General features: G+C 45.4%; 3 non-coding genes across 3 annotated transcripts; 1 reads left to right on the forward strand and 2 right to left on the reverse strand.

Moving 5' to 3' along the window:
- Nucleotides 1-17,703: 17,703 nt before the first annotated feature.
- On the forward strand, nt 17,704-17,777 carry trnat-agu (transfer RNA threonine (anticodon AGU)). Its single transcript has one exon. It is a non-coding gene; the product is annotated as a tRNA-Thr (tRNA).
- A 19,715-nt stretch (nt 17,778-37,492) lies between these two features.
- trnam-cau (transfer RNA methionine (anticodon CAU)) lies at nt 37,493-37,564 on the reverse strand. The gene has a single exon. It is a non-coding gene; the product is annotated as a tRNA-Met (tRNA).
- Nucleotides 37,565-71,715: 34,151 nt separating this feature from the next.
- Nucleotides 71,716-71,787, reverse strand: trnat-ugu (transfer RNA threonine (anticodon UGU)). The gene has a single exon. It is a non-coding gene; the product is annotated as a tRNA-Thr (tRNA).
- Between the last annotated feature and the right edge of the window lie 302 nt (nt 71,788-72,089).

Here is a 72,089-nt window from a genome sequence, read left to right on the forward strand (position 1 = left end):
AAGCAATGTCCTGGGCTGAGATGATTGGCCTCCACGAACCACAACCATCTTGTTTTGTGTGAGGTACAACTCCAGCAAGTGGAGAGTTTTCCCCCTGATTCCCATTGACTTCAATTTTGCTAGGGATCCTTGATGCCACACTCACTCAAGGGCAATCACTCTCACCTCTCCTCTGGAATTCCACTCTTTTATCTCTGTTTGGACCAAGCTGCAATGAGATCATAACAACATAAGATCAGAACAACTAGTAGCAGGAGTAGGCCATTTCGCCCCTCGAGCTTGCTCCGTCATTCAATAGGATCATGGCTGACCTGATCATGACCTCAACCCCACTTTCCTGCCTGCCCACATAACCCTTGGCTCTCTTGTAGATAAAAATCGTGAAGACATTCAATGACCCAGCCTCCACTGCTCTCTGCGGTAGAGAATTCCAAAGATTAATGACGCTCTGAGAGAAGAAATTCCTTCTTAAATGAAAAACCCCTAAATCTGAAACTGTGTCCCCGAGTTCTAGATTCCACCACGAGGGGAAACTTCCTCTCAGCATCTACCCTGTCAAGTCCCCTCAGAATCTTATATGTCTCAATACGTTCACCGTTCATTTTTCTCAACTCCAATGAGTATCGGTCCAACCTGCTCAACTTTCCTCATACGACAACCCCTTCATCACTGGAATAAATCTCGTGAACCTTCTCTGAACTGCCTCCAATGCAAGTATATCCCTCCTTAAATAAGGAAACCAAAACTGTACACAATACTCTAGGTGTGGTTTCACGAGCACCCTGTACATTTGTAGCAACACATCTCTACTTTTATACTCCATTCCCCTTGCAATAAAGGGGAACATTCCATTTGCCTTCCTAATTATTTGCTGTACCTGCATGGTAACTTTTTGTGATTCATGTACGAAGACACCCAGATCCTTCTACTCCGCAGCATTCTGTAATCTCTCACAATTTAAATAATATTTTCCTGTTCTATTCTTCCTGCCAAAGTGGATAACCTCACATTTTCCCACATTCTACTCTATCTGCCAAATTATTTCCTGGAGCTGAGAGACCCTGGCAGAACCTAAACTGAGCATCGATGAGCAGATTATTGTTAAGTGTGTGGTGCTTGATAGCACTGTTGGTGACATCTTCCATCACTTTGTTGATGATTGATAGTAGACTGATGGGGCGGCAATTGGTCAGATTGGATTTGTCCTGCTTTTTTACGGACAGGGCACACCTGGGCAATTTTCCTAATTGTTGAGTAGATGCCTATGTTGTCGCTCTACTGGAACAGCTTGGCTGAGGGCGCAGCTAGTTCTGGAGCACAAGTCTTCAGTACTCGAGCCGGAATGTTCTTAGGGCCCATAGTCTTTGATGTACTGAGTGCCTTCAGCTGTTTCTTGCTATCATGTGGAGTGAAGCGAATTGGCTGAAAACTGGAAGCTGTGATGCTGGGGACCTCAAGAGGCCGAGATGAATCATCCACTGAGCAATTTCTGACTGAAGATGGTTTCAAATGCTTCAGCTTCATCTTTTGCACTGACGTGCTCGGCTCCACCAACATTGAGGATAGGGAAGTTTTTGGAGCCTCCTCATCTGGTTCGTTATTTAATTGTCCTCCACCTTTCATGACTGGATCCCTAGTTTCTCAGGGCAGTGCCCTAGGCCCAACCATCCTCAGCTGTTTCATTGATGGCTTTCTCTTCAACATAAGTCAGAAGTGGGCATGTTCGCTGATGATTCACAACTCCTCAGATACTGAAGCAGTCTGTGCCTGCAAGCAGCAAGACCTGAACAACATTCAGGCTTGAGCTGATAAGTGACAAGCAACATTCTTTGATCTGATCCTGAGCGAGATAACCGTGCGTGGAGCGGCGGGATGGATGGAGGGTGACTCTGAAGAGGGTGTCTGAGCCTGGAGGGAAGAATCTGTGGAGAGTGGTCCTCAAAGGATGTCCGTGTCTGGAGATTTAGATCTCTGAAGAGGGTCTCCGAGCCTGTAGTGCTGGGATGTATGGAGAGTGATCCTGAAGTGGGTGTCCGAACCTGGAATGGCGGGATCTGTGGAGAGTGATCCTGAAGTTGGTGTCCGAGCCTGGAGTGGCAGGATCTGTGGAGAGTGATCCTGATGAGTGTGTGTAAACCTGGAATGGAAGCTTTCTGTGGAGGTACAGGAAGAGGCCATTCATTCCCAGCATTTTGTAAAGGTTTAGCATAACTTATATGCTTTTACTCTATGCCTATATTAATAAATCCAAGTGTCCTGTTTGCTCTTAGTTACCTTTTCAATCCTTCTAACATTGGTGTACATTGTCTCTCTGCTCCTGCACCCACTTTAGAATTGTCATGTTTCATTTATATGGCCTCTCCTCATACTTCCTTTCAAATTGTATCACTTCACACTTCTCTGTGCAAAATTTCATCTGTTATGTGAAAGCCGATTTTACCAGTTTTTTTTAAGTTCCCCTGAAGTGTATTACTATCACTGGTATAGGACAAAATTCCTGAGCATTCTATGATGCTATCTCCATAGACAGAGCAATGTTCCGCGAGCTCAAATGTAGGATTTTGTGTGTTTAGTATCTTATTTCACCCACCAATATAAGCACAAATATGTCACGTAAATCTTGTTCACTGCAGTCCCTGCTGCTGTTTGCTGCCTATGTTTACAGACTTTTATCTCAACCTCGTCACCATGTTCTCTAATATATTCAGGGGGCATCAGCAGAGAAAATGTTCACCAAGCGTGGCAAGTGCAAGGAAGTGTTTATTTACATCATAATGTCATGAATATAATATACAAATACATTACATGTGTGAATCATCAAGATGTGTCTGAATAAATGGAACCCCGTTACTATAAACACTGTCACCTTTCAATGTTCAGCAGACAGGTTTGACGGCTTGATGTGTGTGATTCCCTCATTAATGTGTTTGCACAAAGTTCGGGGAATGACGGAGATATGAATAATTTATAGGGAAATTTTTTAAGCATATCTCCACATCTCTCACTCACAAAGATCTGCAAACACATGGATTCCAAAAGAACCTGAGTACAAAATCACCTAAAATAAACACAGCCAGAGAGTCTTTCAATAACCTGTAGCTCAGGGAAAGTGCATGATGTTATGGAAGTGATTCTGTTTTTTCTGTTAAAATATTTTTTGAAGAAGTCATAATCAAACTGAATAAATGTAGGACCAGTTCTTTTTCAAGAGAGCACCAAAAGAGCTAATTTGGCAACTATGTTTACTGTTTTTCACATAATTCAAGTTAAAAATAGAACAGAAACTATGGTAACAGGGAGATGTGGTTAGTGAAGGCATTTGCGCCCCTTGATTGGACAAGCTCGGCAGCAGCAATGTACACCTAAGACAGCAGAAAACTCACAAGCTTTTGGTTGTAGAGTCAGTGTGTTTTACCTGCTGGAGTGAGCAGTTGACAAAGTTAGCCTGAAGAAGTGTCAAGGAAGGAGAGAAGACCACAACCCAGCTTGTTTTCCAGAAAATCTTTAAAAGATCCTGAGAAGTCCAGTGTGTTAATTCAGCTTGTCGCATGTCTTTGAAGAAGGCCTGCTAAAATTAATTCTCAGTGCCTTCTGAAAAGAACTGTTCTAAAATACCTTAGTGACCTGTCTACGTATACTCAGAAGTTAGACTGTATTCCAATTTGGGAGCAACGTATCTCATCTGATGTTTTCTTCAAAAATGAGCAAGTAAACAGCCCAAGAGTTTTTTTTTTGTGTTTGTAACAAAATTTAAAAAATTTTAAAAAAAACATCCCTTTAATCTTTTCTGTTAACCGGTGTATGTGTGTGTGCGCATGTGGCTCGAAGATTTTTAAAAAAGACTTTAAAAGTAAAGGTGAAAAGGGAACTTTTAAAATTTCCACCTGTGTGTTTATGCTTTACTTCATGACTAGTTAAAACTTGTTCTACAATAAATGAATCATTTTGTTGTTCATTGAAGAAATCTGGTCAGTGTCTTCTATTCTGGGAAAAATAGAGTATATGATTGACTGTTTCAGTAAGTGGGAAAAGTTGAAATAGATTTTGTGACCAGTGGAGAAGTGGGATGAGAATAAAGAGTGCCCTCCTCTGCCCTTAGTTGTCACAGCATTTGTGATCTGGCTCAGTAGCTTCGTTGGCTCGAGTGTTTGTCCAATAATCAGAAAATCGTGGATTCATATCCTTGCTTCAAAAGTTTAGCTATCAATCGTTTACATCTGTTTTCTTGTGAACTTTAACTTTTCTTATGAATTTTATTCACACAAGAAAACAGCTCAGTGGTTGCCTTTGTGAAGGATGTCAGTTTGGAATGGCTGTTCCTCCTTGTACAAATGTTCAATGCTAATATTTCAACGGCAACTCAATCCCCTACAATTTCTTTGAGAGCAATGTATTTGCAGTTGCATTTAACCTGGAAAACAGCTCAACATTAATCTCACTGAAGGAAAGTGTGACCGTGTTGTATATTTCAGACTGTTCGTGCCGTTTTGTGTCTTTTTTAACCAAGACTATGACACGACGCAAAGGGGAGGGTTGATCCGAGGTTTAGAATATATTATTCAGTCAGGAGCAAGAAAAATCAAAAGGAACAAAATAAGAAAACCCAGTCCAAAGATTTGAGAATCTGTAGATCCGCTTTGGGAAAGTGAATCAGAGCAGAATGAAGGGTGAACTGTCCGACTGCCCAGAAGAGATGAAGACACAGCTCAGTCGGCACGTTCCCCTGGTTTATGATGCTGGAACATTCCTCACATAGAAATTATTCAATCAATACTCATCTGCCAAGTCGGTCTGAGGCTGTGCCTCTCTGATCGTGTGGAATTAAAGCAATTCTTCCAGTCAGTTAGTTCAGTTGTCATTTCGTGAGAAATTCGGTCATCATGACTTCGTCAGTGACCTCATGGTTCAGGTGTCTGAGTGATGTTAATCATGATGTGATGAAATGATTGTATGTTCCAGTCTTTCCATGGTGGATTTTCACACTGAGTCGAAACGTGTTGGACATGGTCTGGAAATGTTTCACACCGCTCCATTCCCAACAGGCCATGACCTGATGTGATGGAAATTGCATTTACTTACAGAAGCTGCATTTCCATTATTGCACATCTGGCTGCACAGCCAGGATCTGTACTGTCCAAACAGCTGACAAGGTGGTCGAGAGGTTAAGACGGTGACGTGCTAATGCATTGCGTGCTTTGCATGTGTGGGTTCGGATCCCAATTTTGTCGTTAGTTTATGAAGTGTCTAGTACATTGTTGTGGGGGAGCTTTTGTGGAAAGTTGGCCTGGAAACATGTTCTTATCAATATCTCGCTGGTGATTCCAGAATTGTTTATATATTATTAAAATTGAGACAGACAATCGGAATTCTTCACCCAAATTGGACTGGAATGAAGATCAAATGGGGATCACGAAAAGGAGCAAGATTTTTGCCTCCCTCCTTCCTTCCATCTTTACTTTCTCTGGATTTACACCAAATGAAAGACTAACGGGAAAAGCAAATGGCGAGGGAGCAGAAGCAGAACATTATCCTTTGGCAAGAAATTTATTTTCAAATCTTCTTGATAGATTAAGTGAGTGAGCAATGCTTTGGCAGATGGAGTTTAAAATGTGCGGTCATCTGGGACCTACGAAAGATAGATCAGAGTGTTTTTTATAAGTGGTGAGATGTTAGAGACTGGAGAAGCAGAGACCCGAGTGCTGAATCACTAAAAGCTAATGGACTGGTAGAAAATAATGTGAAAGGCTAATGGAATCTGAAGATTGGAACTCATGTTGTAGTTATATAAAGCTCTGTGCTCGTGAAATAAATGTCCAAGCCTGGATTGTGGGGAATCTGTGGAGAATGATTTGTTTTTTATTCATTCTTGGATGTGAGTATCGCTGGCAAGGCTGGCATTTATTGTCCATCCCTAATTGCCCTTGAGAATGTGGTGGCGAGTTCCCTTCTTGAACTGCTGCAGTCAATGTGGTGTAGGAACACCCACAGTGCTATTGCGGAGGGAGTTCCAGGATTTTGACCCAGCAACAGTGAAGAAATGGTGATATAGTTCCAGGTCATGATGGTGAGTGACTTGGAGGTGAACCTGCAGGTGGTGGTGTTCCCATGCATCTGCTGCCCTTGTCCTTCGAGGTGGAAGTGATCACGGGTTTGGATGGTGCTGCCGAACGTTACTTAGCGAGTTACTGCAGTGCATCTTGTAGGTGGTACACACTGCTGCCACTGTGCTCTGGTGGTGGAGGGAGTGAATGTTTAAAGTGGTGGGTGAGGTACCGATGAAGAGGACTGCTTTGTCCTGGGTGGTGTTGAGCTCTTTATGTGTTGTTGGAGCTGCAGCTATCCAGAAAAGTGGAGAGTATTCCATCACACTCCTGACTTGTGCCTTGTAGATAATGGACAGGCTTTGGCATGTCAGGAGGTGAGATACTTTCTGCAGAATTCCCAATTTCTGACCTACGCTAAAAGCCGCAGCATAGATGTGACTGGTCCAGTTTAGTTTCTGGTCAATGGTAACCCCCAAGATGTTGATGGTGAGGGATTCCGTGATGATAATGCTGCTGAGTATTAAAAGGTAGATGGTTTGATTCTCTCTCATTGGAGATGTTCACTGCGTGGCACTTTTGTGGCAACCAAGTCACTTGTCACTTATCAGCTCAAGCCTGAATGTTGTTCAGGTCTCGCCCTTGCGGACATGGACTGCTTCAGTATCTGAGGAGTTGTGAATCATCACCTAACATTCCCACTTCTGACTTAAGCTGAGGGGAAACTCATTAATGAAAGAGCTGAGGATGGTTGAGCCTAGGACACTACCCTCAGAAACTCCTGAGGCAATGTCCTGGATTGAGATGATCGGCCTCCACCAACCATAATCATCTTGCTTTGTGCTAGGTAGGACTCCAACAAGTGGACAGTTTTCCCCTGATTCCCATTGATTTCAATTTTGCTAGGGATCCTTGATGCCACACTTACTCAAGGGTAATTACTCTCACCTCTCCTCTGGAATTCCACTCTTTTGTCTCTATTTGGAACAAGCTGCAATGAGATCATAAGAACAGAAATAGTAGCAGGAGGAGGCCATTTGGCCCCTCGAGCCTTCTCCGCCATTCAATAGGATCATGGCTGATCTGATCATGGCATCAACCCCACTTTCTTGCCTGCCCCCCATAACCCTTGACTTCCTTGTAGATAAAAATCCAAAGATGAATGACTGTCTGAGAGAAGAAATTCCTCCTCATTTCCTTCTTAAATGGAAAATCCCTAATTCTGAAACTGTGTCCCCTAGTTCTAGATTCCACCACGAGGGGAAACATCCTCTCAGCATCTACCCTGTCAAGACCCTTCAGAATCTTATATGTCTCAATACGATCACCTCTCATGTTTCTAAACTCCAATCAGGATAGGTCCAACCTGCTCAATCCTCCTCACAAGACAACCCCTTCATCACAGGAATAAATCTAGTGAACCTTCTCTGAGCTTTTTTTTAAATTTCCAACATATACTTTATTCGTTAAAAAAACTATAAAAAGATACATTACAAAACAGTTCAAAAACAGCACCAAGTCAACAATACAAAGATTGCAAAGGAGATCAGTTTCCTTCAGTGCAGGAATGAATTGCCTCACAACCCTTCCATTTCATTTTACCTGCCATGTACTTTTTGCAGCAAACAAATATTTTCTGGAATAAAAACAAGAAATACTGGAACCACTCAGCAGGTCTGGCAGCATCTGTGGAAAGAGAAGCAGAGTTAACGTTTCGGGTCACTGACCCTTCTTCGGAACTGACAAATATTAAAAATGTCACAGGTTATAAGCAAGTGAGGTGGGGGTGGGGCAAGAGATAACAAAGGAGAAGGTGCAGGTAGGACAAGGCCACATAGCTGACCAAAAGGTCATGGAGAAAAGGCAAACAATATGTTAATGATGTGTTGAAAGACAAAGCATTAGTACAGAATAGGTGTTAACGGACTGAATATTGAACAGCAGCAAGTGCAAACCTGAAAAAAAACAGTGGGTAAGCAAACTGAATAAACTAAGATGAAATGAAATAAATGCAATATAAAAGGTTGTAAAAAATGTAAAAAAGCAAAAAAGAAGAAAAAAGAAAAAACAACTAAAAATGAAAGTAAAATGGGGGGCTGTCATTCTCTGAAATTATTGAACTCAATGTTCAGTCCGGCAGGCTGTAGTGTGCCTAATCGGAAGATGAGATGCTGTTCCTCGAGCTTGCGTTGATGTTCACTGGAACACTGCAGCAATCCCAGGACAGAGATGTGAGCATGAGAGGAGGGGGGAGTGTTGAAATGGCTTCCTCCAGCTGAGTGAGAGGCTGGATACCCGATGACGCTTTAGCGTGAATGTGCGAAGGTGGACCATGGGCGGAGATGCGATGATGTTGGTGCTGAGCCATGACATCATCCTGTGCATGTGCCACTTAACCCTGGCAAGATGTAGCTGTGCCTATGTGCAGCTTGGCGCTCTCCGATGATGTCAGCGGGCCGCTGCATTGACAGGAATCACATTGTGTTAGCAGTGCCCACAACCCAGGAAAGAATAAAAAAGAGATTTACCACAATGGTAGCAGGGTGAGGGATTTCAGTTATGTGGAGAGATTGGAGAAGCTGGGGTTGTTCTCCGTGCAGCAGAGAAAATTCAGAAGAGATTTGACACATTTGTTCAAAATCATGGAGGTTTTCAATAGTTTAAATAAGGAGAAACTGTTTCCAGTGGTAAAAGGGTCAGTAAGCAGAGGACACAGATATCAGGTGATTGGCAGAAGAACCAGAGGTGACATGAGGAACCATTGTTTGCACAGCAATGTGTTGTGATAAAGAAAGAAAAGACTTGCATTTATATAGCACCTTTCCTGACCACTGGATATATCAAAGCACTTTGTAGACAATGAAATACTTTTGAAGTGTAATCACTGTTGTAATGTCAGAAATGCAGCAGCTGATACCCACAAACAGCAATGTGATAATGACCAACTGATCTGATTGAGGGGCAAATATTGATCACAACACCAGGGAGAATTGCTCTTCACTTGTTTGAAATTGCAGCATGGGATCTTTTACATTCACCCAAACATGCAGACCAGGTCTTGGTTTAACATCACACCTGAAAGGCAACACCTTCAACACCCTCAGTGCTGTACTGGAGTGTCATCTGTGAACTCTGAACCCAGAAGCTTGTGATTTCGAGGTGAGTGTGACCAACTGAGCCACAGCTTTTACCTGAGTCTCAATCCTTCTACCAACAGTTTCTCTCTATCTGGTCTGTCACGACCCCTCATGATTGTGAACACCTCTATCAAATCTCCTCTCTAAGGAGAACAACCCCAACTTCTCCAATCTATCCACATAACTGAAATCCTAACCACATGTTGCAGAAATGAATTTTTCCTCATGTTCCTTCTGGTTTTGTGAGTCACTTTAAATCTGTAACCTTCGGTTATTGACCGTTCAGCAGTTAGAAACAGTTCCTCAGTATTTACTCTACCTCAAACCTTCAAGGAAACTCTGCAAAGTAACTGAAAATCAAGTTGTCAGAAGTGGGATTAAAACACATGCCTCCAGTGAAAGCTGCAACCTGAACAGAGAAGCTGAAACCGCTCAGTCACCTCAACTGTTCAGACCTTTTTGACCTCGTCATCGCTTCTGTACTTTGAAAGGTTCACTCAGTTCTGGAACTTGTTCAATGTGACTGGAATGCTCAGTGATTGGGATATTAACTCCCCCGGGTTTTCCTGAGCTTGTTCTCGGTGTATGGGGATGTTTGTCCTGGGCTGTGGAATCTTGCATCCCTGTAATGGACATTAACCCACTGATTGAATCTGTATTCACTGCTTTCCACTGGTGCTGGGTAATTGCAGAGTGTGGGGCTGGAATGTTGCTGCTTGTCCCGGCCTCACTCACTCTGGGAAAGAGTGAATAATTGATGCATCTGTTTCTGTATCTGAAATGTGACTTAGATCTGCTGTTATTAACCGAGGCAGCGCTGCAGAAGGATACGTTAATAATCTCTCACTAATCAACTGCAAACAGTCAGAATGTGTAACTTTGAACAGCACTTTCTGCAATGTCAGGGCTGGAAAATTGAGGGAGGGAGAGACACTGTCAGTATCTGAGTGTATGCAGCACTGTACAGAGAAAGAGTCAATATAGCGGGGCTGAGACACAGTGCATCTTTTCACATTTAATCACAATAATATCCACAGTCAGGAACTGAAAAGGATGAAAAACCGAATAGCAAGAGCAAAAATAAGAAAAGTAAGTAATTATAGATTAGCTGATAAGCTTTCACTGTGTTACCTGGTAGTCTACTGTTTTATATTCAATGCTCTCTCCACTGTGGCCAGGGAATGATATCTTCTCAAGGGCTGAATATTAACAAAACTTCTTGGAATTTAAAATCTTTCAAAATTAATTCCATGGAGCTAATGGGGAAAAGTCAAATAACTGCATCAATTATAGGAGAGTTGGTTGGTGATGACGTGGATGTGTCTGCAGTGTGCAGGACCAGACTGTTTCTATAGATTCACAATGAATGTTCCATCTTTATTTATAACAGTAAAACTGATCGTGGACAATGGCTATTCTGGTTGCAGCAACCTGAAGATTTAACTCATTAACACCCTGCTTTAGGGGAATCGAGAAGGCACAACACCCAGCTCTGTCAGTTAGTGTGCTTGTTTGCTAACCCACAATTTCTTGGTTCAAGCACTTAAAAGGATGAGGCTTTATTAACTTAAACTCTTCTTCATCTGCTGTATTACTCTTGCTGTTGATTCTTCAAAGTTAAGGTTAATCAAGTCTTTCTTTGTGAAATCCATGCTGACTGTGCTTTATTCTATTTTCATTTTCATATGTATTTTCTACTTTTGGGGATTACAGGATAATGTCATTTTTTATTGATTTTATTTTTATTTATTGCATTTATTGCCCATCCCTAATTCCCTCGAGAAGGTGGTGGTGAGCTGCCTTCTTGAACCACTGCAGTCGATGTGGTGCTGTTAGGAAGGGAGTTCCAGGATTTTGACCCAGTCACAGTGAAGGAACGGTGATATAGTTCCAATTCCAGGATGGTGTGTGGCTCAGAGGGGAACTTGCAGGTGGTGGTGTTCCCATGCATCTGCTGCCCTTGTCCTTCGAGGTGATAGAAGTCATGGGTTTGGAAGGTGCTGTGTCAGGAGGCTTGCTGCGTTGCTGCAGTGCATCTTGTGGATGGTGCACGCTGTGCGTTGGTGATAGAGAGAGTGAATATAGTGAATGAGGCGCCAATCAAGCGGGCTGCTTTGTCCTGGATGACGTTGAGCTTCTTAAGTGTTGTTGGAGCTGCACCTATCCAAGCAATGTAGAGTATTGCATCACACTCCTGACTTGTGCCTTGTAGATAGGGGACAGGCTTTGGGGAGTCAGGAGGTGAGTTACTCGCCACAGGATTCCTAGTGTCTGACCTGCTCTTGTAGCCATGATATTTATATGGCTACTGCAGTTCAGTTTCTGGTCAATGGTAACCCCCAGGATGTTGATAGTGGGGGATTCAGCAATCGTAATGCTGTTGAATGTCAAGGGGAGATGGTTAGATTCTCTCTTGTTTGAGATGGTCATCGCCTGGGACTTGCGTGACTCGAATGTGAAATATCCTTATTGTAGGGTATTGTATTGTACTGTACAGTGACTACACTTGGAAAGTCCTTCATTGGCTGTAAAAGGCTTTACAAAGTCCTGTGGTCGTGAAATGTATGTGTTGCTTTTTCCATTGTTATCAGTGTCATTTTGATCAAAAGATAGGTTTCGTGAGCACAAGGTTTAAATCAATGTTGATTCAAATAATGTAAAAGCATCTATATTCTTGCACTGTACTTAATAATCACCATCTTCCCATCCTGAGAGAGTACAATGTTTTTGACCCAGAAATTGATTCCACAATCTCAGTCCCTCAGACAATTTCAGCCCAGTTCTGATGAAAGATCACAGATCTGAAACGTTAACTCTGTTTCTCTCTCCACAGATGCTGTCAGACCTGCTGAGTATTTCCAGCATTTTCAAGAGTCTCGATTTAATGAACAGGAAACTTGTTTCAGATCAGATTGGGAGACAGTGTGAAACCACTCCATTGTACTCATGTCTGAGATTCTGAGGACAGTTGGCTGTTAGTGGAATACATTAATTAAATGTACCGAGCAACAGCTCAGACCAATTATTATTTTACATGGTGGTATGATGGCCATCCAGGGGTTAAAAGTAGGGAACTTGTAAGGTTTCAGTGTGCAGGACCACTAGAAGACCTCAGGGGTAAAGGCTCAGATCATCAACCAAGTTCTCCACCTGTTGAGGGATCTAGACTGGACAAAGAGGACCGAGACCAAGCTCGACCAGTCCACACACCTGCTAGAGCTGTCAAGTTATATTCCCCAAGTTTGTTCAAGATAATTTTACTTCCAATTATTAAGTACTATTTTACTCTCAATAAATGTTCTGGACTTATTAATCAAGTATCCTGTTGCTTTAATTGGTTAAAGTCATGCCCAAAGAAATTGTCCACAATAGACTTTCCAGAACTGAAAGATAAGTCTGCAAGGATTGCGAATTTTACAGCCCTGTTTAAAAACAGAGATAAACCCAGGAACTACAGACCAGTTCGTCAAATGTCAGTGGTGGGGAAACTTTTCGAGACAATTATCCAGGAGAAAATTAACTGTCACTTGGTAGAACATGGGCTAATAAATGACAGCCAGTACAGATTGGTTAACAGAAGATTGTGTATGAATTAATTAATGAATTAATTTCTTTGATGAAATTTCACAGAGAGTTGACCAGGGTGGTGAGGTTGGTGGTGTGTGTCTGCACTTCAAAATTGTGTTTGAAAAAGTACCATAAAATAGACTTGTTAACAAAATTTGAGCAGATGGGATTAAAGAGGCAGTGGCAGCGTGGATACAAAATTGGCTGAGAGACGGAAAGCATAAAGTAGGGTGAATGCTTGTTTTTCAGAATGGAGGGACTAATACAGTAATGTCACTGTTGTTGCAGTGTGTGCAGTATCTGACCCTGAGCTGTCCTCGGGAGGGGGCTGTTTGTGATTTTCCTGTGGGGTGCATTATCATCAGGGGATCTCTCTGAGCTGTCACAGGGATGGGGCAGTGTGTGATATCCTTGTGCATGTCATGCAGGATAACTGGCGTGTGGTTCCATCCTGATGCCAAGAAACAGAGCCCCAGCTATGGGCAAAAAGTCTCACTTCCCTGTGGATGTCTTGAGAGAGAAGAAGGCTTAGGGAGTAAACTTGGACAGTGGCTCAGTGGTTAGCACCGCAGCATCACAGCTCCAGCGACCCGGGTTCAATTCTTGGTACTGCCTGTGTGGAGTTTGCAAGTTCTCCCTGTGTCTGCGTGGGTTTTCTCCGGGTGCTCCGGTTTCCTCCCACATGCCAAAGACTTGCAGGTTGATAGGAACATTGGCCATTAGAAATTGCCCCTAGTATAGGTAGGTGGTAGGGAAAATATAGGGACAGGTGGGGATGTGGTAGGAATATGGGATTAGTGTAGGATTAGTATAAATGGGTGGTTGATGGTCGGCACAGACTCGGTGGGCCGAAGGGCCTGTTTCAGTGCTGCATCTCTAAACTAAATCCGGAGTGGAGTCCCGTAGGCGGTTACCTGTTACTTGTCAGGTAGTTTTCCAGCAACTGCTGCAGCAGAGCTGGTACCAAACAGTGCTGTTTCCTTTCCTTTGGACAATACTAGCAATGCTGAGAGGGTGTCCTGATCCTCAGTGTCTCCATACTATTTGCCCAGGAGAGGATACTCCAGCTTTGTGGTTAAACATTAGCAAAACATGGGAAGAAACAGTTACCAATTATAAGCTCTCACTCAATTGGTGTAGAGTATGAGCACCAGGGGTTACTTTTGACCGTGGGAGAGATCATCGCGTCTCATTGGATAACTACCACCTACTCCAAGCTGTGCAGCCCCCAGTCAGTTAGGTGCTGTCCTGCCACGACCTACTTGCTTCAATGGGTGCTTGGAGCTTAGAGAGATATCTCTCAACTGGCGGATTGATAATCTATGCACCAGGCAAGACAAACTCAACAAAGAAGACACCAGTGTTTCGCATCACAAGCTGGAATGTAAGGACCATGTGTCCTGGCCTTAATGACAACCTTCTGCAGGTTGATAGCACACACAAGACAGCTGTGATTGACAAGGAACTCACAAGGCTCAATGTGGACATTGCTGTGCTGCAAGAAACTAGACTCATTCAAAGTGGACGCCTCAAAGAGAAATACTACACCTTCTTCTGACAGGGGAAAGCCCAAGAGGCAACTCGTGAGCATGGAGTGAGTTTCACAGTAAAAAACATGCTACTTGCAATGAGTGAACCCCCCACTGTTGGCTCAGAGAGACTTCTTACCCTTCACTTGTCAACAAGCGCGGGCCCAGTTAATCTCATGTGCATCTATGTCCCGACACTCACCTCCACCCCAGATGTCAAGGATCAATTCTATGAGACACTTGACACTGCCATCAGTAGAATTCCCAGCACGAGGGACTTTTCCTTCTCGGGGATTTCAACGCAAGCTTGGGTACTGACTACAGCTTGGCCAATGAGCATAGGGCACCAGGGGATTAGCAAGATGAACAAAAATGGACAGAAGTTTCCGGAGCTATGCTGTTACCATGGACTCTGTGTGACGAACAGCTACTTCCAGGTCAAGCTGTGCCACAAGGTGTCCTGGAGACGTCCGAGATCATGCCACTGGCACCAGCTAGAACTTATCATCACCAGACATACCACCCTCAGCAGTATCCTCATCACACGTAGCTATCACAGCGCTGACTGTGACACTGATCACTCCCTAGTGTGTAGCAAGGTCAGGCTTCAGCCAAGGAAGCTTCACCCATCCAAGAAGAAAGGTCGTTCTCGGATCAACACTAGCCGAACCACTGATCCAGAAGGGACCCAGGAGTTCCTCAACATCCTAGATCAGGTTCTTTCAGAAAACGCCCAAGGCCTCGGTGTGGTATCAAAGTGGAATCATCTGCACGCCATCATATTTTACTCTGCACTCGCTGTGTATGGGAAAAGAGATGGGAGGAATGCTGACTGGTTTGAGGCTTATTGGACTGAAATGGAGTCAGTTACTGCAACTAAGAAGAGAGCCCTCATGAACTACAAACAAGTCTCCAGCAAACAAACTCTAGAGGCTCTCAGAGCTGCCAGAAACAAGTCTCTGCAGACTGCTCGGCACTGCACCAATCAATACTGGTTAAAACTCTGCAACAGCATACAATCTGCCGCTGAATCTGGGGGATGCTAGAGGGACATATGAAGGAATTCGACACACCAAGGTTCCTTAGACAGCACCTTCCATACCCGCAACCTCTACCAACTCACTTGGGCAGTTACAGGAGAAGTACTGTGAACAGTACAGACCACTCTACATTGTCTTTATAGACATCACCAAGGCCTTCGATCTTGTTAGCAGAGACAGACTGTTCAAACTGCTGTGGAAAATAAGCTGCCCTCCTAAACTCTTGGGCGTCATCTCTTCTTTCCACGAGAACATGCACAGTTCCGTCAGTTACAATGGAGCAACATCAGACACTTTCACGATTAGCAGTGGGGTAAAACAGGGCTGTGTCCTGGTGACAACTCTCTTCGGAACGTAGGAGGAGGAAGTTTAACCTGTCGAGCCTGTTCTGTCATTCAATTACATCCTTGCTGATCATTTACCTCAACACTGCTTTCCCGCGCTCGCCCCATATCCCTTGATGTCATGAGTATCAAGATTTCTATCAATTTCTGTCCTGAACATGCTCAATGATTGAACTTTCACAAACCCCTGAGGTAGAGAATTCCAAAGATTCACCACCCTCTGAGTGAAGAAATTCCACCCTATCTCAGTTTTAAATGGCCTTTTAAATGAAACTTTAAGGAATACAAGCCCAGTTTCCTCATAAGACAATCCCACTATCCCAGGGATTAGTCTGGCGACCCTCCGTTGCACTCCCTCTGTGGCAAGTATATCCTTCCTTAGATAAGGAAACCAAAACTGTACATAATACTCCAGCACGATCTCACCAAGGCTCTATACAATTGCAGCAGACATCTTTATTCCTGTACTCATGACCCCTTGTGTTAAGGCCAACATACCATTTGCCTTCCTAATTGATTGCTGCACCTGCATGCGAGCTTTTAGTGTCTCATGAACAAGGACACCCAGGTCCCTTTGGACATCAACACTTCCCAACCTCTCACCATTTAAGAAATATTCTGTCTTTCTGTTTATTCTACCAAAGTGGATAACTTCACATTTATTCACATTATATTCCATCTGTCATTTCATTCACTTATCCTGTCCAAGTCCCCTGGAAGCCTCCTTGTAACCTCCTCATAGCTCACATCCTTTACAATTGGCATATTCTTCTCCATGCTGCTATTTTAAACTTTCAGTGACTCAGATGGGGGTGTCCACCTGCATACCAGAGCTGATGACAAGCTGTTCATCTTGGCAAGACTGCGCACCAAGACCAAAATGAGTCAGTTCTTGGTCTGTGAGTTGCTGTTTGCTGATGACGCTGTGCTGACATCCCATAATGAAGTTCATTAACAGCAGCTTGTATATCGGTTCTCCCTGGCCTGCAAGGAATTTGGACTGGCGATCAGCATCAGGAAGATCAAAGTTATGGGCCAGGACGCAGAGACTCCACCTTCCATCAACATCGACAACCTCACTTTGGAGGTTGTCAACAGCTTCACATACCTTGGATCAACAATCACCAGCAATCTGTCCCTTGATACTGAAATCAGCACCAGGATTGTCAATGTTGCAGCTGTCATGTCAAAGTTGAGAAGACGAGTGTGAACCGACAGCAAACTGATCGAAAATGTGAAGCTCTGCGTGTAACAGGCTTGTGTTCTCAGCACCCTCCTTTATAGTAGAGAAGCATCAACAACTTATACAAGCCAAGAAAAGCAGCCGAACAGCTTCCACCTCCGCTGTCTCAGATGGATATTGGGCATCTCCTGGCAGGACAGAGTGCCGAATGAGGAAGTACACCAGCGTGCAGGGATCTGCAGCATGTTTGCCCTCTTGAGTCAGCGGTGACTCTGTTGACTGGGTCATGTGTGCTGAATGGATGACGGTCGCTTTGCCAAAGACATGCTCTTTGGTCAGCTTGCTATCAGCATGAGACCAACAGGTCACCCACGTCTGTGATACAAGGACATCTGCAAAGCGAGATCTCAAGCTGACTGGGATTGGAGTCGATGCATGGGAAGTCCTTCCTGCTGACTGGAATTCCTGGAGAAAGGCATTCAGGAAGACCATGGGAAAAGCAGAGGACAAAAGAAATGACCAGATGGTGGGAAAGAGAGGTCAGAGGAAGGAAAAATTATCAGTCGACCTCGGGCCAATGATATTCATCTGTACCAGCTGTGGAAGGGATTGTCACTCACGAGTCATCCTCTACAGCCACAACAAACTATGTTTAATACAGAAGTGACGTACACCCCGGGCGTAGCCCATCGTCTTCCGATACGGACGGTTGCCTATTACAATTACAACTACAGCTACAACTACAAGAGCGAGTCAGAGGCTGGGAACTCTGCCGTGACGAACTCAGCTCTTGACTCGCCAAAGCCTGCCCACTCTCTACAAGACCTTCCTCTGATTTCAATTACACACGCATTTGTGATCTGGCTCTGTAGCTTAGTTGGTTAAAGCACCTGTCTAGTAAACAGGAGATCCTGGGTTCAACTCCCAGCAGAGCCTTATTTCACCGTAGCAACATGGTTGAAAAGTTTCATTATCAACACTAACGTCGGTGTCTTTTGAACTTTAATTCAAAATACATGATGAATTTCAATCACATAAAAAAACAGCCTTTGTGAAGGATATGATTTTGGAATGGCTGTTCCTCCTTGTACAGAATTCTAGTGCTGATACATCAAAGGTAACTTCTTTGACATAAATTTGTTCACAGTTCCATTCAACCTGGAAAACAGCTTGATATTAATCTCACTGAAGGAGAGTGTTTGTGTCATTATGTGTTGCTTTTAACCGAGACAGGGACATGACGCAAGTGGGAGGGTTTATCTGAGGTTTGGAATATTTGTCAGTCAGGAACAAGAAAAATCAAAGGAACCAAATAAGAAAACCTATGTCTCATGTGGTTACCGAGAAACGGTGAGAAGATATTAAACTTTGTTGCATTTAATACAACTGTGTGAACTTTGATCTTTGCGGCCTTTTATAAACAGTATTTGAAGGGTCTCAGTAAAAATGTTCAGTGTTGATGAGAGTGGGGTCTGGCTGAGCAGCTGCTTAATGTGACAGGGTCAGGACTGGATGCAGGAAGTTCTCTGACAGTCTCTCTCTGATGGGTTGAGTTGATTTTCAACTGGCAGCTGTTGCTGTTTTGATAATTCAAGTTCCCTCCACCGATTTTTTTGGACAGACAGTGCAGTATGAGTATGTAAAGGGTTAATGCTGAAGACAGTGGGATTAACCCCTCCCACAATCAGAGTGATGATGTAACAGTCACATGAGATGAGGTTTGGGAGGAGAGAGCAGCACCAAGGATGCTAGTTTCGGAGGCTTGATGAATGTGTATATAGTATTGTGTAAATTAGAAAAGAGTTCTTCGTTCTTTCAGCAGGAAATGTGTCCAGAAAATATCACGAAACTCACAATTTTATTATTCAGGAGTTGGAACACAGGGATATTAACTCCAAGTGACAGTAGTGGTTTCATTCAACAAAAGAAAAGTAGAGAATAATATTGCTCATTGATTGAAATCCCCCAGTGAGGAGACAGTTAAACAGGTGATCTGTTGGGGCATCCTTCAATTCAAGGTTTCGGCAGCATTTAATCTCAATTTTTGGTGAAATTCTCTGTTTTTTGCATCTTTTTTTAATTCAGCTTTGATGGACCAGTGAAAAAACTGAAAAAAGTGAACAGATCCATCCTTTCTTTTCTTCCTTCTTCCCATCAGTTTCTCTTTTCTGTCCCAATTTAATCTGCTGTTTCTGCTGTTTTATCCATTCCAATCAAAATTCAACATTCCAATCAAATCTATTTGTTGTTCCACAGTGTCTCTCCATGTGTTTTATTCTGTTGTATTCTCTCACAGTCTGTTTGATGATCAATTTCACATCTCACTCTGTTCTGGTGAAGATCAGAAGCAGTGTTATCTGTTTGCAACACCCGACAAGTCGGCCTGAGGCTGTGTCTCATCGACAATGTGGAGTTAGGAACATAGAACCAAGGAGCAGGAGTCGGCCATTCAGCTCATCGAGCCTGCCCCACCATTCAATATGATCATGGCTGATCATCCACTTCAATGCCCTTTTCCCCACACTTTCCTCATATTCCCTTATGTCATTTGTATTTAGAAATCTGTCAATCTCTGCTTTAAACATACTCAATGACTGAGCTTCCACAGCCCTCTGGGTTACAGAATTCCAAAGATTCACAACCCTCTGAGTAACAACATTTCTCCTCATCTCTGTCCTAAGTGGCTTGCCCCTTATTTTGAAATTGCGTCCCCTGGTTCTCGACTCCCCAACCAGGGCAAACATCTTAGCTGCATCTACCCTGACTGTCCTTTAAATATTTTGTGGGTTCCAATGAGATCACCTCTCATTCTTCAAAACTCTAGAAAATAGAGCCCCAGTTTCCCCAATCTCTCTTCATAGGACAGTCCCACCATCCCAGGAACAAGTCTGATGAACCTTCGTTGAACTCCCTCCATGGCAATAATATCCTTCCTGAGGTAAGGGGACCAAAGCTGCACACAGTACTCCAAGTGCAGTCTAACCAAGGTTCTATACAATTGAAGCAAGAATTCACTACTCCTGTACTCAAATCCTCTTGCGATAAAGGCTAACATACTATTAGCCTTCCTAATTGCTTGCTGCACCTGCATGTTAGCTGTCAGTGACTTATTGACATGGACACCCAGATCACCCTTATATTCTATACCTCAGTTAATAAAGGAAAGGACCTGCTGAACCACCTTATTGACCTGTACTGCTACTTCAGGGATCTGTGGACATTCACTCCAACGTCCCTCACTTCCTCTACACCATTCAGTGTTCTCCCATTAATTCTGTATTCCTTTGCCTTTTTTGACGCCTGCTCTCGCTGTTCCCTGCTCTCCGAGTGAACTCTTGCTCCCTCTCCTGGGCTCTTTATGCTCCACTCTGCTCTCACTGTTGCCCGCTCTCTTAATGTATCAATATTTGTTTGCCTTGTGTTTAATTTAAAATATGGATTAACTGTATTTTACAGTTGTAGGTTTTATTTGGTAGTCCTGTACAAGTTGTGGATTGATATTTAATATTTAGCTCTGTGAAAAAGATTGTGAATGAAAATATAACTTTCAATCTGATACATGGGCTGGTCTGCAAGCTCCAAGTCCTTCATTTTGTAGTAATGGAATTGATAATGTATCTTTCAGTCTTAATCTCTGTGGCATTTTTGAACTGGTATGTAATGCATAACATGGTCTAACGTCTGATGTACATTATTGGGATTCAAAGGATCATAAGAAATAGGGGCATTAGGCTATTCAGCCCATCGAGCCTGCTCCAACATTCAAACAGATCGTGACTGATCATCTACCTCTTCGCCATTTTTCCCTGCTATCTCCATATCCCTTGATCTTGTTAGTATTTAGCAATCTATCGATTTCCGTCTTGAATATGTTCAATGATTGATCTTCCACAGCCCTCGGGGATAAAGAATTCCACAGATTTCTCACCCTCTGAGTAAAGAAATTCCTGCTCATCTCAGTCTCAAATGGCCTGCCCTTATTCTGAGACCGTGTCCCCTTGTTCTAGACTCACTAGACAGAGGAAACATCCTATCCATATCTACCCTGCACACCCTGTAAGAACTTTGTCTGTTTCAATGAGATCACCTCTCATTCTTCAAAACTCTAGAGAATTTAGGCCCAGTTTCTGCAGTCTCTCATCATAAGACAATCCCACCATCCCAGGGGATGAGACCGGTGAATCTCTGTTGCACTCCCTCTGTGACAAGTCTATCCTTCCTTAGATAAGGAAACCAAAATTGTACAGAATACTCCAGGTGCGGTCTCATCTAGACTTCATACATCTTTACTCATGTACTCAAATACGCTTTCAATGAAGCCAACATACCATTTTCCTTCCTAATTGCTTGCTGCACCTGCATACTAGCTTTTCGTGTCTCATGAACAAGGACACCCAGGTCCCTTTGGACATCGACACTTCCCAGCCTCTCACCATTTAAGAAATAGTCTTTCTGTTCATTCTACCAAAGTGGAGAACTTCACACTTATTTATATTATATTCCATCTGCCAAGTTCTTGCCCATTCATTTAACCTGTCCAAATCCCCTTGAAGCCTCTTTGCATTCATTCTGTACCTTTCAATCATGTAAATTTTGTCTGTTCTGTTTCAAGTTTTATATTTAAAATGTAACCATGGTGACAGAGTTTATTTAGATCTGATAGTGAGTTTGTTTTTGCACTGTGATTGATGTATCAACCTGTCAGCTGTATTGAATTGGAGTGAAATGGAAACAACTTCTGTCTCTCCTGCTGTTGTTTGACTGTTGGTTTGAAAATGTGTCTCTTGACTTTGGGATCAGTGTCTGTCTGACTACTTCTTTTGTTTGTTCCAGTGGAACTGATGAGCTGGCAGTATCTCTGTGCTTTGGGAGTGATCCTGTACCGACTGTGTGTTGGAACGAGATCACTGCACTTTTCCTTGTGTCCAAGAATCACCACACCCATTCAGGTTCCTTCATGTATTTTCCTGCAGGAATGAAAGAACTGGTGAGGTAGAAGATACAAAAGCGATCAATGTAATCGTCCCAATAATAATCATTATGAACAATCACAAAATGAAAACCAGGAACACAAACAGTGTCAGTGTCTGACTCCACTGCAGTACTGCAGTATTCAGCTTCTGTTTACCAGGTGTTTGCAGTGGTTTTACAACAAGTTTGTGACATTCAGAAACAACACAAGCCCTGCACTGCTCAATGACTGGGACTGTCCGATAGAGCAGTGACCTTTACACAGTCACATTTCTATTTCAACGGAAAACAAGCAGCCACTATTTAAAATGTGCCTTTCACACTTCTCACCTGGTGTCTGCAATAAATGTTCTTTGCCTAACTGTCCACATTGTTATTTTGCGGCTATTTTCCCCCCACTGTTCACAATCCAACAAACAGTGAGAGACTGGAACTAAAGCAGGAAAATTCCCTCTCCTTTGGGTGGTGAAATTGTCAGTGATTTTCAATAGTGATTTCTTCCCATTGTGTCTCCCTGAGCCTGTCCAGACACTGTCCGAGAATGAACTCTCCCTTCCCCGTGTCCCCGGTTCACTCCATGTTCCGGGAGCAGCTCCTGCTCCACAGTGTCTGTTACAAACACTCCCCGACTCCCCCTCAACTTCCAACCACTCAATGCTAATCTCTGAGCACATCTGCGGACACGCTCCCAAAGCAGTGGCTGCTGGAAGCAGATGCTGTTTGTTCCCTTCCCCCGGGCCCGGGAAGTCTCCATTAGCAGCTAATTTAAAGCATCTTCCCCTGATTGAGTGAATGGCTTCACAGACTGGGTTGGGGAAAGACTGTGCATGCGCTCCACTCCTCATTGTGACGTCCCACTGGGGGCGGTGCTACGTCGCGCGTGCGCAGATCTCTGCAGCAATTCAGCATTCAAACATCAATGGGAACTTTCCCCATTTCACCCTCATCAAAGTCCCAAAGAAAGTGAAGAGGGGCTTGGACTGGAGGGAGGGAGGGGCGGGGTAGGGGGAACCTAGAACCCAGAAAGCTGCCCACTTACCCCATTTAGATGCTCAATTTGTGGTCATTCCCTGCAGGGGGTTTGTTATTATTGAGCCCCTCCTGGTAAAACAATCCGACAGAAAGAGGGGAGAAAGGAGGGAGCCGGTGTGTTTGCTGGGACCTTGCAGAATTCATTTCAGCAGCAAAAGTCCCGGGTTATATTAACCCGAGTGAAACACGCTGTCAGTGAGAGGAAAAGCGAACGGCCCTTTTCATCTTTTCATTGGAAACAAAGTAGAGCCGGAAGTGCGGCGAGCAGAGCAGACACACAAGCTCAATGACAGGAGAGCTTGGCCGTCCCTGAGTTTCAGCTCCCGGCTCTTACATTTCCTCATCCACACTGTCTTTACTGTGGATGTTCAGGGGTTCCTTGTCGGATCTGAGGACTGTATCCATTAAACATTCTGAGTCAGGAGATCCACACACTCTCTGTTATCAAGATTTATGGGCAGGAATGTTTCAAAACTTTGTCTATTAAATCATTGTATTATTCACAGAACTAATGAGGCAATCGGTTCATTATTCAGGCCTTGAAGTTGGTTTGGGTAGACCGAAAACTGAGAGGTTCAGCACCTCGCCAATCCTTCACTAATATAACTGATTTTTTGATGAAGTAACAGAAAAGGTTGATGAAGGGAAAGCAATGGATGTTGTCTATATGGATTTTAAGAAAGCGTTTGACAGACTACCACAGAAAAGGCTGGGTAACAAAACAGAGGTTCCAGGAATAGGAGGGTCTGTATCAGCTTGGGTTAAAAAATGGATGAAATATCAAGAAAAGCGAGTTGTGGTATTTGGTTGTTTTTCAGAATGGAAGATGTGAACAGTGATGTCCACAAGGGTCAGTGTCAGGACCACCATATATATAAATGACTTGAATATTGGAATCACAGAATTGTTACTGCACAGAAGGAGGCCATTTGGCCCATCGTGTCTGCACTGACTCTCCAAATGAGCAATTCACCTGATGTCACTTCCCCGTCTTCTCCCATAATCCTGCACATTCTTCCTTTTCAGATAACAGTCTAATTCCCCTTTGAATGCTTCAATTGAACCTGCCTCCATCACATTCTCAGGCAGTTCATACTTTAACCACTCGCTGTGTGAAAAAGTTTTTCCTCATGTCGCTTTTGCTTCTTTTACCACTTACTTTAAATCTGTACCCTCTCGTTCTCGATCCTTTCACAAGTGGGAACAGTTTCTCCCTATCCACTCTGTCCACACCCCTCATCATTTTGAATACCACTATGAAATCTCCTCTTAGCCTTCTTTTCTCCAAGGAAAACAGTCCTAACTTCTCCAATCTATCTTCATAACTGAAATTCCTCATCCCTTGAACCATTCTCATGAATCTTTTCCATAATCTCTCCAATGCCTTCACATCTTTCCTAAAGTGTGGCACCCAGAACTGGACTCAGTACTTCAGCTGAGGCTAGTGTCTTATACAAGTTCAACATGACCTCCTTGTTCTTGTACTCTATGCCTCTATCACTAAAGCCGAGGATACTGTATGCTTTATTAACCACTCTCTCAACCAATGACATATAACCCCAGTTCCCACTGCTCCTGCACCCCCTTTAGAATTGTACCCTTTATTCTATATTGTCACTCCATGTTCTTCTTACCAAAATGAATCAATTCACATTTCTCTGCATTGAACTTCACCTGTCAACTGTCCTCCCATTCCACCAACTTGTCTATGTCCTTTTGAAGTTCTACACTATCATCCTTACAGTTCACAATGCTTCCAATTTTCGTATCATCCATAAACTTTGAAATTCTGCCCTGTCCACCAAGGTCTAGGTCATTAATATATATCAGGAAAGGCAAGGGTCCCAACACTGACTCCTGGGGAACTCCACTGCAAACCTTCCTCTAGCCCGAAGAACATCCATTGATCACTACTCTTTGTTTCCTGTCACTCAGCCAATTCCATATCCATGTTACTACTGTCCCTTTTATTCCATGAGTTATAACTTTGTTCACAAGTCTGTTGTGTTGCACTGTATCAAACTCCTTTTGAAAGTCAATAAAAGCAAAATACTGCAGATGCTAGAAATCTGAAATGTAAACAAAAAGTGCTGGAAATACTCAGCAGGTCTGGCAGCATCTGTGGAGAGAGAAGCAGAGTTAACGTTTCAGGTCAGTGACCTTTCAGATGCTGTCATACCTTTTGAAAGTCCATGTACACCACATCAACAGCATTGCCCTCATCATCCCTCTCTGTTACCTCATCAAAAAACTCCAGCAGGACAGTTAAACATGACTTTCCCTTAAGAAATCCATGCTGTCTTTCCTGAATTAACCCACATTTGCCCACGGGACTATTAATTTTGTCCCGAATTATTCTTTCGAGAAGTTTTCCCACGACCGAAATTGAAATGACTGGGGAGTGAGATGAGGTGAGTTGCTTTAGCAGAGAGCCAGCATGGGCTCGTCAGACCGAATGACCTCCTTCTGTGCTTTAGCCATTCTTTGATTGTATGATTCCAGCGACAACTGTTGGTGGAGAGGCAGTGATGCAGGAATGGGTTGACAGAAAGGGGAAAGTCTGGGCTGGTGTGTGTTTGCAGCATTTGCAGCTTGTGTTCGGGTTTGTGAATAAAGGTGATTTGGAAGCTGTGTTCCAAATTGAAGTGTTTACTGGAAGGAAGAAGTTGATGTAAATAGAGAGTAAAACGTGTTAAGATGAAGCGTGGTGTGATTGTGGATAGCAGTAAATATAGTGTTGGTGAATTACTTGTGTTAATAAACTTCCACTGCGCCCTCTGCTGCAGGCTGCTGTTTATATCCAGCTGTGTATTAGTGCTGTGTGTTAACTAGATAAATGTTTGTTTCAACGCTGTTTATAAAGCAATAGCATTGCACTCAAACAGTCCCAGACATAGCAACACACGTACAAAAGCAAAATACTGCAGATGCTGGAAATCTGAAACATAAACAGAAAATGCTTGAAATAGTCAGCAGGTCTGGCAGCATCTGTGGAGAAAGAAACAAAGTTAATGTGAGCTAAGGAAACAGACCTGAACTGTTAACTGTTTCTCTCTGCACAGATGCTGCCAGACCTACTGAGCATTTCCAGCATTTTCTGTTTTTATTACAGCAACACCTTTGATCAGCAGCAGCGGTGATAGTGCGAGCCAGGGGGCAGCCGGGAAGGTACGTTTCACTATAAAGTACTTACCTGGCGATTCGGCGGACGCGGACACGGGGACTGCTGGGTAAGTGAACTTATATATTCGGGCAGTGGCTAAACCCGAAACACTACACGTGTAGTGTCTCCCACCCATCCTCCTCCTCCAACCAAAAAAAAGGACTCTTGTGTGGAGGGTTTGGTAAGGTAAGGTTTTCCTTTATATTTTTTTATTCTCTGTTGTCAATTTGGAGCAGAGGGGATGGAAGCTAGGGCAGTTGCATGCTCCTCTTGCAGGATGTGGGAGGTAAGGGTCACCACTTGTGTCCCTGCTGACTTCACCTTTGAGAAGTGCACCCAACTCCAGCTCCTCACAGACCGCGTTAGGGAACTGGAGCTGGATGAACTTCGGATCATGCGGGAGGCAGAGGGGATGATAGAGAGCAGTTATAGGGAAGTACTGACACCGAAGTCACAGGATAAAGGTAGCTGCGTGACCGTCAGGGGAGGGAAAGGGAATAGGCGCACAGTGCAGGGATCCCCTGTGGTTGGCGGGGAGGGGGACCAGCAGGGGAAAGCCACAGTGGCCAGGTCTCTGGCACTGAGCCTGGCTCTGCGGCTCAGAAGGGAAGGGTGGAGAATAGGAGAGCGATAGTGATAGGAGATTCAATGGTTAGAGGAACAGACAGGAGATTCTGTGGTCGCGAACGAGACTCCCGGATGGTATGTTGCCTCCCGGATGCCAGGGTTAGGGATATCTCGGATCGAGTCTACAGGATTCTTAAGGGGGAGCAGACAGAAGTCGTGGTACATATCGGAACCAATGACATAGCTAGGTAAAGGGATGAGGACCTGAAAAGCGAATATAGGAGTTAGGTTGGAAGCTAAAAGGCAGGACGAGCAGAGTAGTAATCTCAGGATTGATACCGGTGCCACGTGCTAGTGAGGCTAGAAACAGAGAGCGAGTGCAGCTGAACACGTGGCTACAGAGCTGGTGTAGGAGGGAGGGCTTCAGTTATGTGGATCATTGGGATACCTTCTGGGGAAGGTGGGACCTGGACAAGAAGGATGGGTTGCATCTGAACTGGAGGGGCACCAATATCCTGGGCGGGAGGTTTGCTAGAGCTCTTCAGGAGGGTTTAAACTAGTTTGGCAGGGGGATGGGAACCGGAGCTATGGATAAGTGGATGGGGTAGCTGTTGCTCAGGGAGATAATGAGTGCAGAGAGTCTGTGAGGAAGGTTAGACAGTTGACAGGGCAAAGTTTCAGCCAGAATGATGGGTTGAAGTGTATCTATTTTAATGCAAGAAGTGTCAGGAATAAGGGTGATGAACTTAGAGCATGGATCAGTACTTCGAGCTACGATGTTGTGACCATTACGGACACTTGGATATCACAGGGGCAGGAATGGATGTTGGATGTTCCGGGGTTTAGATGTTTCAAAAGGAATAGGGAGGGAGGTAAAAGAGGTGGGGGAGTGACATTGTAAATCAGGGATAGTATCACAGCTGCAGAAAGGGAGGTCATCGAGGAGGGTTTGTCTACTGAGTCATTATGGGTGGAAGTCAGAAACAGGAAAGGAGCAGTCACTTTATTGGGAGTTTTCTATAGACCCCCCAATAGCAACAGAGACACGGAGGAACAGATTGGGAGGCAGATTTTGGAAAGGTGCAGAAGTAACAGGGTTGTTGTCATGGGTGACTTCAACTTCCCTAATATTGATTGGAACCTCCTTCGTGCAAATAGTTTGGATGCAGCAGTCTTTGTCAGGTGTGTCCAGGAAGGTTTCCTGACTCAATATGTAGATAAGCCGACTAGAGGGGAGGCTATGTTGGATTTGGTGCTTGGCAACGAACCAGGCCAGGTGGCAGATCTCTCGGTGGGAGAGCATTTCGGTGATAGTGATCACAACTCCCGGACCTTTACTATAGTCATGGAGAGGGACAGGAGCAGACGGGATGGGAAAACATTTAATTGGGGGAGGGGGAATTACAATGCTATTAGGCAGGAACTGGGGTGCATAAATTGGGAACAGATGTTCTCAGGGAAATGCATGACAGAAATGTGGAGGTTGTTTAGGGAGCACTTGCTGCGACTGCTGGATAGGTTTGTCCTGATGAGGCAAGGAAGGGATGGTAGGGTGAAGGAACCTTGGATGACAAGAAATGTGGAACAGCTAGTCAAGAGGAAGAAGGAAGCTTACTTAAGGTTGAGGAAGCAAGGATCAGACAGGGCTCTAGAGGGTTACAAGGTAGCCAGGAAGGAACTGAAGAATGGACTTAGGAGAGCTAGAAGGGGACATGAAAAAGTCTTGGCGGGTAGGATTAAGGAAAATCCCAATGCGTTCTACACTTATGTGAGGAACAAGAGGATGGCCAGAGTGAGGGTAGGGCCGATCAGGGATAGTGGAGGGAACTTGTGCCTGGAGTCGGAGGAGGTAGGGGAGGTCCTAAATGAATACTTTGCTTCAGTATTCACTAGTGAGAGGGACCTGGTCGTTTGTGAGGACAGCGTGAAACAGGCTGATATGCTCGAACAGGTTGATGTTAAGAGGGAGGATGTGCTGGAAATTTTGAAAGACATGAGGACAGATAAGTCCCTGGGGCCAGACGGGATATACCCAAGGATATTAAAGGAAGCAAGGGAAGAGATTGCCGCGCCTTTGGCGATGATCTTTGCGTCCTCACTGTCCACTGGAGTAGTACCAGATGATTGGAGGGGGGCAAATGTTATTCCCTTGTTCAAGAAAGGGAATAGGGATAACCCTGGGAATTATAGACCAGTCAGTCTTATGTCGGTAGTGGGCAAATTATTGGAGAGGATTCTGAGAGACAGGATTTATGATTAGTTGGAAAAGCATAGTTTGATTAGAGACAGTCAGCATGGCTTTGTGAGGGGCAGGTCATGCCTCACAAGCCTTACTGAATTCTTTGAAGATGTGACAAAACACATTGATGAAGGAAGAGCAGTGGATGTGGTGTATATGGATTTCAGTAAGGCGTTTGATAAGGTTCCCCATGGTAGGCTCATTCAGAAAGTAAGGAGGCATGGGATACAGGGAAAGTTGGCTGTCTGGATACAGAATTGGCTGGCCCATAGAAGACAGAGGGTGGTAGTAGATGGAAAGTATTCAGCCTGGAGCTCGGTGACCAGTGGTGTTCCGCAGGGATCTGTTCTGGGACCTCTGCTCTTTGTGATTTTTATAAATGACTTGGATGAGGAAGTGGAAGTCTGGGTTAGCAAGTTTGCCGATGACACGAAGGTTGCTGGAGTTGTGGATAGTGTGGAAGGCTGTTGTAGGTTGCAACGGGACATTGACAGGATGCAGAGCTGGGCTGAGAAGTGGCAGATGGAGTTCAACGTAGAAAAGTGTGAAGTGATTCATTTCGGAAGGTCGAATTTGAATGCAGAATACAGGCTAAAAGACAGGATTCTTGGTAGTGTGGAGGAACAGAGGGATCTTGGGGCCCATGTCCATAGATCGCTCAAAGCTGCCACCCAAATTGATAGGGTTGTTAAGAAGGCGTATGGTGTGTTGGCTTTCATTAACAGGGGGATTGAGTTTAAGAGCCGCGAGGTTCTGCTGCAGCACTATAAAGCCTTGGTTAGACCTGACTTGGAATATTGTGTTCAGTTCTGGTCGCCTCATTATAGGAAGGATGTGGAAGCTTTAGAGAGGGTGCAGAGGAGATTTATCAGGATGCTGCCTGGACTGGAGGGCATGTCCTACGAAGAAAGATTGAGGGAGCTGGGGCTTTTCCCATTGGAACGAAGAAGGATGAGAGGTGACTTGATAGAGGGTTACAAGATGATGAGAGGCATAGATAGAGTGGATAGCCAGAGACATTTTTCCCAGGGTGGAAAGGGCTATCACCAGGGGGTATAATTTTAAGGTGATAGAGGAAGGTTTCGGGGAGATGTCTGAGGTAGGTTCTTTGCACAGAGAGTGGTGGGTGCGTGGAATGCACTGCCAGCGGTGGTAGTAGAAGCAGATACATTAGGGACATTTAAGCGTCTCTTGGATAGGTACATGGATGATAGTAGAATGAAGGGTACGTAGGCAGTTTTGATCTGAGAGTAGGTGAAAGGTTCGGCACAACATCGTGGGCCGAAGGTACTGTACTGTGCTGTACTGTTCTATGTTCTATGTTCTATAACACAGGTGATGGGAGGCTCAGCCTGGCTACGTAATGTTACAAGGACGCTGAGTAACACCATCGACAACGGGACAGAGAGTAAAACACACAGAAAACTAATAGACTGTGAGGAAGCAAAAGTGAGGAAAGGAGAGAGAGAGACAACGAAACTGAGATGGAGAAACAAGGCGTTTGTATGATTGTGTTCTCCCTGTTGTGTTACGGTATTTCCTGTTTTGCAAATATGTTTTCTGTTGTGTAAAGATGTACCCTGTTGTTGTGTAAAGGTTTTCCCTGTTATTGTTTTATTTTCTGTTCCTGACCATCTCCTCACTGTGACCATTTGTCCTGCTTTTATTGTGGCCAACATCACCATCTGGTGGTGGAGAGGAGGCTCTGCAGGAAGGGGTTGACAAAGTGGGAGAGACTCGGCTGGTCCGTGTTTGCAGCTTGTGTTCGTGTGAGCACAAGTGATTTGTTACTCATTGATGTGTTCACGAGAAGGAAAAAGCTGATCACAATCGAGAGCATCTTGCAATTATTGGGAAACACTTGATGTTTTGAAAATGAACTGTTTGTATTATTACCAAACATAAATAGCAGAGAATGGTTTCGATCCATCGACCTCTGTGTTATGGGCGCAGCACGCTTCCGCTGCGCCGCTCTGCTAACTGTTGGTTTAAATTTTAGCTGCCTGTTAGTGAAATATGTTCATTTCCCCAATGTTTTTATCAAAATAGGATTGTCGTCGGATTTCTCAAGAATCCCGGACTCAGCAACACACGTGCTGACGGACTCACCCTCACTGCACAATGTCACAAGGACACTGAGTAACAGCACTGACAATGAGGCAGGCAGAGAAAGACACACAGAAAACCAGGAAGATATTATCAGGACCCAGAAGGGAACAGACAGAGAAAGACACACAGAAAACCAGGAAGAGATTATCAGGACCCAGAAAGGAACAGACAGAGAAAGGTACTGAGCAAACCAGCAAGAGACAGCGAAAGACGGATGATTTATGTAATTGTGTTCTCTGTTGTGTAAAGATGTTCCCTGTGTTCTTTTAAAGATATTTCCTGCTGTGTAATATGTTCTCTGTTGTGTAACTATATTCGCTGTTGTGTGAAGATGTTCTCTGTTATTGTGTAAAATGGTTCCCTGTTGGGTAAAGATCTTCTCAGTTGTGTAAATATGATCCATCTTGTGTAAAAGTGTTCCCGGTTGTTTAAATATGTTCCCTGCTCTGTAATGTAGAGCTGAGTCTGCACTAATGGAATTGCTACAGTATCTTCCAGTCTGATACTGTATGAGGGCTGGAATGTGATCCAACGCACAGTCTATACAAATTGAATTGCTATTGTATCTTTTAGTTTCACAATCTGGGGGAGTTTTAAACTGAAATCTCAGTTTGTATCTCAGGTTATACTATCTTTCAGATTCTCTCAATCTGATATCACACTTGAGATTTAGACTTAAGAAAGGATGTACTGGCATTGGAGGAGTTCAAAAGCGATTCACTCAGCTGATTCCTGAGATGAAGGGGTTGACTTATGAAGAATGGCTAAACAGGTTATTTATTCGTGTTTAGAAGAATGAGGGGTGATCTTTTTGAAACGTACAAGATTCTGAGGGGGCTTAACAGGGTGAAGAAGGGTCTCTGACCTGAAACATTAACTCTGCTTCTCTCTTCACAGATGCTGCCAGACCTGCTGAGTATTTCCAGCATTTCTTGTTTTTATTAACAGGGAAGATGCTGAGAAAATGTTTCCACTCGTGGGGGAATCTCAAACTAGGCGACATAGTTACAGAATAAGGGGACACTCATTTAAAACTGAGATGCAAAGGAATTTCTTCTCTCAGAGGGTAAGGAATGTCTGGAATTCTCTACCCCAGACAGTATTGAAGGCTAAATCACTGAAAGTATTTAAAGAGGATGTAAATAGATTTTTGAAATATTGGAGAGTTGAGGGCTATGAAGAGCTGGCATGAAAGAGGAGTTGAGGTCTGGGGCAGATCAGCCATGATCTTACTGAATGGCGAGGCAGGCTTGAGGGGCCGAATGGCCTACTCCTGCTCCTATTTCTTCTGTTCTTATGTTATGTTATATCTAATGTATATGTCAGGATGCACTAATGGGAATTCATACTGAAACTTATAAACTCATAATGTGTGTAAATATTGGGCTGATAATTAACTTGAATCTCAGAGTACATTATTGTGGTTAATTCTGTAAGTTTGAAAAGGGAACTCTGTGCCATAATGAAAACAAGAAATGCTGGAAATACTCAGCAGGTCAGGCAACATCTGTGCAGAGAGAAGCAAAGTTAACGTTTCAGGTCAGTGACCTTTCAGATGCTGCCAGACCTTTTGAAAGTCCATGTACACCACATCAACAGCATTGCCCTCATCAACCCTCTCTGTTACCTCATCAAAAAACTCCAGCAGGACAGTTAAACATGATTTTCCCTTAAGAAATCCATGCTGGCTTTCATGAATAAACCCACATTTGTCCATGGGACTATTAATTTTGTCCCAAATTATTCTTTCGAGCAGTTTTCCCACCTCCAAAATTGAACTGACTGGGGAGTGAAATGAGGTGAGTTGCTCTAACAGAGAGCCAGCACGGGTTCGACAAGGCGAATGGCCTCCTTCTGTGCTGTAACCATTCTATGATTGTATGATTCTCGCGACAACTGTTGGTGGAGAGGCAGTGATGCAGGAATGGGTTGACAGAAAGGGGAAAGTCTGGGCTGATGTGTGTTCGGGTTTGTGAATAAAGGTGATTTGGAAGCTGTGTTCCAAATTGAAGTGTTTACTGGAAGGAAGAAGTTGATGTAAATAAAGAGTAAAACGTGTTAAGATGAAGCGTGGTGTGATTGGGGATAGCAGTAAATATAGTGTTGGTGAATTATTTGTGTTAATAAACTTCCACTGCGCCCTCTGCTGCAGGCTGCTGTTTATATCCAGCTGTGTATTAGTGCTGTGTGTTAGCGAGATAAATGTTTGTTTCAATGCTGTTTATAAAGCAATAGCATTGCACTCAAACAGTCCCAGACATAGCAACACACGTACGAAAGCAAAATACTGCAGATGCTGGAAATCTGAAATATAAGCAGAAAATGCTTGAAATAGTCAGCAGGTCTGGCAGCATCTGTGGAGAGAGAACAAAGTTAATGTGAGCTAACGAAACAGACATGAACTGTTCACTGTTTCTCTCTGCACAGATGCTGCCAGACCTACTGAGCATTTCCAGCATTTTCTGTTTTTATTACAGCAACACAGGTGTTGGGAGGCTCAGCCTGGCTACACAATGTTACAAGGACGCTGAGTAACACCATCGACAACGGGACAGAGAGAAAAACACACAGAAAACCAATAGACTGTGAGGAAGCAAAAGAGAGGGACAGAGAGAGAGACAACGAGACTGAGACGGAGAAACAAGGCATTTGTATGATTGTATTCTCCCTGTTGTCTAAAGGTATTTCGTGGTGTGTAAATATGTTTTCTGTTGTGTAAAGGTTTTCCCTGTTATTGTTTTATTTTCTGTTACTGACCGTCTCCTCACTGTGACCATTTGTCCTGGTTTTATTGTGGCCAACATCACCATCTGGTGGTGGAGAGGAGGCTCTGCAGGAAGGGGTTGACAAAGTGGGAGAGACTCGGCTGGTCCGTGTTTGCAGCTTGTGTTCGTGTGAGCACAAGTGATTTGTTACTCATTGATGTGTTCACGAGAAGGAAAAAGCTGATCACAATCGAGAGCATCTTGCAATTATTGGGAAACACTTGATGTTTTGAAAGTGAACTGTTTGTATTATTACCAAACATAAATAGCAGAGAATGGTTTCGATCCATCGACCTCTGGGTTATGGGCCCAGCACGCGTCCGCTGCGCCACTCTGCTAACTGTTGATTTAAATTTTAGCTGCCTGTTAGTGAAATATGTTCATTTCCCCAATGTTTTTATCAAAATAGGATTGTCGTCGGATTTCTCAAGAATCCCGGACTCAGCAACACACGTGCTGACGGACTCACCCTCACTGCACAATGTCACAAGGACACTGAGTAACAGCACTGACAATGAGGCAGGCAGAGAAAGACACACAGAAAACCAGGAAGATATTATCAGGACCCAGAAGGGAACAGACAGAGAAAGACACACAGAAAACCAGGAAGAGATTATCAGGACCCAGAAAGGAACAGACAGAGAAAGGTACTGAGCAAACCAGCAAGAGACAGCGAAAGACGGATGATTTATGTAATTGTGTTCTCTGTTGTGTAAAGATGTTCCCTGTGTTCTTTTAAAGATATTTCCTGCTGTGTAATATGTTCTCTGTTGTGTAACTATATTCGCTGTTGTGTGAAGATGTTCTCTGTTATTGTGTAAAATGGTTCCCTGTTGGGTAAAGATCTTCTCAGTTGTGTAAATATGATCCATCTTGTGTAAAAGTGTTCCCGGTTGTTTAAATATGTTCCCTGCTCTGTAATGTAGGGCTGAGTCTGCACTAATGGAATTGCTACAGTATCTTCCAGTCTGATACTGTATGAGGGCTGGAATGTGATCCAACGCACAGTCTATACAAATTGAATTGCTATTGTATCTTTTAGTTTCACAATCTGGGGGAGTTTTAAACTGAAATCTCAGTTTGTATCTCAGGTTATACTATCTTTCAGATTCTCTCAATCTGATATCACACTTGAGATTTAGACTTAAGAAAGGATGTACTGGCATTGGAGGAGTTCAAAAGCGATTCACTCAGCTGATTCCTGAGATGAAGGGGTTGACTTATGAAGAATGGCTAAACAGGTTATTTATTCGTGTTTAGAAGAATGAGGGGTGATCTTTTTGAAACGTACAAGATTCTGAGGGGGCTTAACAGGGTGAAGAAGGGTCTCTGACCTGAAACATTAACTCTGCTTCTCTCTTCACAGATGCTGCCAGACCTGCTGAGTATTTCCAGCATTTCTTGTTTTTATTAACAGGGAAGATGCTGAGAAAATGTTTCCACTCGTGGGGGAATCTCAAACTAGGCGACATAGTTACAGAATAAGGGGACACTCATTTAAAACTGAGATGCAAAGGAATTTCTTCTCTCAGAGGGTAAGGAATGTCTGGAATTCTCTACCCCAGACAGTATTGAAGGCTAAATCACTGAAAGTATTTAAAGAGGATGTAAATAGATTTTTGAAATATTGGAGAGTTGAGGGCTATGAAGAGCTGGCATGAAAGAGGAGTTGAGGTCTGGGGCAGATCAGCCATGATCTTACTGAATGGCGAGGCAGACTTGAGGGGCCGAATGGCCTACTCCTGCTCCTATTTCTTCTGTTCTTATGTTATGTTATATCTAATGTATATGTCAGGATGCACTAATGGGAATTCATACTGAAACTTATAAACTCATAATGTGTGTAAATATTGGGCTGATAATTAACTTGAATCTCAGAGTACATTATTGTGGTTAATTCTGTAAGTTTGAAAAGGGAACTCTGTGCCATAATGAAAACAAGAAATGCTGGAAATACTCAGCAGGTCAGGCAACATCTGTGCAGAGAGAAGCAAAGTTAACGTTTCAGGTCAGTGACCTTTCAGATGCTGCCAGACCTTTTGAAAGTCCATGTACACCACATCAACAGCATTGCCCTCATCAACCCTCTCTGTTACCTCATCAAAAAACTCCAGCAGGACAGTTAAACATGATTTTCCCTTAAGAAATCCATGCTGGCTTTCATGAATAAACCCACATTTGTCCATGGGACTATTAATTTTGTCCCAAATTATTCTTTCGAGCAGTTTTCCCACCTCCAAAATTGAACTGACTGGGGAGTGAAATGAGGTGAGTTGCTCTAACAGAGAGCCAGCACTGGTTCGACAAGGCGAATGGCCTCCTTCTGTGCTGTAACCATTCTATGATTGTATGATTCTCGCGACAACTGTTGGTGGAGAGGCAGTGATGCAGGAATGGGTTGACAGAAAGGGGAAAGTCTGGGCTGATGTGTGTTCGGGTTTGTGAATAAAGGTGATTTGGAAGCTGTGTTCCAAATTGAAGTGTTTACTGGAAGGAAGAAGTTGATGTAAATAAAGAGTAAAACGTGTTAAGATGAAGCGTGGTGTGATTGGGGATAGCAGTAAATATAGTGTTGGTGAATTATTTGTGTTAATAAACTTCCACTGCGCCCTCTGCTGCAGGCTGCTGTTTATATCCAGCTGTGTATTAGTGCTGTGTGTTAGCGAGATAAATGTTTGTTTCAATGCTGTTTATAAAACAATAGCATTGCACTCAAACAGTCCCAGACATAGCAACACACGTACGAAAGCAAAATACTGCAGATGCTGGAAATCTGAAATATAAGCAGAAAATGCTTGAAATAGTCAGCAGGTCTGGCAGCATCTGTGGAGACAGAACAAAGTTAATGTGAGCTAACGAAACAGACATGAACTGTTCACTGTTTCTCTCTGCACAGATGCTGCCAGACCTACTGAGCATTTCCAGCATTTTCTGTTTTTATTACAGCAACACAGGTGTTGGGAGGCTCAGCCTGGCTACACAATGTTACAAGGACGCCGAGTAACACCATCGACAACGGGACAGAGAGAAAAACACACAGAAAACCAATAGACTGTGAGGAAGCAAAAGAGAGGGACAGAGAGAGAGACAACGAGACTGAGACGGAGAAACAAGGCATTTGTATGATTGTATTCTCCCTGTTGTCTAAAGGTATTTCGTGGTGTGTAAATATGTTTTCTGTTGTGTAAAGGTTTTCCCTGTTATTGTTTTATTTTCTGTTACTGACCGTCTCCTCACTGTGACCATTTGTCCTGGTTTTATTGTGGCCAACATCACCATCTGGTGGTGGAGAGGAGGCTCTGCAGGAAGGGGTTGACAAAGTGGGAGAGACTCGGCTGGTCCGTGTTTGCAGCTTGTGTTCGTGTGAGCAAAAGTGATTTGTTGCTGATTGATGTGTTCACTAGAAGGAAGAAGCTGATTGCAATCGAGTGCCTTTGGAAGCATCTTGTTATTATGGGTAAATACTTGATGTTTTGAAAGTGAACTGTTTGTGTTATTTGCCCAATGATTTTATAAAAATAGGATTGTAGTCGGATTTCTCAAGAATCCCGGACTCAGCAACACACGTGCTGACGGACTCACCCTCACTGCGCAATAACACAAGGACACGGAGTCACAGCACCGACAATGAGGCAGGCAGAGAAAGACACACAGAAAACCAAGAAGAGATTATCAGTACTCAGAAATGAACAGACAGAGAAAGGTACTGAGCAAACCAGCTGATCGCAATCGAGCGCATCTTGTAATTATAGGGAAGCACTTGATGTTTTGAAAGTGAACTGTTTGTGTTACTATCGAACATAAATAGCAGAGAATGGTTTCGATCCATCGACCTCTGGGTTATGGGCCCAGCACGCTTCCGCTGCGCCACTCTGCTAACTGCTGGCTTAAATTTTAGCTGTCTGTTAGTGAAATATGTTCATTTCCCCAATGTTTTTATAAAAATAGGATTGTCGTCTGAATGCTCAAGAATTCTGGCCTCAGCAACACACGTGCTGACGGACTCACCCTCACTGCACAATGACACAAGGACACGGAGTAACAGCACCGACAATGAGGCAGGCAGAGAAAGACACACAGAAAACCAGGAAGAGATTATCAGGACTCAGAAATGAACAGACAGAGAAAGGTACTGAGCAAACCAGCAAGAGACAGCGAGAGACTGATGAACACCACTTGGAGGGAGCACGGAGGGTGGCAAGGGCACAGAATGTAGTCTGGCTGGGGGATTTCAATGTCTATCACCATGGGTGGCTCGGTAGCACCACTACTGACCATGCTGGTCGAGTCCTAATGGACATAGCTGTTCGATTGGGTCTGCAGTAGGTGGTGAGGGAACTAACAAGAGGGAAAAACATACTTGACCTCATCCTCACCAATCTGCCTGCCGCAGATGCATCAGTCCATGACAGTATTGGTAGGAGTGACCACTGCACAGTCCTTGTGGAGATGATGTCCCGTCTTCACATTGAGGATACCCTCTATCGTGTTGTGTGCCACTACCACTGTGCTAAATGGGATATATTTTGAACAGAACTAGCAATGTATAACTGGGCATCCATGAGGTGCTGTGGACCATTAGCAGCAGCAGAATTGTAGTCAACCACATTCTATAACCTCATGGCCCGGCATATTCCCCCACTCTAACATTACCAACAAGCTGGGGGATCAACCCTAATTCAATGAAGAGTGCAGGAGGGCATGCCAGGAGCAGCACCAGGCATACCTTGAAATGAGGCGTCAGCCTGATGAAGCTACAGCCCAGGACTACTTTCATGCCAAATAGCAGAAGCAGCATGTAATAGACAGGGTGAAGTGATCCCACAACGAACGGATCAGATCTACACCCTGCCACATCCAATGATGAATGGTGGTGGACAATTAAACAAACAACAGGAGGAGGTGGCTCCACAAATATCCCCAACCCCAATGATGGGGGAGCCCAGCACATCAGTGCAAAAGATAAGGATGAAGAATTTGAAACAATCTGCAGCCAGAAGTGCCGGGTTGATGATCCATCTCGGCCTCCTTCTGAAGTCCCCAGCATCACAGATGCCAGTCTTCAGCCAATTCGATTCACTCAACGTGATATCAAGAAACGACTGAAGGCACTGGATACAGCAAAGGCTACGGGCCCTGACAATATTCCGGCAATAGTACTGAAGACATATGCTCCAGAACTTGCCGCGCCCCTAGCCAAGGTGTTCCAGTATAGGCACAATTCTGGCATCTACCCGGCAATGTGGAAGATTGCCCAGGTATGTCCTGTACACAAATAGCAGGACAAATCCAACCCAGCCAATTACTGCCTCATCAGTCTACTCTCAATCATCAGTATAGTGATGGAAGATGTCAACGACGGGGCACTTGCTTTGCAATAACCTGTTCAGTGACGCTCAGTTGGGTTCCGCCAGGGCCATTCAGCTCCTGACCTCATTACAGCCTTGGTTCGAACAAGGACAAAAGAGCTGAACTCAAGAGGTGAGGTGAGAGTGTCTGCCCTTGACATCAAGGTAGCATTTGACTGAGTATGGCATCAAGGAGCCAGAGCAAAACTGGAGTCAATGGGAATCAAGAGGAAAACTCTCCACTGGTTGGAATCGTACCTAGCACAAAGGAAAATGGTTGTGATTGTTGGAGGTCAATCATCTCAGCTCCAGGACATCACTGCTGGAGTTCCTCAGGGTAGTATCCTCGGCCCAACCTTCTTCACTACTTCATCAGTGACCTTCCTTCAATCATAAGGTCAGAAGTGGGGATGTTCACTGATGATTGCAAAATTTAGCACCATTCGCGACTCCTCAGATAGTGAAGCAGTCCATGTAGAAATGCAGCAAGACCTGGACAATATCCAGGCTTGGGCTGATAAGTGGCAAGTAACATTCGCGCCACACAAGTGCCAGGCAATGACCATCTCGAACAAGAGAGAATCTAACGATCTCCCATTGACATTCAACGGCATTACGATCGCTGAATCCCCCACTATCAACTTCCTGGGGGTTCCCATTGACCAGAAACTGAACTGGAGTAGCCTTATAAATAGTGTGACTACATGAGCTGGTCAGAGGATAGGAAGCATGCGGTGAGTAACTCACCTCCTGACTCCCCAAGCCTGTCTACCATTTACAAGGCACAAGTCTGGAGTGTGATGGAATACTATCCACTTGCCTGGATGGGTGCAGCTCCAACAACATTCAAGAAGCTCGACACCATCCAGGACAAAGCAACATGCTTGATTGGCACCCCATCCACAACATTCACTGCCTTCACCACTGACGTACAGTGGCAGCAGTGTGTACCATCTACAAGATGCACTGCAACAATGCACCAAGGCTACTCAGGCAGCACCTTCCAAACCTGCATCCTCTACTGCCTAGAAGGACAAGGGCAGCAGATGCATGGGAATACCACCACCTGAAAGTTCTCCTCCAAGCTACACATCATCCTGACTTGGAACTATATCGCCATTCCTTCACTGTCGCTGGGTAAAATTCCTGGAACTCCCTTCCTAATAGCACTGTGGGTGTACCTACCCCACATGGACTGCAGTGGTTCAGGAAGGAAGCTCACCACCACCTTCTCATGGGCAATTAGGGATGGACTATAAATGCTGGCCTGGCTGGCGACGTCCACATCCCATGAAACAATTAATTAAATACAATAACAGCTCATCTCAATTCCTAGTATTTCTAAATCCCACCAGTCCAACATAAGCTGAACAATTATTGCATGTTGTGATTGACGGTCTGGTCTGTAAACTGCACTGCATCACAGATTGCTGACATTTGCTAACTGGAAGAGAGAACTGCAAAATCGGGACAGTAGTTCACATAGTCTGTCAGTGTGAAAGAATCAGGCAATGTGAGGTAATAGAATTTGTCTGTAAATGTTACACTCATATTGCTTTATATTTTTATATTGAAAATAAAAGTAATCATTTCGTGAAAATAGTGACATGTTATCCAAACTTTGGTCGCCAGTTGTTTTCGTCTTGCACTCAGCAGGGCAATCCGCAAGAATACCAATTTAAGGGAAAACAACAACTTTCTTCTGTATGAGAAGAGAGTGCTGATTGGTTGGCAAGTGAACTCTGATTGGGCGACGCATTGCCATTCAGAATGCATCAGTTTATGGTAACTGACAGATAACTGCCCAGCTTTGTTTGAAATTTAAACCAGGCAGCCTGACTCTGATTGGTCAAGGCATTGCCCTGTGGAATGAGCCAGTGAATGGCTGTCACTTATTTTGTTTAGCTGAAACTGGCACAACATGTGTGCATATTCTTTCTGTCTGCAAAGAACAGGGCCCTGTGTATTAATATATGTAGCTTACAGTACACACCAATGCACCACACTGCGAGCCCTACTGACAGTCTTAAATCGGTTGTCAGTGTAATTCTTAGTACACTGAGAATTATTTAGCAAATGTTGCCCTATTGTGGAATCACATCTCATGTTGGATACTGTGTTTTGAGTTTTGCAAGCACGGGTTGGTTGGGTAGGGCCCATTGCGAACAGCGGAAGGGACATGTTATTTGATACAATCCGCCAGTTTTGGGATGTACGGTCTAGAAACCTAGCATCACACTGGTATTGAAATTCATATATCACGTTACTTATTTGTGTGATAGGCAGGACGTCTCTTTTGCTTGACAGCAGCATCCTGTTAGTGGCGAACACCACACTTGTTGCCCCTGCATAGTAACAGCAGGAAACAGCGAGCTTCACCTGTTACTCAAATATTGGGGATATATTACCTTTCCAGGGTAATTTGAGGGAGACTGGGCACTTTTCAGGGCTCAAAATGACGTCCTTCAGCCCGTTTATAGGTTTGTGTGATATACAGATAGAAATGATCTGATCAGTGTAACCATTGTAATGCAGGATGTCTTTGATTCGCCCTATTTCAGAATCAAGCTTGCATGGTGAGCAAATGGCTCAGCCCTATTTATGAGGTTTTCGATAAGACTCCGTGGTTACGGAGGGAGGGAGGTGGTTACGGAGGGAGGGAGGTGGTTACGGAGGGAGGGAGGGAGGTGATTACGGAGGGAGGGAGGTGGTTACGGAGGGAGGGAGGGAGGTGGTTACGGAGGGAGGGAGGTGGTTACGGAGGGAGGGAGGGAGGTAGTTACGGAGGGAGGAGGGAGGTTGGGACAGGTGAGAACACATAAGGATTTAGAAACAAGGATGAGTATTTTGAAATAAAAGCAAGAAATGCTGGAACCACTCAGCAGGTCTGAGGATTTTGAGGTTGAGTTGTTGCTGGACCAGGAGCCAATGTCGGTCAGTGATTGGTTGCCGAGAAGGCCAATCTTATAGCTCATGGAACTGTAAGAATCCCAACGCGTGCATTGATCTGGGAAGGTAGGTTTGCGGTAGACCGTGGTAGAAAACCCCTTAGCAGATTTCTCAACTAGTACATCAAGGAAAGGGAGCTCATTTGACAGCTCCATTCCAAAGGTGAATTTGAGTGTAGGATGGAGCCCATGAAGACGTGCAAGGAAATTATTTCATGCAGCTGCGGATTCAAATATAGCAAATGTATCATCTACATATTGGAAATATGCAAGAGGAAGGAGGTTAGGTGTCATTCCCTTAAAAACAGGTTTGTCATGGAATCCAACAAAGATGTTTGTGAGAGCTGGGCCTGGAGGGGATCCCATGGCAACACCAGCGATACATGGTGTCAATAAAACTGAACTCAACTGTGCAAGTTGCCGAGTTCATAAGTTCAATGAATACTGATTCACACAATGGTGGCGGGTCTAGATCACCATGATATAGCACTGCAGTGCAAATATCTATGGCTTCCTGAAGTGGTACATTGGTGAATAGGCTAGCAATGTCAAATGACACATGGACACGGCATTGCTATCGATATGCAAGTCCTGTATGGTCTTCACAAATGTGAAGGAATCCTTCACTGTGTATGTGGAGAACTTGCTCAAAAACTGGTTGTAACAATTTGCCCAACCATTTGGCAAATTCATTTCAGGATACTATTTACATTGCTTCAAATAAAGAAAACACAACGACACAAAGAATTGAGCACAACGCTGAAAGTTTCACAGCAAATAGTCAAGTGGGAAAAGGATGAAATACAGAAAGAAAAAGCCTAAAATACTGAAAACACTCAGCCAGTCCGGAAACAACTGTGGAGAAGAGAAGCTCGGGTTAATGGTCCAGTTCTGTGACCCTTCTATAGACCTGAAACATTGCTCCTACCTTCCTCTCTCCACAGATACTGCTGGAACTGCTGAGTGTTTCCAGAATCTTCTGTTATTATTCAGATTTCCAGTGTGTGCAGTATTTCTCTTTTTGAAAATAAAATATTCCCTGAGAGGAATGGAACTTTACATAAAAAATAGGAGTAGGCCATTCGACCCATCGAAATAGCTCTGCCATTCAATAAGATCACAGCTGATCTCCTACATCAACTCCATCTTCCCACACTAGCACAGATCCCTTGATTCCCTTAGTATCCAAAAACCTATCGATCTCTCTCTTGGATATACCCAATGATTGAGCATCCACATCTCTCGAGTCACAGAGAGATACAGCACTGAAAATGGCCCTTCGGCCCACCGAGTCTATGCCAACCAACAACCACCCATTTATACTAATCCTACACTAATCCCATATTCCTACCACATCCTCACCGACGCTATATTTCCCTCCCACCTACCTATACTGGGGACAATTTATCATGGCCAATTTACCTACCAACAAGTCTTTTGGCTTGTGGGAGGAAACCAGAGCACCTGGAGAAAACCCACACAGACACAGGGAGAACCTGCAAACTCCACACAAGCAGTATCCAGAATTGAACCCGGGTTGCTGGAGCTGTGAGGCTGCGGTGCTCACCACTGCGCCACTGTGCCGCCCATAATGTGTGATCTCACCAAGGCTCTGTCTAATTGCAGTCAAACTTCTTTATTCTTATAAAAACTCTTCACAATGTTGAACACAACTATTAACTGCCATTCTGCTCTAAGAAGAAGGACCCCAGCTTCACACACCCCAGACCCCTATTCTTTCCACATTAGCTGAATTCCTGCATTTCTGATACCATTCCAGTAAATCTCCTCTGCACCCTCTCTAAGGCCTTGACATTCCTGCTAAAGTGTGGAGCATGGAATTAGACACAACGCTCTAACTGAGGCCTATAACCAGTGAGATTTATAAAGGTCCAGCGTAAATTCCTTGTCTGTGTCCCGTACTCCCATTTCTGGTTTCTGACTCAATGTCGGCTCTGAGCTGTTGAAACTGCCTGAATAAATATTTCCACCCAACAAAGCGCTCGGAATGTGAGAAGGGACAAAGTGAGTGACCAAGTACATCAACTCCAAATAAAACTCCACCATGTAGTGAAAACACTCGAAACACAACGGCTCTTTTAAGAGCCACCCACAATCTCTCTGAAAAAGCTGCACCAACATCTCTCTGGAATTGGTTTATTTCATTGGTTTTAATGCTCAGTAACTCTCTGGAACTTTCTCACTGTCTTTGTGTTTTCTGTTTCAATCTGGTATGGAGATTCTGGGAAGATGAGTTTCACTGCCTGGGAGGATCTTTGTGGTTTTCCTGCAGAAACACAAAACAAAGTCTCTTTTCAGAGTCAGCCACCGCCTCATAGGGACAGCAGTGACCTGGGAACGGGAGCTGGGGTGTGTTTTATGCCGGAAATAACAGTTAATGATTTATGTTGTGCTCTCGTTATATTCCAATCTCTGAATTGAGCCTTTCCACCTCACCAGGGTTATGGGGAGAGTTTTCATCGTTTCTTATCCAAACGTACAGACGATGTTATAAAGTTGCTGATTTACCCAGATGGCGGATTCTCCCCTCACAGTGAAAAGTAACATCGCACCTTCACATCTGCCCATTGTTTTATAATTGAATTATTAGTCAATTGGAATTATTTGTGATGTTATTTCCCCCGAGACGGTGTTTCCTGCAGTGAAACTGATCAGTTTCAGCTCAGTCATTCAGGGACCTGGAATTCCTGCAGTTTGAGCCCGTTGGAACCACAGCCCACTTCTGATCGGTCACCCTCTTCTCATAAAGTCAGTGACAGCCATTCGCCCCATTCAGTCCATGTCGGGTTTCCAATCTGTTCAGTCCCCGACTCGATCCCCAAAGCCCTGCATAATCCCTTTGGGTCAAAATGACCGTTGCAGGAATCGAAACTGCAATCTTCTGCTAACATCACAGAATATACCAAAGACAGACGCCTTATCCATTGGGCCACACGGCCATTAGCTCATCTGAGTGATTCAATTAGAGAACCTCGAAGCACAAAATACAAAAAATCATTGGTTGAACCTGTCAACCTGGCAGAATATTTGAATTTGTGAAAACCGCCAATTTCACTTTGGAAAAGAAGTGATCGACTGGAAAAGTACATAAAAATCTATTTTCCCGTAGCGGTTAAAATAAACTTTTAAAACACAATTTTGCTTTTACCGACTCAAATTGCTGCTGCTATTTTATGAACAGCTTTATTTTGCCAATTTTTGTCAACTTCTCATCCGTAACTGACAGTAAAAGATTCCGTTCAGCAATCTTTCACGCGACAAATAACTCAAACTCGGTGTGGAAGTAATAAATTACAGACTATTGGTAATTCCCCTTCACACAGGCTTCAGGGGAACAGTGAGAAGCCACTGAAATAGTTGCTTCATCCTTTTAAAAGGTTCCCATTCTGTCTTGGTATTGACATGTTGGAATCAGATTTGTATTTAACAAGATATTTCTGTGAAAACAAAATCCTCAACAGACCAGCTGGGAATCTGGGAATCACTGAAGTAAAATAAAAGGCTTTTGATTGAGAAGACGGGACCTTCTCACCAGCAGCCGGGTTACATTCCCCTCACATCCTTATACAGTGAGCAGCTCTTTCCCTCGAGAAATAGACAGCAGCAGTTGGAAGTTCAGTAAAAGGATCGGTTCATTGAGACAAGTTTCTGACTGACAGGTGGTGCTGAATATTAATACAAGAAGGTCCTGGAATGGGAAACAAGTGTCCAGAGTGGGGTCTGAATTCAGGACAGGGAAATGGCCAGCACTGACACAGATCATTTCATTATTACATTGATATCTGACTGTCGAAAAGTAGAAGCGAGTTAAACACATGATGGTGAAAGGAATGGAAGATGATGCTGGTTGTTCTAGATGAAGAGGGATAGACAGAGGTGTGGGTACAGCAGACTTCAGACAGTAATCAGCCCTTTCAGATACTGTGGGAGGATCTGAAAAGAGCCTTTGGGTATTTGATAAAATCCTGGCAGATTGACTTGGTTTTGGTGCCCGGAGCGCTGGTTTTCTTGGGCAGCAGCACGGCCTGGATATTCAGCAGCACCCCGCCCTCAGTGTCCTGGAATCAAAAGCAAGTGTCCAAAGTGGGACCTGAAATCAGGATAGGGAAAAAAGCTCTTTGTTTAAAAACCTTCAAATAGCTACCTTGTAATTGGTCAGGTTACTAATGTTTTAGTTAGTGTAATTTATGAATAATTACTAATTAGAAAGGGCTGTTTGGACAGAGTGTAAAGCTGTGAGTTGATGTGTGAGGGACTTCACTGACTCGGGGAAGGAGATGCTCTTTGGTCTCTCTTTTCTTTTCTGCCTTTTCAGCCTCCATGGTACAGGGGAAGAAGCTGATCGGTGAGTAACTGGTAAATTATTCTACTTATTACACTTATTACACGAGCAATAATGAGTTTGTAAAGCTAAGTAATGGCAGGGCAGCTCGAAAAGTAAAAGTTCGAAATTGGGGGAAGGCAAATTTTACAAAACTGAGAGGTGATTTGGTGGATGTGGACTGGATACAACTACTTGAAGGAAACCCAAAGATGTTTTATCAGTCCATTAAGAGCAAGAGGATAACTAAGGAAAGGGTACGGCCTATCAGAGATGTACAAGGGAACTTCTGTGTGGATCCAGAAGATGTGGGCGGGGTTCTTAATGAGTTTTTTGTCTCTGCCTTCACAAAGGAGAGGGATGATGCAGACATTGTTGTAAAAGAAGAGGAGTGTGAAATATTAGATACGATAAGCATAATGAGAGTGGAAGTACTAGAGGGTCTGACATCCTTGAAAATGAATAAATCACCAGGGCCAGATGGTTTGCATCTGAGATTGTTAAAGGAAGCCAGGGAGGAAATAATGGATGCGCTGAGGATCATCTTCAAATCCTCAGTGGATATGGGGGAGGTGCAGGAGGATTGGAGGTCTGCGAACGTTGTACTATTATTTTAAAAGGATGTGAGGGATAGGCCAAATAATTATAGACCGGTCAGTCTGACCTCGGTGGTGGGTAAATTATTAGAATCAATTCTGAGGGACAGGATAAACTGCCACTTAGAAAGGCAGATTAATCAGGGATAGTCAGCATGGATTTGTAAAGGGAAGGTCATGTCTCACTAACTTGACTGAGTTTTTTGAGGAAGTAACAAGGAACATTGATGAGGATAGTGCAGTGGATGTGGTTTACACGGATTTTAGTAAGGCATTTGATAAGGTCCCACTGGTCAGTAAAATGAAAGCCCATGGGATACAGGGGAATGTGGCAGGTTGGATCCAAAATTCACTCAGTGGCAGGAAACAAAGGATAGTTATCGACGGATGTTTTTGCGAATGGAAAGCGGTTTTCAGTGGCATTCCACAGGGCTCTGTGTTGGGTCTCTTGCTGTTTGTGGTATATATTAATGATTTGGAATTAAATGTGGGAGCTATGATTGGGAAATTTGCTGATGACACAAAAATTGGCCGTGTAATTGATAGTGAGGAGGATAGCTGTAGACTTCAGAATGATATGAATGGATTAGTTGAGTGGGTGGAAAAATGGCAAATGGAATTCAATCTGGAGAAGTGTGAGGGAATGCATTTGGGGAGGGCAAACAAAGCAAGGGAATACTCAATAAACGGGAAGATATTGAGAGGGGTAGAAGAAGTGAGAGACTTTGGAGTGCATGTCCACAGGTCCCTGAAAGTGACAGGAAAGGTAGATAGAGTGGTGAAGAAGGCATATGGAATGCTTTCCTTTCTTGGTCGACAAAAGCAGGGATGTAATGCGAGAACTGTTTAAAACGGTGGTTTGGCCACAGCTGGAGTATTGCGTACAGTTCTGGTCATCACATTACAGAAAGGACATAATTGCTGTGGAGAGAGTACAGAGGAGATTTACAAGAATGATACTGTGGGTGGCTCTGAAAAGAACCTTTGGGTATTTGATAAAATCCTGGCAGATTGCCTTGGTTTTGGTGCCCGGAGCGCTGGTTTTCTTGGGCAGCAGAATGGCCTAGCTATTAGGCAGCACCCAGCCCTGAGTGATGGTCACCCCTCCCAGCAGCTTGGTGAGCTCCTCGACATTCTGGACAGCCAGCTGCAGGTGTCTGGGGATGATGCGGGTCTTCTTGTTGTCCCGGGCCGCGTTACCAGCCAACTCGAGGATTTCAGCGGTCAGATACTCGAGCACAGCAGCCAGATAGACCGGGGCTCCGGCACCCACACGCTCAGCATAGTTGCCCTTTCTCAGGAGCCTGTGAACATGGCCCACCGGGAACTGCAGTCCAGCCCGGGAGGAGCAAGACTTGGCCTTGGACCGATCTTTCCCGCCGGTCTTTCCTCTTCCAGACTTTTCTTTTCCAAAAATAGACTTGAGGACATTCCGTGCAGACCACTGCCTGATGGATTGGTGGTCAAAGGTGTTTTTCCACACAAACAGTTCCACGAAGGCACAGTCCAACTGGATGGAGCGTTCCGTGGCAATGTGACCAGATCCATCCTTCGCAACACCGGGGTCAGATAGAACCTCAGCACGTAGTGACACTTGGTGTTTGCATACTGGGGCTCTACGCACAGCTTGATGCAGCCACATACTAAGGCGGCCATCAGGTTGAGGGCGACGTTGAGTATATTTTTTCGCCTTTATCCAGAGGTTTGAACATCGTGTCCCTCCAGACCCGGTCCATTTTGCATCTTCAGATAAAGCGGGAAATGGCTGGGTGATCGCCACAGCACAGGAGTGGGGTATGGGCCAGACCTGTGCCTCTTACAGCAACAACGTGAGCACCTTGCACCTGATGACCAGGTTCTTACCCATAATAGAGAGTGATCGCTGCTCCCACTTGCTCAGTTTATGTTATACCCTGGCTACTCGCTCCTCCCAGGTTTTGGTGCACCTCCCGGCCCTTAAAAACCATATCCCCAGCACCTTCAGGTAGTCTGACCTGACAGTGAAGGGGACAAAGGATGGGTCAGCCCAGTTTCCAAGGAACATGCCCTCGCTCTTGCCATGGTTAACATTGGCTCCCGAATCCAGTTCGAACTGGTCGCAGATGCTCATCAGTCTGTGAATGGACAGCGGATCCGATCAGAATACTGCAACATCATCCATGTACAGGGAGGCTTTGACCTGAGTGACTCCACTGCCTGGGATTGTCACCCCTCTTATGCTCGCATCCTTCCAAATAGACTCAGCAAAGGGTTCGATACAGCAAACACACAAGGCAGGGGAAAGAGGACAGCCCTGACTGACTCCAGATTTGATTGGAAACTTTCTGATTCCCACCCAATCTTTTGGACTGTACTACTGATGTTTGTGTAGAGCAGTTTGATCCAATTGCAGATTCCCTCCCCAAACCCCATTTTGGAGAGCATATCCATCATGTATGTGTGCGATATGCTGTCAAAAGCCTTCTCCTGGTCCAGGCTGATGAGGCAGGTGTCCACCTTCCTGACCCATACATAGGTGATCGTATCCCTGAGTAGCATGACACTATCAGAGATCTTCCTGCTGGGTACAGTACAGGTCTGGTCAGGGTGAATCACCAACTCCAGAGCAGAGTTGACTCGACTGGCGATGACTTTCGACAGAACCTTGTAGTCTACATTAAGCAGTGAGATGGGCCGCCAATTTCTGATTTCTGCCCTCTCACCCTCCTGCTTGTAGATGAGGGTGATGATGCCTTTCCTCATGGATTCTGACATGCTGCCGGCCAGGAGCGTACTCTCGTACACTTCCAGCAGGTCTGGGCTGACCCAGTACCACAGGGCCGAATACAACTCAACTGGTAAGCCGTCGCTTCCGGGAGTTTTCTTCGTCTCAAAAGACTTGATGGCCTTTGTCAGCTTGTCCAGAGTTAGCGGTTTGTCCAGATTCTCCTGCATGCTGTCATCTAAGACCTCTGTGATAGATGACAGGAAGGACTGGGAGGACGTGCTGTCCATAGACTTCACGTCTTACAGCCCAGCATTCAAGGATTTGCTAATCCTTAGGATGTCGGACTGCGAATTTGTGACCGAGCCATCCTCTTCCTTCAAGCTGCTGATCACAGAGCTCTCTCTGTGTACCTTTTGGAAGAAGAAACGCGAGCACGTCTCATCCTGCTCAATGGAGCAGACTCTGGATCGGAGGATGATCTTGGAGGCGTCCGTGGCAAAGAGCGAGGCCTGCTGGCTCTTCACCTCTTGGAAGTCCTCCTTGACCTCAACCCCCATCGACTGCAGCCAGAGCAGATTTTGCATTCTTTTCTGCAGTGCGGACATTTCCCTCTGTCTCTCTCACCCTCTGAACACCTTTGGAGATAAAGAACCTCTTGATGTTCTCCTTGATCACTTCCCACCAGTTCACCGGATACTCAAAGAGGGTCTCACTGTTCTCCAACTTTTTTAATCTCTTTTGAGTTCCTCAATGTTCTCTGGGGTTAGCAGTGTAGCATTGAGCTTCCATGTCCCCCTGCCAACCCGCTGGTCATCCTGTAAGTGACAGTCAACCAGTAAGAGGCAGTGGTCGGAGAAGAACACCGGCTTGACGTCGGTGGATCTGACCGTGAAAGCAGGGGACACATACAGGAAGTCAATCCTGGAACGGGCAGACCCGTCCGATCTTGACCAGGTGTATCTACGCTGCTCTCTGTCTGCAGGTTTGCTGAAGACATTGTGCAGTTTGGCATTTTATACTGTTTCCTTTAAGAATCTGGGCGGAGCGTCCAGTTTTCTGTCGTCACTGCCAGATCGTCCAGCTGCATCAATGATGCAGTTGAAGTCACCTCCAAGAATGATCGGCCTGGATGTCGCCAGCAGCAGTGTGAGTTGCTGGAGGATGGTCAGCCACTCGCTGTATTGGACCGGGGCATATACGTTGCTTAACTGGAGCGGAGCATTGTTGTACATTACATCTGCTACGAGAAGGCGACCGCCCACCAGCATCTTAACTTCAGAGATGGTTAAGTTGCCTTCCCGCAGCAGAATCCCCAGGCCGGAGGAACAGGAACCATTTCCTCTGGACCAGATCGATGACCCATGGGATCACCATCGTGACCATTGCCTGGAAGTGCTGCGGTGCAGGATTCCACACTCCTGACGAAACAGTACGCCAGCTTTGACCTTTGCGAAGTCATCCAAGGTTGAAACACATCACGTGGTGGATTTAACACAATGCATGTTAATCGAAGCAATCTTTATATCCACTATAAAGTTGGGTGTTGCTTCCCACACCAGGTGTCCTTGCTAGTCCCGGTCCTTGAGTATGTTCCTGCATACCCATAGTGTACGCAAGCTGTTTCACATTCGTTGAGCCCAGAAACCCCTCATGGTTATTCATGAGGGTTTTGTTCCACTGGGGTGACATCGGCGGGTGGGGGGTCGGGTCTTGTCGGCAGCAAGGCTTGGGTTGTCCTCTATTGTTGGTGTCTTTCCCCTCGGTCCCTCCTCGAAGACATCACTGTTCCTGACTTCCCGGAGCTGGAGCTGGAGTGCGCAGGACACTTCGCTGCTCTCGGTCTCCCGGAGCTGGGGTGCACTGAGCATCTCCTTGGGTTCCATGCTTTTGGTTTGGGGTGCGCTGGGCGTGTCACATCTTCCAGTGCCCCGGAGCTGGTGGGCTTTATCTTCCAGCTCCTTTGAGTTCTGCTGCTTCTTTTGGAGGTGCCATCGTTCCGGCCCTTCCTCGTCCAGTGAGGAGGAGCTGCTGTAGTCTGTCTCAGACGGTAGCCTCCTCTTGCCACTGGTTTGGGTGGTGACCTGTTCTCTTTTTGGAGGTTTTTTCTTTGTGGTCTTCCTTTGTACCACCTGCCACTGACCTGTTTGTCCATCTGCTACCTCCTCCTCCATTAATTCTGTCTGTGGAGGAGGAGTTTCCAGGCACGGAGTAGGTGTTGGGTCACTGGTTGCAGCTGCCTCCCCTTTCTTCTCTTTCTCAGATAGACTTTCATCGCTGTGGGGAGGATTGCTTGTTTCCCTCCCAGCACCAGACATGTTCACCGTTCCTTAACCCGGTCTTTCCTTGATCCTTGCTGCCTGAGCATAACTGAGGCAGCGTTTGGGCAGGTTTTGTAGAGGCGGCCTGCCCCACCTCACATGTTGCAGTACTTACAATGATTACAGTCCTTGGTCTGATGGCCTTCCTTCTTGCAGTTCTTGCAGACGACTGTGCTGCAGTTAGCTGCCACGTGACCAGATTTGCCGCAGGTACGACAAACTCTGGGCTGCTCCGCATAGACCATGAAGCCTCGACTTCCCCCGAAAGCGAAGCTGGAGGGAGGATGGATGATGGCTCCGTTGGCATCGACCTTCAAGTTCACCTTGACCTGCCGCTAGCTGGTCCAAATCCAAATGGGTCCTTGACATCAGTGCTGCCGCCGGCCACCTCAACATACCTGGTGAGGAAGGTGAGTACATCCACGACAGGAACATGGGGGTTGTAGAGGTGGCTTCTCACCACCCGGTCACGTGGCGATGGCAGTGTGAAGAGCGGCTCCACTGTGAGGATTGACAGCGGCGCCTGGTTTCCCTTCTCCTTGAACACCTTCAGGAACTTGATGCATCCGCCATGTTCTTGGACGTCACGTCAAAATATCCACTGCTGGGGAAGTCCTGCAGGCAGAAGATGTTTACAGCTTGGAATCCACAGCAATCAATAAGGATTTTCTTCATGAAGAAGATACGATCAACCAGTGCGTCTCCATCATTATCCTTCACTGCCACCCGAACGATGTTACACACTCCCTGGCCTGAAGTTACAGAATAGGTTACAGCCATTTTACTCAAAAACTTACCTGAGACAGGATCATGGTCTCTCCCCTGCTCCTCTTCCAGACATTTCCACAATCTTACAAATACTTTCACAAAGAGTGAGGAATTCCTCCCGCACTTCCCTGCTTTACCTTCTGGAGGAATGCAGTCCGGCTACTTCTGATTGGTTACTGTCTGCTGAGTCTCATTGGCTGGTTCATGTCACCAATCAGGTAGCTGCTATTTCGCCGATCATCAAAGGGCAATGAGAAAATGGGGCGGAGATTGACAGTGGCAAATTGTCAGAGCTGAAATCCATTCACAAATTTGAAAAGCCCGCAAAAATATTTGTGAAACAAGGAACAGCTGAAATATAATAAATAATATGGTCTAAAGAGTAAAATGTATTTCACTCTCTCCTTATATTGTGTTTCTCCTCATTGTCCGTCACAGATACCAGACTTACTTTCCTTCCGGGGGCGGAGCGGAGAGGAGTGGACCTGTGGGGAGAACGCCAAGAGCAGAACCAATAAATTGAGCCCTAGGATCGCGGCCCAGTCACTCACCTTCCGGGAGAGGACTGGACCTGTGGGGAGAACACCGAGAGTGGAGCCGATAAATTGAGCCCGAGGATCGTGGCCCAGTCACTCACCTTCCGGGAGTGGAGCGGACCTGTGCGGAGAACACCGAGAGTGGAGCCGATAAATTGAGCCTGAGGATCGCGGCCTAGTCACTCACCTTCCAGGTGAGAAGCGGAGAGCAGTCCAGGCACGCCGGAGTTTGAAAACAAAGGAGCTGTGATGTCACAGGAAGGCTGCAAGGTGATTGGTTGGTGAGTATCTGCTGTCAGGGAGTTACTCTAAATAGCTGGGTAAGTAACTAAAAGTAAAGGGAAAGGTCTACAGTTTTTTCAATAAAGGAGGTCGTGTTTTTTGGGGGAGAATCAAGGTCCCTAGTGTAAATAATTTAATTTTTGGGTAATTTAAGGGGATAAATTAAGGGTAAGTTATGGCAGGGCAGCTCATCAATGTGGAGTGATCCTCCTGTGCAATGTGGGAAGTCAGGGACACTTCAAGTATCCAGGACGAACACGTGTGCAGGAAGTGTCTCCAGCTGCAGCGACTCGAAATCCACGTTTCGGATCTGGAGCGGCGTCTGGAGATACTGTGGAGCATCCGCGAGGCTGAGATCATCATGGATAGCACGTATAGGGAGGTGGTCACATCGCAGGTAAAGACTGCTCAGGTAGAAAGGGAATGGGTCACCACCAGGCGGAGTAGAAGAACTAGGCAGGTAGTGAAGGAGTCCCCTGGATCCATCTACCTTTCTAACAGATTTTCCACTTTGAATACTATTGGGGGAGATAGCTTCTCAGGGGAATGCAGCAAGAACCAAGTCTGTGGCACCACAGGTTGATCAGCTGCACAGGAGGGGAGGAAAAGGAGTAGAAGAGCTGTGATAGGGGATTCTATCGTAAGAGGTACAGATAGGCATTTCTGTGGCTGCATACGTGACTCCAGGATGGTATGTTGCCTCCCTGGTGCATGGGTCAAGGATGTCACAGAGTGGCTGCAGGACAAGGGGGAGGGTGAACAGTCAGAGGTCATGGTACACATTGGCACCAATGACATAGGTAGAAAGAGGGATGAGGTCCTGCAACCAGAATTTAGGGAGCTAGATAGCAGATTAAAAAGCAGGACCTCAAAGGTTGTAATCTCTGGATTACTCCCAATGCCACATGCTAATGAGTATAGGAATAAGAGGGTAGAGCAGATGAATGCATGGCTGAGGATATGGTGCAGGAGGGAGGGCCTTAATTTCCTCGACCACTGGGTCTGTTTCTGGCAAAGGTGGGACCTATACAAGTTGGACGGGTTGCACCTGAACTGGAACGGGACCAACATACTTGCTGGGAGGTTTGCTAGTGCTGTTTTGGGGGGTAGGGGGGGTTGAAACTAATTTGGCAGGGGGGTCGGATACAGAGTGGAGGTACAGTAGGGGGTTAAACACAGTCAAATTTAAAAGAGAAACTGAGTCAGTCTGGAAGGCAGAGCAAATATAGACCTGTTACGGCACAAGTGAAAAATGCAAGGCTGGATTGCATCTATTTTAATGCAAGGAGTCTTACTAATAAGGCAGATGAATTGAGGGTGATGATTTGCGCATGGGATTATGATCTTATTCCTATCACAGAGACATGGTTGAGGGAGGAGCTGGACTGGCAGCTCAGTATTCCAGGGTACAGAATCTACAGGCAAGACAGGTGAGGGAGTAAAAGAGGAGGTGGCATTGCACTGTTGATCAAGGAGTCAATTACTGCAGTAAGGAAGGATGATATCTTAGAAATTCCTCAAATGAGGCCATATGGGTAGAACTTAAAAACAAAAAGGGGACAATCACTTGGCTCGGAGTGTACTCCAGGCCTCTAAACAGACAGGAAGAGATAGAGGAGAAAATATGTAGGCAAATCTCAGAGAGGTGGAAGAATCTTCTTCTTCTTTGGCCTCCTTGTCTCGAGAGACAATGGGTAAGCACCTGGAGGTGGTCAGTGGTTTGTGAAGCAGCACCTGGAGTGGCTATAAAGGCCAATTCTAGAGTGATAGACTCTTCCACAGGTGCTGCAGATAAAATTGGTTGTCAGGGCTGTTACACAGTTGGCTCTCCCCTTGCGCTTCTGTCTTTTTTCCTGCCAACTGCGAAGTCTCTTCGACTCGCCACATTTCAGCCCCACCTTTATGGCTGCCCGCCAGCTCTGGCGATCACTGGCAACTGACTCCCACGACTTGTGATCAATGTCACAGGACTTCATATCGCGTTTGCAGACGTCTTTTAAGCGGAGACATGGACAGCTGGTGGGTCTGATACCAGTGATGAGCTCGCTGTACAATGTGTCCTTGGGGATCCTGCCATCTTCCATGTGGCTCACATGGCCAAGCCATCTCAACTGCCACTGGCTCACTAGGGTGTATATGCTGGGGATGTGTTGGAGATACGGTCCTGCCACCTGATGCCAAGGATTCTCCGGAGGCTGCGAAGATGGAATGAATTGAGACTTCGCTCTTGGCTGACATACGTTGTCCAGGCCTCGCTGCCATAGAGCAAGATACTGAGGACACAGGCTTGATACATTCGGACTTTTGTGTTCCGTGTCAGTGCGCCATTTTCCCACACTCTCTTGGCCAGTCTGGACATAGCAGTGGAAGCCTTTCCCATGCACTTGTTGATTTCTGCATCGAGAGACAGGTTACTGGTGATAGTTGAGCCTAGGTAGGTGAACTCTTGAACCACTTCCAGAGCGTGGTCGCCGATATTTATGGATGGAGCATTTCTGACGTCCTGCCCATGATGTTCTTTTTCGTGAGGCTGATGGTTGGGCCATATTCGTTGCAGGCAGCCGCAAACCTGTCGATGAGACTCTGCAGCCACTCTTCAGTGTGAGATATTAATGCAGCATCGTCAGCAAAGAGGAGTTCCCTGATGAGGACTTTCCGTACTTTGGTCTTCGCTCTTAGACGGGCAACCTGCCACTTGATCTTGTGTGGAGGAAAATTCCTTCTTCTGAAGGGTTGAACTCATGTGAGAGCAGCAGGGAGAAGAAGATCCCAAACAATGTAGGTGCGAGAACACAGCCCTGTTTCATGCCACTCAGGATAGGAAAGGGGTCTGATAAGGTGCCGTTATGCTAAATTGTGCCTTTCATATTGTTATGGAATGAGGTGATGATACTTAGAAGCTTTGGTGGACATCCAATCTTTTCTAGTAGTCTGAAGAGATCACGTCTGCTGACGAGGTCAAAGGCTTTGGTGAGATCTATGAAAGCAACGGAGAGGGGCATCTGTTGTTCACGGCATTTCTCCTGTAGCTGGTGAAAGGAGAACAGCATGTCAATGTTGGATCTCTCTGCTCGAAAGCTACACTGTGCCTCAGGGTAGACACGCTCAGCCAGCTTCTGGAGCCCGTTTAAAGCGACTCGAGTGAAGACTTTCCCCACTATCCTGAACAGGGAGATTCCACGGTAATTGTTGCAGTCACCACGGTCACCCTTGTTCTTATAGAGGGTGATGATATTGCCATCGCGCATGTCCTGTGGTACTGCTCCCTCGTCCCAGCACAGGCAAAGCAGTTCGTAGAGTGCTGGAAGTATAGCAGGCTTGGTACTCTTGATTATTTCAGGGTAATGCTGTGCTTCCCAGGTGCTTTTCTGCTGGCTAGAGAATGAATGGCATCACTGAGTTCCGATTTTGTTGGCTGTACGTCCAGCTCATCCATGACTGGCAGAGACTGGACTGCATTGAGGGCGGTCTCAGTGACAACATTTTCCCTGGAGTACAGTTCTAGGTAGTGCTCCACCCAGCAGTCCATTTACTTCCGTTGGTCAGTGATTGTGTCCCCTGATTTAGATTTGAGGGGGGCGATCTTCTTGATGTTTGGCCCAAAAGCTCTCTTAATGCCATCATACATTCCTCGGATGTTTCCGGTGTCAGAGGCCAGCTGAATATGACTGTATAGGTGTTGCCAGTAGTCATTTGCACAGTGCCTGGCTGTTCTTTGTGCAGCGCTTCTGGCTGCTTTAAGAGCTACGGATGTTAACTCGCTGGGGGCTTTCTTGTAGTTCAACAGTGCAATGCGCTTAGTGGCTATGACAGGTTCCAGCTCTTCAAAGTGTGATTGAAACCAGTCTGCATTCTGCTTCACACGTTTGCCATAGGTGATCATAGCTGAGTCATAGATGGCAACTCTGATGTGGGCCCACTTGGTCTCTGCATCCCCTGTCGGAGTGTTTTGAAGGACTTTATCAAGTGAATTTAGAAACTTACGTAACAGCTGTGGATAAGAAATTCTGCTAGTGTTGATGCGCGGGCGGCCCTTCTGCTTGGAGTGATGCAGCTTCTTTGGTTTGAGTCTAACCTTGCTGCATACCACACACTGCACACCACACACATCCTTGTCCACTCAACACAGTATTAGACTGGCAGTAAAGTAAGCTTGTCTGCAGCTTGCTGTGAAATGGCATGAGACTGACATCTCTTGGTGTGAAATAGAACTGCAAGAGGGAAATTGATTGATAATAAAAAGCTCGGTGGGAATGTAAGCTGTGAGGGGTTTACAAAGGGCCGGATTTGATTTGGTTCACTCCCCGCGAGATTCCGGCCCTGCTCCAATTCTGGTCTTTTGAGCATCGCTGATTTTTATCGCTCCACCGCTGGCAGCTGTGCCATCAGCTGTCCAGGCCCGAAGCCTGAGATTTCCCTCCCTGAACTCTCCGCCTCTCGACCTCGCTTCCCTCCTTTAAAACACTCATGGAAGCCTACTTCTGTGACCAAGCTTTTGGCCATCTGCTCTAATACGGTCTTGTGTGGCTTGGGGTCCAATTTAGCTTTCCGACACTCCTGTGAAGTGCCATGGGACGCTGTATTACGTTAAAGGTGCTCTATAAATTTACACACAAGCTGTTGTTGTTTTTGGTCTGGAATGTATTGCCTGAGAGAATGGTGGAAGGAGACTCAATCGTAAGGTTGAAAAGGGAATTTTGATAAATAGTTGAAAGGAAATGAAAGAGCTGCCACAGGCACGATGGGCCGCCCTGGTTGTAGATGTCGTCGTCATCCTTCCTTCTATGTGAGATGATGGACTTGCAGCAAATCCATTGGTGATGGGATAGTTTCCCATGGTGCACTTTGTCCGATAGCTGAAGAGGTCAATCTGTGAGAGGCAGGTTCTTCCACAAGTGCCACATATGAGGTGGGATTATCAGGTGTCGCTGTTTTCCATGTTGGCACCTGCTGTCAAGTTGCTGTCGTCACTGATTGTCATGGTGACGCACACACCAGTCCAGGGGTAATATCACCATTTCCCTCTGTTGTTGGCCAGTGTCTCCCATGTGTGAAAATCGATGTTTCGGGCCTTCATGTCCTGCTTGCAGGCATCCTTGAAGTGGGGCTTTGGGCATCCAACTGGTCTTCTGTCTCCGGCGCCCTCCCCTTGGGAATGTGTCATCTTCCATCCTGCGAATGTGCCTGAGCCAGCAAAGTCACCTCTGCTTGACGAGTGTGAGCATACTCGGGAGATTTGCTTTTGAAAGCATTGTTACATTTGTGATTTTGTCCAGTGTTTATTTGCGCAGTGTCTCACTGTCTTTTGCACAACTGCCTTCGCTAATTTCAAGTCATATAATGTTCTGGCTGCTGGTTTCATGTTGTGCGTCAGGTCGGTTCTGCTTTTTGCTTCAATAACAGATGTCATCTCTGCTGAGTAGGTGGGGAAGAGACAGTTGCCCACCTCCTTCTGGAATGTGTCTTTGCAAAGCAGGTGTGGAAAGAGATGCAGCGGTTTTTGTTGAGGTCCATCCCAAGCAGCTCTGTAACACAGGAGTCTGTGCTCTACGGGCTGTTCCCTGGGACGCACACTGAGACAAACATCAACTGCTGCTGGAGGGCCATCAATTCGGTGAAAGACACTCTTTGGTCTGTCCTAAACTTGCTGGTCTTCCAGCGCAAAAAGTTGTCCACGACCGATTGTTGCAGACTGGCACATTCCAAGGTCCAGGACTAGGTGCTGAGGGACACACTAAAGCTTGGGGTAGCCGCTGCAAAGGCCTAATGGGGAAAGACCATTGTGTAAGTTCCTCGCGCCATAGTGAACTAAGGAACTGGACCCATGGGAAACCCCTCAGGCTGTATACACCAAATATGGTTTTGCTGTAAAATGTACATGGCAGGTATAATGGAATGGAAGGGTTGTGAGGAAACTCACTCCTCTATTAAAGAAAACTGATTTATTTCACACTTTTTGAAATGTCATAGAGTCAAGAACAAAGAACAAAGAACAAAGATAATTACAGCACAGGAACAGGCCCTTCGGCCCTCCAAGCCTGCGCCGATCCAGATCCTCTCTCTAAACATGTCGCCTATTTTCTAAGCTTCTGTATCTCTTTTCTTCCTGCCCATTCATGTATCTGTCTAGATACATCTTAAAAGACTCCATCGTGCCCGCATCTACCACCTCCGCTGGCAATGCGTTCCAGGTGCCCACCACCCTCTGCGTAAAGAACTTTCCACGCATATCCCCCCTAAACTTTTCCCCTTTCACTTTGAACTCGTGTCCTCTAGTAATTGAAACCCCCACTCTGGGAAAAAGCCTCTTGCTATCCACCCTGTCTATACCTCTCATGATTTTGTACACCTCAATCAGGTCCCCCCTCAACCTCCGTCTTTCTAATGAAAATAATCCTAATCTGCTCAACCTCTCTTCATAGCTAGCGCCCTCCATACCAGGCAACATCCTGGTGAACCTCCTCTGCACCCTCTCCAAAGCATCCACATCCTTTTGATAATGTGGCGACCAGAACTGTACGCAGTATTTCAAATGTGGCCGAACCAAAGTCCGATACAACTGTAACATGACCTGCCAACTCTTGTACTCAATGCCCCGTCCGATGAAGGAAAGCATGCCGTATGCCTTCTTGACCACTCTATTTACCTGCGTTGCCACCTTCAGGGAACAGTGGACCTGAACACCCAAATCTCTCTGGACATCAATTTTCCCCAGGACTTTTCCATTTACTGTATAGTTCACTCTTGAATTGGATCTTCCAAAATGCATCACCTCGCATTTGCCCTGATTGAACTCCATCTGCCATTTCTCTGCCCAACTCTCCAATCTATCTATATTCTGCTGTATTCTCTGACAGTCCCCTTCACTATCTGCTACTCCACCAATCTTAGTGTCGTCTGCAAATTTGCTAATCAGTCCACCTATACTTTCCTCCAAATCATTAATGTATATCACAAACAACAGTGGTCCCAGCACGGATCCCTGTGGAACACCACTGGTCACACGTCTCCATTTTGAGAAACTCCCTTCTACTGCTACTCTCTGTCTCCTGTTGCCCAGCCAGTTCTTTATCCATCTAGCTAGTACACCTTGGACCCCAAGCGCCTTCACTTTCTCCATCAGCCTGCCATGGGGAACCTTATCAAACGCCTTACTGAAGTCCATGTATATGACATCGACAGCCCTTCCCTCATCAATCAACTTTGTCACTTCCTCAAAGAATTCTATTAAGTTGGTAAGACATGACCTTCCCTGCACAAAACCATGTTGCCTATCACTGATGAGCCCATTTTCTTCCAAATGGGAATAGATCCTATCCCTCAGTATCTTCTCCAGCAGCTTCCCTACCACTGACGTCAGGCTCACCGGTCTATAATTACCTGGATTATCCCTGCTACACTTCTTAAACAAGGGGACAACATTAGCAATTCTCCAGTCCTCCGGGACCTCACCCGTGTTTAAGGATGCTGCAAAGATATCTGTTAAGGCCCCAGCTATTTCCTCTCTCGCTTCCCTCAGTAACCTGGGATAGATCCCATCCGGACCTGGGGACTTGTCCACCTTAATGCCCTTTAGAATACCCAACACTTCGTCCCTCCTTATGCCGACTTGACCTAGAGTAATCAAACATCTGTTCCTAACCTCAACATCCGTCATGTCCCTCTCCTCGGTGAATACCGATGCAAAGTACTCGTTTAGAATCTCACCCATTTTCTCTGAGTCCAAGCATAACATTCCTCCTTTGTCCTTTAGTGGGCCAATCCTTTCTCTAGTTACCCTCTTTCTCCTTATATATGAATAAAAGGCTTTGGGATTTTCCTTAACCCTGTTTGCAAAAGATATTTCATGACCCCTTTTAGCCCTCTTAATTCCTCGTTTCAGATTGGTCCTACATTCCCGATATTCTTTCAAAGCTTCGTCTTTCATCAGCCGCCTAGACCTTATGTATGCTTCCTTTTTCCTCTTAGCTAGTCTCACAATTTCACCTGTCATCCATGGTTCCCTAATCTTGCCATTTCTATCCCTCATTTTCACAGGAACATGTCTCTCCTGCACGCTAATCAACCTCTCTTTAAAAGCCTCCCACATATCACATGTGGATTTACCTTCAAACAGCTGCTCCCAATCTACATTTCCCAGCTCCTGCCGAATTTTGGTGCAGTTGGCCTTCCCCCAATTTAGCACTCTCCCTTTTGGACCACTCTCGTCTTTGTCCATGAGTATTTTAAAGCTTACGGAATTGTGATCACTATTCCCAAAGTAGTCCCCTACTGAAACTTCAACAACCTGGCCGGGCTCATTCCCCAACACCAGGTCCAGTATGGCCCCTTCCCGAGTTGGACTATTTACATACTGCTCTAGAAAACCCTCCTGGATGCTCCTTACAAATTCTGCTCCATCTGGACCTCTAACACTAAGCGAATCCCAGTCAATGTTGGGAAAATTAAAATCTCCTATCACCACCACCCTGTTGCTCCTACATCTTTCCATAATCTGTTTACATATTTGTACCTCTATCTCACGCTCGCTGTTGGGAGGCCTGTAGTACAGCCCCAACATTGTTACCGCACCCTTCCTATTTCTGAGTTCTGTCCATATTGCCTCACTGCTCGAGTCCTCCATAGTGCCCTCCTTCAGCACAGCTGTGATATCCTCTTTGACCAGTAATGCAACTCCTCCACCCCTTTTACCTCCCTCTCTATCCCGCCTGATGCATCGATATCCTGGGATATTTAGTTGCCAATCATGCCCTTCCCTCAACCAAGTCTCAGTAATAGCAATAACATCATGCTCCCAGGTACTAATCCAAGCCCTAAGTTCATCTGCCTTACCTACTACACTTCTTGCATTAAAACAAATGCACCTCAGACCACCAGTCCCTTTATATTCATCATCTGCTCCCTGCCTGCTCTTCCCCTTAGTCACACTGACTTCATTATCTAGTTCCTTACAGGCTTTTGTTACTACCTCCTTACTGTCAACTGACCTCAATTGGTTCCCATCCCCCTGCCACATTAGTTTAAACCCTCCCCAACAGCGTTAGCAAAAGTCATGGAGAGATACAGCACTAAAACAGGCCCTTTGGCCCACCGAGTCTGTGCTGACCACCAACCACCCATTTACACTAATCCTACATTAATCCCATATTCCCTACCACATCCCCACCTTCCCTCAATTCTGCGACCAGCTACCTACACTCGGGGCAATGTACAATGGCCAATTTACCTATCAACCTGCAAGTCTTTGGCTGTGGGAGGAAACCAGAGCACCCGGCGGAAACCCACGAGGTCACAGGGAGAACTTGCAAACTCCACACAGGCAGTACCCAGAACTGAACCCGGGTCGCTGGAGCTGTGAGGCTGCAGTGTTTTTTTCCAGATTTTTATGAATAAAGTATATTTTGGAAAAACAAAATTCTTAATGAAGTAGGCGCAGTCGATGGGTGCACCTCCTTCACTATCTTTCACCGCCACCCTAACGGTGTTACGCACCCCCTGGCCTGGATCTCTGGTGTTGGTTGCAGCCATTTTTACTTGACGTTTTCCTGGGACAAGTACTAAATCCTCAACTGACAGGGAAACCACCACCACGGTAGATCTATAATCCCAAAGGGCGGAATGCCCTAAATACGGTGCTGAAACCACCTCCCACCCCCAAAAAAACACAAAAACAGCACCTGCATTATCAAACGCCACTGATCACGGTCTCTCCCCTGCCAGCTAAGTCCAAGCATTGAGGTGGAGAAGTTCGTACTTGGAGCTGCGAAGAAACGAGCAGGAGTGTTTATAGCAAAAAATATTTGGGAGCAGAAACACTGTCCAGCAACAGCTAGTAAATTCTATTTTTGATTCATATAATCAGGGGTGAGTGCAAAAGCAGACCCCCAACTATCACAAATTCTGCAGTTGAGTATCCCACATTTGAAGACATCGCAGGCATCAGCAAACCCACAGTACAATAGGTTAGCCTCATCCTGGGAGAACTTTTTTCTTTATTTCCAAAATATACTTTATTCATAAAAATCTGTAAAAATTACATTCCCAAACAGTTTAAAACAGCATCAAGTCAAAAAATACAAACAGTGCAAAGGTGATCAGTTTCCTTCTATACAATCATGAGTTGCCTCACAACTCTTCCATTTCATTGTCATTTTACATTTACAGCACACAGAATTTTCCCGATACAGTTCGAGGGGTTTCCCATGGATCCAGCCCCTCAGTTCAGCTTGGTGGGGGGACCTTACACTGTGGCCTTTCCCCATTGAGCCTTTGCTGCGGCTGCCCCAAGCTTAAGTGCATCCCTCAGCACGTAGTCCTGGACCTTGAAACGTGCCAGTCTGCAACATTCCGTCACAGACAACTCTTTGCACTGGAAGACCAGCAAGTTTCTGGCAAACCAAAAGGCATCTCCCGCTGAATTGATAGTCCTCCAAGCAGTTGATGTTTGTATCTGTGTGCGTCCCTGGGAACAGTCTATCGAGCACAGACTCCTGTGTTATCAAGCTGCTTGGAATAAACCATGACAAAAACCACTGTATTGCTTTGAACTTTTTTTTTTATTTTCAAAATATACTTTATTCATAAAAATCTGCAAAAATTACATTGCCAAACAGTTTCAACCAGCACCAAAAAATACAAACATTGCAAGGGAGATCAGTTTCCTTCCATACTATCATGAGTTTCTTCACAACCCTTCCATTTCACTATTGTTATGCCAATTACAGTTTCACATTTACAGCAAAAGAAAATATCAACAAAACAGTTCAACGGGTTTCCCATGGATCCAACCCCTCAGTTCAGCTTGGTGGGAGGAACCTTACTTTTTTTTTATTTCCAAAATATACTTTATTCATAAAAATCTGTAAAAATTACATTGCCAAACAGTTTCCAAACAGCACCAAAAAATACAAACATTGCAAGGGAGATCAGTTTCCTTCAATACTGTCATGAGTTTCTTCCCAACCCTTCTGTTTCACAATTGTCATGTCAATTACAGCTTTACATTGACAGCAATTGAGAATATTAACGATACAGTTCGAGGGGTTTCCCATTGATCCAGCCCTTCAGTCCAGCTTGGTGGGGGAACCTTACACTGTGGCCTTTCCCCATTGAGCCTTTGCTGCGGCTGCCCCAAGCTTCAGTGCGTCCCTCAGCACGGAGTCCTGGACCTTGGAATGTGCCAGTCTGCAACATTCGGTGGTGGACAACTCTTTGCACTGGAAGACCAGCGAGTTTCGGGCAGACCAAAGGGCGTCTTTCACCGAATTGATAGTCCTCCAGCAGCAGTTGATGTTTGTCTCGGTGTGCGTCCCTGGGAACAGCCCGTAGAGCACAGACTCCTGTGTTACAGAGCTGCTTGGGATGAACCTTGACAAAAACCACTGCATCTCTTTCCACACCTGCTTTGCAAAGGCACATTCCAGGAGGAGGTGGGCGACCGTCTCTTCCCCATCACAGCCAACGCGGGGGCATTGTGCGGAGGGGCGAGACTTCGGGTGTGCATGAAGGATCTGACGGGGAGGGCCCTTCTCACCACCAGCCAAGCTACGTCTTGGTGCTTGTTTGAAAGTTCTGGTGATGAGGCATTCCGCCAAATGACTTTGACGGTCTGCTCGGGGAACCATCCAACATGATCCACCGTTTCCTTTTCCCGTAGGGCCTTGAGGACATTCCGTGCAGAACACTGCCTGATGGATCGGTGGTCAAAAGTGTTTTCCCGCAGAAACTGCTCCACGAAGGATAGGTGGTACGGCACCGCCCAACTGCATGGAGCGTTCCGCGGCAATGTGACCAGGCCCATCCTTCGCAACACCGGGGACAGATAGAACCTCAGCACGTAGTGACACTTGGAGTTTGCGTACTGGGGATCTACACACAGCTTGATGCAGCCGCACACGAAGGCGGTCATCAGGATGAGGGCCACGTTGGGTACATTTTTCCCGCCCTTGTCCAGAGATTTGAACATCGTGTCCCTCCGGACCCGGTCCATTTCCCTGCTGCTGGAGGACCATCAATTTGGTGATAGACACTCTTTGGTCTGCACGAAATCTGCTGGTCTTGCAGCGCAAAAAGTTGTCCACGACCGAGTTTTGCAGACTGGCACATTCCAAGGTCCAGGACTACATGCTGAGGGACGCACTTTTATTAAGGTTGTTAAGATAAAGGTTCTTTCTCTTCAAAGGTGATCAGATGGCGAGAGAGAGACAGAGGGAAATGTCCCGACTCCAGAAAAGAATGCAAAATCTGCTCTGGCTGCAGTCGATGGGAGTCGAGGTCAAGGAGGACTTCCAGGAGGTGAAGAACCAGCAGGCCTCGCTCTTTGCCACGGAGGCCTCCAAGATCATCTTCCGGTCCAGAATCCTCTCCATTGAGCAGGATGAGACGTGCTCACGTTTCTTCTTCCAAAATGTACACAGAGAGAGCTCTGTTATCAGCAGCTTGAAGGAACAGGATGGCTCAGTAACGTCTTTGCAATCCAACACAGCGGCACAGTGGCGCAGTGGTTAGCACCTCAACCTCACAGCTCCAGTGACCCGGGTTCAATTCTGGAGACTGCCTGTGTGGAGTTTGCAAGTTCTCCCTGTGTCTGCGTGGGTTTTCTCCGGGTGCTCCGGTTTCCTGCCAAAAGACTTGCAGGTTGGTAGATAAATTGGCCATTGTAAATTGCCCCTAGTATAGGTAGGTGGTAGGGAAATATAGGAACAGGTGAGGATATGGTCGGAATATGGGATTAGTATAAATGGGTGGTTGATGGTCGGCACAGACTCGGTGGGCCGAAGGGCCTGTTTCAGTGCTGTATCTCTAAAAAAATATTAAGGATCAGCAAATCCTTTAATGCTGGGCTGTGTGACGCGAAGCCCACAGACAGCACGGCTTCCCAGTTCTTCCTGTCATCTATCACAGAGGTCTTGGATGACAGCAGGAGGGAGAGACTGGACAAGCCGCTAACTCTGGACGAGCTGACAAAGGCCATCAGGTCCATCGAGACGAGTACATCTCCCGGAAGCGACGGCTTACCGGTTGAGTTGTATTCGGCCCTGTGGGACTGGGTCGGCCCAGACCTGCTGGAAGTATACGAGAGTATGCTCCTGGCCGGCAGCATGTCAGAATCCACGAGGAAAGGCGTCATCACCCTCATCTACAAGCGGAAGGGGGTGAGGGCGGAAATCAGAAATTGGCGGCCCATCTCACTGCTTAATGTAGATTACAAGATTCTGTCCAAAGTCATCGCCAGTCGAGTCAAGTCTGCTCTGGAGCAGGTGATTCACCCTGACCAGGCCTGCACTGTACTCAGCAGGAAGCTCTCTGATAGTCTCACACTACTCAGGGATATGGACATCTGCCTCATCAGCTTGGACCAGGAGAAGATTTTTGACGGGATATTGCACACATTCATGATGGACGTGCTCTCCAAAATGGGGTTTGGGGAGGGAATCTGCAATTGGATCCAACTGCTCTACACAAACATCAGTAATGCAGTCTCAATCAATGGGTGGGAATCATACAGTTTCCTGATCCAATCTGGAGTCAGACAGGGCTGTCCTCTCTCCCCTGTCTTGTCTGATTGCTGTATCGAACCTTTTGCAGAGTCCATTAGGAAGGATGCAGGCATAAGAGGGGTGACAATCCCAGTCAGTGGACGCACTCAGGTAAAAGCCTCCCTGTACATGGACAATGTTGCTGTCTTCTGCTCGGATCCATCATCCCCTCGCAGACAGATGAGCATCTGCGACCAGTTCGAACCAAAGTCAACTATGGCAAGAGTGAGGCCATGTTCTTTGGGAACCGGGCCGACCGATCCTTTGTCCCCTTCACCATCAGGTCAGACTACCTGAAGGTACTGGGGATACGGTTTGGAAGGGCCGGGGCCTGCTCCAAAACCTGGAAGGAGCGAGTGACCAGGGTGCACAATAAACTGAGTGTGTGCGAGCAGCGATCTCTCTCCATTGTGGGAAAGAAAATGGTCATCAGGTGCGAGGCACTCTCGTTGTTGCTGTACGTGGCGCAGGTCTGGCCCATACCCCACTCCTGCACTGTGGCAGTCACCCGAGCCATTTTCCGCTTTATCTGGAGATCTAAAATGGACCAGGGCGGGAGGGACACGATGTTCAAACCTCTGGACAAGGGCGGGAAAAATGTACCCAACGTCGCCTGCATCCTGATGACCACCTTCGTGTGCAGCTGCACCAAGCTGTGTGTAGAGCCCCAGTACACAAACACCAAGTGTCACTATGTGCTGAGGTTTTATCTGTCCCCGGTGTTGCGAAGGATGGGGCTGGTCACATTGCTGCGGATCGCTTCATCCAGTTGGACTGTGCCGTACCAGCTATCCTTCGTGGGAATGTTTCTGAGGGAAAACAGCTTTGACCACCAATCCATCAGGCAGTGGTCTGCACGGAATGTCCTCAAGGCCCTACGGGAAAAGGAGATGGTGGATCCGGTCGGATGGTTCCCTGAGCAGACTGCCAAAGTCATTTGGCAGAATGCCTCATCACCAGAACTTTCAAACAAGCACCAAGATGTAGCTTGGCTGGTGGCAAGAAGAGCCCTTCCTGTCAGATCCTTCCTGCATGCCCGAAGTCTCGCCCCCTCCACATGCGGCCCTCGAGGTGGCTGCGGTGGGGAAGAGGCAGTTGCCCACCTCCTTCTGGAATGTGTCTTTGCAAAGCAGGTGTGGAAAGAGATGCAGTGGCTTTTGTCGAGGTTCATCCCAAGCAGCTCTGTAACACAGGAGTCTGTGCTCTACGGGCTGTTCCCAGGGATGCACACCGAGATAAACATTAACTGCTTCTGGAGGACCATCAATTTGGTGATAGACACTCTTTGGTCTGCCCGAAACCTGCTGGTCTTGCAGCGCAAAGAGTTGTCCACGACCGGGTTTTGCAGACTGGCACATTCCAAGGTCCAGGACTACGCGCTGAGGGATACACTAAAGCTTGGGGTAGCCACTGCAAAGGCTCAATGGGGAAAGACCACTGTGTAAGGTCCCCCCGCCATAGTGAACTGGGCAGCTGGACCCATTGGAAACCCTTGTGCTGTCTACACCAGATATGGGTTTGCTGTAAAATGTCCATGTCAGGTAAAATGGAGTGGAAGGGTTGTGAGGCAACTCACTCCTGTATTGAAGAAAACTGATCTCCTTTGCACTTTTTGGAATGTCAACTTGGTGCTGTTTTGAACTGTTGTATAATGCATTTTTTACAGATTTATATGAATAAAGCATATTTTTAGGAATAAAAACCTGGGGATTCATATGCATAGTTCTTTGAAGGTGGCAGGACACATTGAGAAAGTAGTTAGCAAAGCATATGGGATCTTGGGTTTCATAAATAGAGGTACTGAGCACAAAAGTAGGGAAGTTATGCTGAACCTGTATAAATTTCTAGTTGGGCCACAACCAGAGAATTGCATCCAGTTCTGGTCAACACACTTTTGGAGGGATGTGAGTGTCCTTGAGAGGGTGGAGGAGATTTAACAGAATGGTTCCAGACATGAGGGATTTTAGCTTTAAGGTTAGGTTGGAGAAGCTGGGGTTGTTCTCCTTGCAGCAAAGGAGATTGAGGGGAGATTTGATAGACATGTACAAGATTATAATAAATATGACAGGTTTAGATAACTTACAGGGCGATGGGGATAGAGCGGGGGAATGGGACTGAATGGATTGATTTACATGGGCTTGAAGGCAAAATGACTTCCTGTACTGTAGTGACTCCAGGACTCAATGACTCTCTCTCCTTCTCTCTCTCTCTCTCTCTCTCTCTCTCTCTCTCTGTCTATCGCTTTACCTCTCTCTGCCTCTCTCTCTCTATCTGTCTTTAGCTGGTCCTCTAACTTTCTATTGCACTCTCTCTCTTTTTTTTTTCACTCTCTCTCTCTCCATTACACACATATTTGTCAATCACATGTCAAAGAAGGAAGCGTAATGAAGGAATGGCTGCGCCCTTGAAAATGTTTCCAGCAGAATAGTTAAATGTTTAAAGTTTCTGTAGGGGGTTTGACCTGAGATGGTGAGACACAAGGATGTGAGGTTATTAAAGTCTTCACCAAATGTAATAGGGAATAATTTTCTTCACTGGTGAACCCAAAGGAACAAATATGGCACAAGAATGAGAAAAGTCAGAGGATTGAGAAACATCCAATGGTTCTTCACATATTCAAGTCAGCAGACCCACAGAAAAACAGTAGGTTGAGAGTTCAGATCCAGTGATAGACTGGACAAATATCGAGCCAGTGCTTTTTTCTTTATAAACCTGACATCTGTCCACTTGGCTATTGCACCTCGTCTCGATGTATCTGATAATACTGATACAATTTGTATTCCACAGTTGCTTTGAAATCACAGGCAATATAAATGGATTGGGAATGTCAATGGTCAGGAACCATTAATGGATTGGGAAAGTCAATGGACTGGAAAATATCAGTGGATTGGGAAATTCTATAGACTGAGTTATTTCAATGGATTGGGACAGTTCAGTACATTGTGAAACATCAATGGATTAGGAAACAGGAATTAAAGGGACAGATGGAGTTCAACCTGGAAAAGTGTGAAGTGATTCATTTTGGAAGGTCGAATTTGAATGCAGAATACAGGCTTAAAGACAGGATGCTTGGGAGTGTGGAGGAACAGAGGGATCTTGGGGTCCATGTCCATAGATCGCTCAAAGTTGCCACCCAAGTTGATAGGGTTGTTAAGAAGGCGTATGGTGTGTTGGCTTTCATTAACAGGGGGATTGAGTTTAAGAGCCGCGAGGTTATGCTGCAGCTCTATAAAGCCCTGGTTAGACCACACTTGGAATATTGTGTTCAGTTCTGGTCGCCTCATTATAGGAAGGATGTGGAAGCTTTAGAGAGGGTGCAGAGGAGATTTACCAGGATGCTGCCTGGACTGGAGGGTATGTTTTACGAAGAAAGGTTGAGGGTGCTAGGGCTTTTCTCATTGGAACGAAGAAGGATGAGAGGTGACTTGATAGAGGGGTACAAGATGATGAGAGGCATAGATAGAGTGGATAGCCAGAGACTTTTTCCCAGGGCAGAAAGGGCTATCACCAGGGGGCATAATTTTAAGGTGATGGTGGAAGGTTTCGGGGAGATGTCAGAGGTAGGTTCTTTACACAGAGAGTGGTGGGTGCGTGGAATGCACTGCCAGCGGTGGTAGTGGAAGCAGATACATTAGGGACATTTAAGCAACTCTTGGATAGGTACATGGATGATAGTAGAATGAAGGGTATGTAGGTAGTTTGATCTTCGAGTAGGTTAAAGGTTCGGCACAACATCGTGGGCCGACGGGCCTGTACTGTGCTTCACTGTTCTATGTTCTATGTTCCAGATGAAAGGATTGCATTAATCAATGGATTAGAATGTGGAGAGGCAGGAGAAAATGATGCCATTTTAAGTAGGGGGCCGGGGGTTAGTAGAAACAGACCAGGGCTATTTTACTCTCTATCTCATTCCTTTCTTCTATCTGGCTCATTATCACATCCTCTCTCTCTCAGAGCGGTGGGAATCAATGGAACCCACACTTGTTGCTCAGGTTGTTTGGTTCCGGGAAAATACAAGGTCCACATCAGATTGACAGGAAAGATAAATGTGATTCAGAGCCAATCATTTTCCTTTTGGTGATGTGTGCTCAGCCTTGTTATTTCAGCAAAGGCAGCAGGAAATGCAAATCCTGAAGAGTTTTGATAGAGTGAAGAAGGAGAAAGTGTTGCCAGTGACAGAAGGGTCAGTAACCAGAGGAAACACATTTAAAGTAATTGACAAAAGAATTAGCGTTGTGATGAGTTGATTGTTTTTTCAGCAGTGTGTTGTTCTGGTCTGGAATGCAACCCTGAAAGGTCAGTGGAAGCAGATTCAATGGGAACTCTAAATGGAATTGTATATATACCTGACATGGAAAATATAACAGGGCAATGGGGGAAAGGACAGGAGTGTGGGATGTGGGATTAATAGAATAGCTCTGTTAAATATCAAGCAAATGCACAGTAATAAAGTTCAGTGCTCGGACCTCAGATATTTTCACTCTATCAATGGCAGAGAAGGCTCAAGGGACCATGTGGCTACTCCTCATGTTCTTCCCAGTGTCCAGGATAAAGTGTAACATCACACTGATTTCCAGATGGCTGAAACAAATGCAACAGACATCTATTCTGGAAACATCACATTTAAAGTGAGAAACTAATCATGAGGCATGTACGGGGATTGAACCCGTGATCTTCAGTTTACAAGACTGACGCCCTACCACTTGGCCACCATGCCTTTTGTTAATGAACACCTGAGACTCCAGAGGAGGATTTGTGATTCTTTTTCAATTTGGTTGAAACAGCATCGAGAAACATGCACAGAAATAAAGAGGGATTGTGGAATGGGTAACAGATCAGCCTCATTTCCATCATCAGCATCATGAAATCTTCATTCAGACATTCCATTCCCATCCTCAGCTTTTCTCACATCTGTACAATAATATAAGAGTGGACATTGGGTTGTTACTGGGCAGATTATATAAATAGACTATGTGCATCATCACAGGAAGTGATGTAATATAATCTGTACGGCACCTC

Source organism: Heterodontus francisci, unplaced genomic scaffold (genome assembly GCF_036365525.1).
Source record: "Heterodontus francisci isolate sHetFra1 unplaced genomic scaffold, sHetFra1.hap1 HAP1_SCAFFOLD_278, whole genome shotgun sequence".
NCBI lineage: Eukaryota > Metazoa > Chordata > Chondrichthyes > Heterodontiformes > Heterodontidae > Heterodontus > Heterodontus francisci.